Source organism: Prinia subflava, chromosome 3, assembly GCF_021018805.1.
Source record: "Prinia subflava isolate CZ2003 ecotype Zambia chromosome 3, Cam_Psub_1.2, whole genome shotgun sequence".
Classification (NCBI taxonomy): domain Eukaryota; kingdom Metazoa; phylum Chordata; class Aves; order Passeriformes; family Cisticolidae; genus Prinia; species Prinia subflava.
The window spans coordinates 32,886,849-32,958,937 of record NC_086249.1 but is presented as its reverse complement, the minus strand read 5'-3'; the positions used below and the strand labels follow the sequence as shown (position 1 = coordinate 32,958,937).

The 72,089-nt window shown below is 37.8% G+C and overlaps 2 protein-coding genes across 8 annotated transcripts; one reads left to right on the top strand and one right to left on the bottom strand.

Annotated features, from left to right (window-relative positions):
* Positions 1-23,996: 23,996 nt before the first annotated feature.
* AASDHPPT (aminoadipate-semialdehyde dehydrogenase-phosphopantetheinyl transferase) lies at positions 23,997-53,800 on the bottom strand. The gene is made up of 6 exons (XM_063394580.1): positions 53,610-53,800; positions 52,593-52,818; positions 39,708-39,829; positions 38,831-38,992; positions 32,164-32,241; positions 23,997-28,062 (listed from the first exon to the last, which is right to left on the bottom strand). The coding sequence occupies exons 1-6, from the start codon at positions 53,751-53,753 to the stop codon at positions 27,904-27,906; spliced, it is 891 nt and encodes a 296-aa protein (XP_063250650.1). The 5' UTR covers positions 53,754-53,800; the 3' UTR covers positions 23,997-27,903.
* A 242-nt stretch (positions 53,801-54,042) lies between these two features.
* KBTBD3 (kelch repeat and BTB domain containing 3) lies at positions 54,043-71,579 on the top strand. 7 transcript variants are annotated; one of them, XM_063394575.1, is made up of 3 exons: positions 54,043-54,162; positions 62,292-62,533; positions 65,286-71,579. In XM_063394575.1, exons 2-3 carry the CDS (start codon positions 62,310-62,312, stop codon positions 66,904-66,906), a joined length of 1,845 nt encoding a protein of 614 aa, XP_063250645.1. In that variant the 5' UTR covers positions 54,043-54,162; positions 62,292-62,309; the 3' UTR covers positions 66,907-71,579. The 7 variants fall into 7 exon arrangements, 2 of the variants coding, with proteins under 2 accessions (XP_063250645.1, XP_063250644.1); XR_010079998.1 differs by lacking the exons at positions 62,292-62,533; positions 65,286-71,579 and adding exons at positions 59,178-59,361; positions 60,863-62,268 and having other exon boundaries at positions 54,126-54,162; XM_063394574.1 differs by lacking the exon at positions 54,043-54,162 and adding an exon at positions 54,176-54,549.
* Positions 71,580-72,089: the final 510 nt, after the last annotated feature.

Below are 72,089 nucleotides of genomic sequence, written 5' to 3'. Positions count from 1 at the left end.
TTTTTAGTGTAAGGATTGACTCTTGGTGCTACAAGTCTTCACAGGTTCCCCCGAAGCATTATTTGTAAGCATCTGTCTTTTCTGCATAAGAAAAGTTCTTACAGTACAGCCTAGAGGGCTTTTTGTTCTCTGGAAGCAAAAATAGAGATGCTTCTTGCAAAATAGCACTTCTGATCTTGAGTTTATTCTAAATAAGAAATCCTTTCCTATAATGGAAAATGCTGATCAAATTTAATTCTGGGAGCTGAAAATCAACAGTGATTAAAACTTCAGAGTCTAGACCAAAGCAATATATGTTTCAATGATAAACAAGTTCAAATGGTTGAATTAAGCAGCTCTATCTGTCTAATCTTCTTTGATCTTCAAATTGGTTCTCTAGCTACTTTTCTACAGCACACAAATGCATTAGTGGACTCTAATCTGACAGTTAAGAGCATAACAATGTAAAATGGCTTGAATTTGAAGTAAATCAAATCCAGACTGGAATACAGTGTATAGTTTCAATAGTAAATGTTGCATCTTTTGATCAGATTATTATTGATAAACTATATAAAATTATTAAAATATAGAGATAAAATGATCCAATTTAAATTTTAAAACATAATATCCCTGACACCCTTTCTTGTCCAGAACATACCACATTCCTAAAAAATATTTTAAATGTATTAATCAGTGGCCACCTGAGAAAATAGTAGACCCATCACAACTGTGCAGAAATGAACTTATAGCTCATGCACTACACAGTAAATCTGTGCAAACATGTCCCTGTTACTGAGTTGCCCCCAAAATGAAGTTGCCATTGCCAGAAGAGTTTCAGTCCAATTGCATTAAGGGCATTGTCCAAATGCCTCTTAAACACTGACAGGCTTGGGACACTGACCACCTTTCCAGGAAGCCTGCTTCAGTGTTTGACCCCTGGGAAAGAAATATTCCATCTAGGCGAAGAAATAGTTCTTAATGTCCTGTCTGAACCTCCCCTGCTGCAGAGCTGAACCTTCCCACACACCTTGCCACTGGACACCAGGGAGAAGAGCTCAGCACCTCCCTCTTTACCTCCCCTCCTCAGGATATTGTGGAGTGAGATGAGGTTGCCACTCAGACTCCCTTTCTTCAAACTAAAAAATCCCCGAAGTCAGCTCAGGTGCATTAACTTCAAAAAATGTTCAGGCTTCAGGCGTTTGGAGCTTTTTTAATTAGAACTGCATACCAAAAAGTAGTCCTTGGGGGTGGGCATACAATTAAGTCCTGATCTCATTAGGATCTGTCCAAGGAAGAAGGTGTGTTAGTAACCTTCGTGTGATGGTCACACAGGTGATGATGGAGGCAGAATTGTCCATCATGGTGGCTACTTTAGAAATTTTGCAAGAATTAACAGTTACAGACAAAAAAAAAAAAAAAAAAAAAAAAAAAATCAAAAAAAAAAAAATCACAGAATTCTGTCTTCTAGGGAGCCTAGCCATTCAACAAACACATTCCTCTTGTCAAGTTCATCAACAGCTCCCTGTGTGCTTAGTCATGCTGAGGAATGTCGCCACTTCTAAGAGTAGTCTGCTTTCTGTCTTCTTTATTCACAGCTCTTTATTTACTTCTGCAAGACACAGTGGCCATCCCTGTGAAGACAGGTTGTGAGCTGATTGCAAACTGGCCAGTTTCTAACCTGTTCAGCTGATGCCTTTGAAGAGTCCTCATCTAGATTGTAGGACTGCTGAATCTTTCTCTTGCTCCACATAAGGGAGGTATTATTCACCAAACTGACTCCAGATTATCTGTGTTCCATTTTACACCACAGGGATTATTTCAAAGACTGCAAACAAATGAGAGCTTGGAACTCCCTCAGTAGTTAACGAGCTGCATCCCTGTGATGAACACATATGCTTAACACCAGTAACAGTTAAGACAGAAACATTTTCATGTGTTAAACAGAATGAAACAGAACCACACACCAATCAGCTCTCTGTGGCAAATAACATGAAATAAACAGAGTTCTGAAGCTGAGTTGCAGATTGGAGAAGTATGTGAGCATGTGCAACCAGGCTGAGCCAGCTAGTCCATACAAAGCACATTACAAGGGTTATTTTTGACATACATTCCTAAAAGCCTAACACTTGAGCTAGCATCACAGCAAAGAAGACCAGATGCAACTCAGACTTTGCAATGGTGTATAAATGTTTGCTCTCACCACAAGCAGAAAGTTATTGATAGTCATTTTGTTGGACTCATTAGAACAGAACCTGTTTTCTGCAATATTCAATCATCCTTCTCCTGTCAGAGTTGAAAGTAGACCATTCTGGCAGACTAAGGCATCTCTTCACTGTTTTGTGACCTATGAGTAAAAAGGGAGAGGCTAATCAAGGTGCAGAAGGTGAAAGGGAATGTGAATGGAAACAGAGAGTGCCCCAAGGCTGGCTTTCCATTTTTTTCGCAGCTATTTGTTTGATATTGCCAAAACTTCTTGCTTTGAATAAACAGCTCTGCAGCACTTTTTGTTTAGTAAAATTCTACTTTTGTTTCTCAAGAGCACCAGTGAGAAAAATCAGATATGTGAATTCTGTAGGGCTGAGATAGATTTTAGGTGTGTCAAATAGCCCATTATAACTTGCCTATAGTTGTTATTTCTTCACTGAAACCTAGATGAACTGGTTATCCAAGTGTTCTCCACTTCTGTCATATCTGCTGGAGGATGACCTGCTCCAGTAGAATATTCCAATGTTCAAAACCTACCAACAGAGGAGTACCAGAAAATAATTTGACTCATAGCGTTTTCTTGACAGTGACCACGGGCTGGCTTTGAAAGCTTCCAGGTCTCTGGAAGTTTGTAAGTGCTGTTAGCCTAGGTCCTCAACTGCGTTACTCAAAGGTGAGCAGAGTTAGGGCTCTGACTGTACTGAGAAGCTCTGCAAGCTCTTCCCCTCTCCCCTGGATTTGGCTGCCTCTGTTCCAAGCCTGCCCTGATACAACGTGGCTGGGTGACCTTGGCTCATACATGCAGCACAAGAGCTGGAAGAATTTGAGGGCTCACTTCTTCACTGAGGACTTGTGTTTAATGAACTCAGTCCTTGCCTGAGCTTCCTCGCAGGGGCGCCTGCACCCAGCATTGTACCACAGTCCCCCCACCCCAGCCTGGAGACCTGAATTCTTGGCTTGGCCACGGTGCTGCCTTGCCACTGCAGACTGTCTGTCCATCTCTGGGCTGTGTCACAGACACAGCACTGCTCTGTCCTTGCTGTCTGAGTGCCATGGGGCACTGCACCTTGACAGAACAGGGACAGCCGCGTCACTGTAGCTGTCACCCTTGGCTCTCAGTCACCTTCTTCTGTGAAGCAGCCCACAGCTGCTGCTCCCTAACAAGCAGATGGTCCAAACAGTTTCAAAGTCTGTAGAGGATTTTCAATTTCAAGTACATAAAGCATTCAGAAATTAGTATTTCTATTGTTCCTGCATTTTCTGTTCTAAAACTGAAAAATGAGCACGACTCCATGTGCTGCCAGCAGCATATTTGCCTTTCAAGACTGTTCATCAGTTTGATGGAAAGATTTGCATTGAATCCATTTTTATCTGAATTAGGTCTAATAAGCAGACACACATTTTTGTCATGACTGTTCTATATGCCAAAACTGCTCAAGTTTAAAATCAATATTGCATTATTGTGCACCTGTGACAATATGGCTAGTAGCTTGTTTCCCAGCTTTTTTACCCGTTGGCTGCACATGAAATCCTTTTCAATCCAACACCTCTCCTGTTGGAATTTAAGCTTGTTATTTTAGGACCTGTCAATTTAAAACATACCCATATCACACTGTCCAAAGGTTGCTTGGCACCCAAATGACACCATGACACTCAAGGCTGCTCGTGTGTGGGAGTATGTTTCTCAGAGGAATGGCAATTCTGAGCAGTTTTGACAAACCAGGACCAAGCACTGAAATCCAGCTGAAGAGCAAAATTCAGCATCAGGTGATCATATTTTTAAGCATTTTAAAAACTTACTGTAAGTAATGTTAGACATTTTGTGACATTCTTCTGAACTGAAGCTAGTATAAAGGTCTACTGAAACTTTGTGAATGTGTTTAATCCATATTTGGGAAGTCTTAGATAGAACAGGTTCATAAATCTCTTGCTCTCAAATGATAAACAACCCCAGGGTTTTTTTCTGTTATTACTAGTTTTACATGCCTACAGTAAGAGGGTAACTCCAATGTAAACACCAATTACAATTTTTTTTGATCAGTGTTGGGAAATAGCTATTGCCCCAGATGCAATATTTCTGAGTAGTGTGATTTCAGAACTTCAGAGTAAAAATGAATAATGAACATCAATGTCAAACAGTATATATTTATATAGATGCTGAAAAACATTTCAATATTTATTTAACAAAACAACCTTGAACTGCTGGAGCAAAAAGAATGTACATTGCTTTTCCAAGACAGCACCACTACAAAATTTGAAAACAGAAAAAAATATTGTTTGAATGAAATAACATGATCAACAAGGTCACCTTGTGGTGATTTCATGCCTAAACTGCTTGTGGTGTATAAGCATGCCTGTTATGTACTCACAGGAATCAAAATGAAGGCCATCAAATTTGAATGTTTTTAATCCATAATCTCAAAGTAAGTATCAGATGTCCAGCAGGGAAAATATGCAGATGAGGAATGGTGAAGCCTGATGTGAGCAATGATGAGAGCAATAATGAAATCATAGATACCATTAAAAGATGAGAGATGAACAACAAGGGTGATTTAGAGGGCACCTGAGAAGGTGGGGGCATTTCCACCCTTTGACATCCTTAGTTGAAGATTTCTATTACCTTCAGGTGAAGATATTGACATCTTTTGGGAAAATATGCTGTAGCCAAACAAATCATGTTTTACTCAAATATACAGTTAGATGATGAAAACAAGTACATTTTTTCTGTGATTTTGACACAAACTGGAGAAAATCAGACCCTCAGTTAAAGTGGAAAATGGATGGCTATCTGTCAGACTACTTTGAAAAAGCCCTTTCTAAATCTGTCTTACTGGTGTTGTCATACTCAATTTTTTCCCATAAGGAAAACAGATTGCTTGCTTCTTTATGGTAAATTACTGTACCAATGTACTCAGAACATCCATTAATAGTGGTATAACCTAGTTAGATGCACTGTATTATCAAAATTTTCATTTCTGCATAAATTTAGAGTACCTGCCCGCCTTATCTCTATTTATTATATTACAGATGCTGTTCCTTCAGTTTTCTTACGTGCTTCTCTGTACTTCACAGTGTTCTGATGAATTTGTAGTTAATATTGTAAGAGTGCAGTTTGTATTAGCTGAGCAGAATGGTTTTGCATCACTCCCATTTTTCATTTTTCAATGAAAATGCACATCCAAACACTGTTTCCCAGAGAACTCAGCAGTGACTGTACAGATGTGTAATGGTGCTGTACTAAGAGAGGATTCCTATTCCAGCCACTGGAGTTAAAACTGAAGTGTACAGAAGAAAATCTGAACCATATCATGCTGGAATCGGGTTCTAGATTATTACAATTGTGTCTCCTTAAAATTAAGGGCAAGTCTGTGAAAATTCCTGTTAAATATTATTTTTAAATGATCACTGATTATGTTTCGTGTCTGATTTAGTTATGTATACAACTCTGAGACAACAAATTAGAAGACACAAAGCACTATAAAAATAATTTAGAAGTCGTAACGCAAAGCATCACTGAAGAAATATTTTATTTGTCACCTTCAAAACCAACAGGTTTTTTTTCAAAGTAAAACCAAAGCTTGTTTCAAAGCTGAATTGTGTCACAATTGACTACACATCTCAGTCTCACCGAGGCAGCCCTTTCCAACAGGGAACTGTTTAACCAGAAACACTTGAGGGTCTCTGGCGAGTGGATCAACCTGCCCAGAGATGATGACCTGCCTGGGCAGGACACCAGGATGTTTGCGGCTGGGATATATCAGGACCCCCACACCTCCCTGTGGCATGTTTGCAGAAGCTCTGCTCAGCTTTTGTGTCAGCTGTGCCTTTAATGCAATGCTCTCCTTTATTTTTGTGGTCTGCTTCTCCTAACTCAATGTTCCCACAGTCCCTTAACGCATAATTGTGTTCAGGGAACTGAGGCAACCTGCTCTTTCTGAGGCTATTTTCCGTGATAAACAAAATAACAACAAGTAAAAGCTGCTAATAAATGGCACATCCCTCAGGAGAGAAGGTATTACCTCAGTATTATCCCATTTTCTGCTCATTCAAAGACTCTCAAGGTCAAAGAGACTGAGGCCTCCCTCGAGGCAATGCTAATGCCAGACTGGCTGAGCATGCCAAGCTGCCCGCCCAAAGGTTATGTGTTACAGGCTCTGACTGTCAATATTGCTCTACTGCTGCTTTTCCTTCCTATTCACCATCCCCCTGCACTGCACCAATTGTATATCAGGCTTTTAAAAAGTCTTTTCTTCTCCTATTACCTGAAATTTTTGAAACAGTAGCTCTTCACTTGTAGGTGAAGAGGCAGGCTATATATAAATACTTACATACTCTATGCACAAAAGAAAAGAAAAAAAAAGAGATAGGTTGAAGGAATGATCTCAGGAGGATAAAGCACTTGAATTCAAGAATTAAGAAGAGTAGGACTATCTGTATAGTTTTAATTTATTCTCCTGCCCTCCTTATATAAAACTGAAGTGCTGAAGTGAGTTATTGTATCTCAAGAGGCTTGTAATTTATTCTTTTTCTTTTTTTAAGCTCTGTCTGAGCCACATTTCTGATAACCCAATGCAAATAAATACTCTGTGCTGCAGTGTTCCTTCCAAGAATGGGTGTGATAATACACTGCTACAGAAACTGATAAGCAAGCAGAAACATTACAAAGAAATCAAACCTGTATGCATTGTATGATGAACTGAAAAACAAATCTTGAATTAAAACATGGTTTTAAAAGAAATCCGTCATCCAGGCTGCTATGCAGCACACTGACAGAAGCAAATTCAGGTTGGCAGTTTCATTCCAAAGTTCTTTTTAAATTTTTAATCTTTTACACTTAAAAGGACCTGTGAATGTATTTACATTAGCAAAGGCACATACAGAGGTTTAAAAGCAGTCTGTGTTCATAAGGAGGGAGAGAACACTTGAGACTGGGACTTTCATCTGTCCACTCTGTCTGTAAGAACAGCATCGGGTTGCTAAGGGCAGAGAAAGAAGGTGTGCTACATTCCCTGGCTGCCTGCTGGGTCCTAAGAGACAAACGGGGAACTGGGAGACAAAAGGAAGGAGAATTCCTGTACCTCATGACTGGCACACGAATTCAGCTGTTACTGAAATCAGAGAGTGCAACATTTTGCAGTGTTGTCAGAGGCATCCTTTATGGGCTGTGCCACAGCAGATGGACCTGCGGCTGAACACCTCTGCTAGGGTGGAATGGAGACAGCAATTCAGACCAAACACGGGTGGTTTTTTGTTGTTGTTGGTGGTGGTGGTTGTTGTTTTTTGGTTTTTTGGTTTTTGTTTTTGTTTTTTGGGTTTTTTTTTGTTTTGGTTTGGGGTTTTTTTTGATGTTTGGGGGGTGTTTTGTTTTTGTTTTTGTTTTTGTTTTTGTTTTTGTTTTTACAGCTACTGTAGACAATAATGGTTTCCACCCCAGTTCAAAAGAAAAAAATTGACTTTCAGAGAAAATATTGGTGTGAGAAGAGACTGGATGATCATTCTTCCTTTGTGAGACAAAACTAAAATTCTTTGCATGACGCCATAGAACCAAGACACCACCATCCAACCTGTACCAGGTGCTGGTGAGGTTGTGCTCCTGAGGCTGGTACAGTTTGCATCTCTATATATCCCAGATGGGACTGTAAGTTAGAAAACCTTTCACTGATCCAGCACCTTTAAATGCATCTTTGCAGAGTTAACTCTGTTGCAATTATATTTTTTATTCTCCCTCCATTCAAACATTGCATATTCTAGTCACAGGGTCAGATCACTTTAAAAAGCATGATTTTCAGTGCCCAGTTCACTCAAAGAATTATACTGTATATTGTTTGAAGAACTTCCTCTGCTCTAACTCTCTGAGCAAATGTTGCAGGCTGCAAATATCTGTGTCTGTGTCAGAGCTGTTAACAACTCTGTACATGGAGAGAACCTGTGCTGGCAAAGAAGTGATGACTGCTTTCAGGGCTAAGAAAGGTTTATTTCCAGTTCTTCTTGAAAATCCACAGCACAATCTACCCAAGTCCTTCTGTTCTGAAAGCTGAAAACTAAGCATTGTGGAAAACTTTAAGAAAAATGTTAAGATATGCACAGACCATTACTATAGATCATTATGATTTCAAAAAGTAAATTTTAAAATGCTTAAACTAGATTTGCTGAAGTGGATTTCTTCATATTCAGGGTTTTCTCTCTTCTGCTAATTTTGCATTAAAATCATCTATTTCTATAATTATATTTTGTAGTGACATTTCAAATATTGTTTAATTAATCTTTACAACAATCTTGAAAGTAAATGGAAGTTAGAATAAAACAGTAGATTTAAAAATCTTTAATACAAATAGTTACTATTTGTTCAGATTTTCATCTTCAGATAACAGTAATTAAGGATAAGGTGATGAGACAGCACATCACATCCAACCGAGTGGACTGAAAAGTCAATTCCGCAGATACAGATCTCCTCAGGCCTCCAGCAGATAAATATTGCCTTTCCCAAAGGATACATGGGTGGAAGGTTGATCACACAGCTGGTCATTATCACTAGTGTGACCTCAGTACAAATCAGAGACATTTCAAAAAGGGGAAACTTCATGCACAGTCCCCATACCTGCAACTGCTTTTAAAACTTTTATCTGCAATCTGTTGCTAGAGGGAATTGCTTGCTTGTATAAAATTTCTGGAAGGTTTAATTCCTGCTTTAACCAAATGGATTGCCTTGGAAGTGTTAGTTGTGAGAAGAACATGTAAGAGAATTTATAGACAGTTGAATTAAAGGTAATTCTCAAAATATCTACAATAACACACAGAGGTCATGACATCTATGTTATATACTGCTATTCTAAGATACACAATTATTTCCTCAGTGTCTTAGGAGAAAAAAAAAAGGTTTAGATTATTTCTTAATGACACTAATGCCAGAATACAAACTCCACCTGAATGTCTTAGGCACAGTGTTTTTGAAAAAGGGCCATACTTTTCAGTAGCATATGGGCGAAAACCAACAAATGCTAATCCTTTGCTCAGGCTTAAAGTCTTTGGGATTTGCTGCAGTTGCCACTAATTAGAAATCACATATTCTACTGTTAAAAAGGAGAACAAAAATTAAAAGGATACAAAGGTTTCAGTTTATTCCCTGTGTGACTGCAACCCTCCCCACCTCAGCAGCAGGAATTGTCAAGGCAGCCAGATATCATGGGAGCACAGCTCTCCTGAAGTGCTGAGATTCTTCATGTGTTCCCCATGGAGCTTGTTCCCTGAATCCTATTTTTAGTGAAGACAAGTAGCACTTTCAGCCAGCAGTTCATCTCAGTATGGCCAAACACCTTGATTGAGGTGGTAAGAATGGTGCCCTAGAAGAGTCTGAGTTCCTCCAGATAAAGGAGATGCACAAAGTTCAGTCTGCTGCAGAGCAGCACTGCAGATACGCATCCCTTGTCTCCTGTTCCTTCAGTCAAGAATGTAAATCAGTGAAACAATAGGCAAAGGATGCACATCCCTTCAAAAGAGGTCAAAGGAACAATGTGGGGGTTTGCAGGTCACTCAGCCTCACTTGAAAACTTCCCTAGCAAGGCCTCTTATAGAGCACTTCTGAGGACAAGAAGCAGCTGGCTGGGAACAGTTGGTACAGATTTACTGAGGATAAACTCTGACTGAACAGCTTGATGGCCTTTGGTTACAAAAGGACCAGATTTTTCAAGAGGAGAGCAGCACAGAGTGGTTCAAGGGGAGCACTACCCAGGCATCTCCACTGGGATTTGTCTGCTTAACAACACTATCAGAAGCTGGAAGAGGTGACTGAGTGCACTCTGGTTGTGTTTGCACACACCAGCACGAAATTTATGAAGGTGAAATCCTGCCTGACCAAGGTGGTAACCATCTGCAGTGAAAAGACTGGCTTGGTGGCTGTGGGGAGAGTGGTGGAGTGTTTTTCAAACTCTGAAAAAGAGAGTATTTAACTATTATATCATCCTATAGGTGATTACCTGATAGCAAGTTAAAATGATGTTGCACCTATTTCCCTCAAACAAATGTAAATTTTGTTCTCAGTACCAAATATTATCTCATTCTGTGCCATGGTGCTACTTGAATCAAATACTTGGATCATAAGTGTTTCTGCAGAGAGGTGGTCTTTTTCTTCAATGTGTTTATGGTGTTTATTTTAATATTTATATTAATCAGTATAAACTGCTTTTTTAATGAAAAGTTGCAAAAACTTTGTGACCTGGATGCTGCCCTTGGGTAATTTGTTCACTTTCAGATGGCCCCAGAACTCAAAGCAACAGCCAGATTGCATCCTCTAGTTTGTCTTTTGAGCATCATCTCACTGTTGACAGCCATTCTTCTCCAGATGGGAAAATTCACATCCAAATGCACAACTTTTTTATATTGGGGATTTATTTTGGATAAGTAATTTCATTTCTTTTCTACAGTTTTGAAATGCTGCAGTGATAACAAGCAGTCTGCCCCATTTCAGATCTGGCATGAAGTGCTGCAGAATTTCTGTGCTGATTCAAGTGGCACAGCCATTCATTTGCCATACAGCCAGTCGGAGAAGTTGTTTATAACTCAGAAAATTCAGTTGGTTTCCATCTTATACTATTTCCCGAAAGATTTCACACCTGATTTTAATTTCTTTTAAAAATTCTCTTTTTGCAATATCTCATACTTTTTGAAGTGACCTTTGCTTGCAAAGAGGAGAGCAATTATTTCTGAGAAACACGTAAATCTCTGGACTGTCTTCATCCTTCTTTTTTTGCGTCTATTGCTGACACTCGATTTTCTTTTTTTCTTGGACCACTTTTTAGAAGTTGTCAATAATGTTCAAGAAATAGAAAACTCGTACTGCAAACAGTAACTGTTCCATTTTTCAAAGTTCAGGTTGTAGCTAATAGCTTCCAAATAACTATCAAGGAACAATTTTTTAAGAAGCTCTATCTTACCAGCACGTTAACCTCTGCAATTTCACCTAAAAATGCTGAATTGAAGTGGTTTACTAAAAATTCCTCCACTTCTATCAGAAAGAAAAAAATCACCCCTTATCTACTTTGTACATGCTTAGATGGTTTTATTCCAACAGGTTTAGCTGTAAATGTTTGAACAGTGAAAAGCAATGAGTTTTGCGCATTTTGCACACTTTCTGTACATTGCATATTGAAATTGAAGTAATCACAGATGATTGTTTAAAAGTGAATGGAAAACAGCTGTGCAAGATTTTTAAGAAATGCTTTTTCCTCAGCATCACTTGGTCATGGGGTTTAATAGTGACCTACAGTGGCTTTAGCTATTTAGTCAAACAGTTTTCCAGGAAAGGTTAGTAATTATTAGTCTTGTATTTCTCTTCTCCTGGAGAGTGCCAGTCTAAGATGAGTCAAGTTACTGTTCTGCTTTCTGTCAGTTTTAGACAGACTTCTGAAATACACTTAGGTTGCAGAAATAAAGCCAAAAAATACTATATATTCTCTGAGGAAGACTCTTTGGAGAATATGCATGTACCTCTGACCAGCAGAGCAGGAAGCATTCCTGCCTCCTGCAAGGTATCTGCACCGGGGACAGACTGAAAACAACACCTGCTCCAGCAAACAAACACCAGCACCAGCGCTGACTCCACGTGAGGCTGGATTTAAGTTGCCATTCTCACTGAAGTCAGTACACACTCTCCAAAGCAATTGTCATTGACACAAATGAAATTGCATTCCTGAAGTAATTCTCTGAGCTGCCACCAACACATCATTGTGCAAAGCACCAAGCGTAATAATGCTCTTTAAATAACAACAGTGATACAACCTTACCTCTGTTGCTGTTACTGGGGGGGGAGGGGGGTTGATCATGTACAATATGGCACAACAGATTTTAATGTACAGCAAATCACTTAAATACTTTCATTTAAAATAAATTTTAAAACTACTGTTTTCCCAATTAGTTGCTGATGTTAAGGGCTTTTACATGTTCCACATCTTGTGCAAGCTCTTAATCATTAATTCCTCAGAAGGCACCACCTTGTTTAGGCAAGCCACTACTAAATTTTTTAACTAGGATGGTGGATGAAGACTCCCAAAGCCAAGAACATCAGCATTCACCCTTCACTCAGAGTAAAACTGAAAAGCAGCTAAGTGCCTCCAAGAAATGAGAGAGGCCTTTGCCCAAAAAGCACATTGCAGATTTATGTGGTTAGAAACTGAGCTGTGGGACAGGCAGAGTAACCTGGGAGGTGGTGCTGCTCCCAGGCTGATCAACAGCTGAGAGTTAGGAGAGAGTGTGGGATTTTGGGGTGGGTCAATGGGGAATGGGAAATACTCAGAAGGAACTCCCACAGATTGCTTCTCCCCTGAGGAAACATAACTTGGAGCATCTCTTTGGAAAATGAATCAAGCAGTATGATAAAATTCATTGGGCCCCAAATACCAGTACATTTGGCCAAATAATTAGCTTTCTTTCACTATCCATGAGGAAAGCAGGCAGCAAATTACAGGCACTCTTCTCATGCTGGACAGCACAAATTACAGCATTTAAAGCCCCACACATCACTTAGGCCCTCCAGTGCTGGGCACCAATAGACTCCATTTAATGATGTATGTCTTTCCCCAAAGACACTCATGTGCTCAGCACTGAATCTAAACCTCACTGACATGTCAAACACATGGTTGAAAATTTCCTCCTCTCTGGAGTCTGTACCCCAGCACGAAAAAAAGCCAAATCCACTGCTAGAAAAGCACCTTGCAAAAGGTGAAGCATGGGTTTATTCCCTCAGCTTCAGTCATAGCTGGTTGTTTCCCACAAGCCACAAAGCAGGCTGAGGGCACCGCAGTCACCACCCACTCCTGGGCTGAGCAGGTACCAGACTCTGCTCCCCATAAGGAGCATCCCCCACTCTGGAATCCAGGTGACATTTTTGTCATCCATGTGGAGAGCAAGACATCAGCTCCAGCCCACCAATAACTCGGGAGCTTCAACATCAACCCTGATCTCCACCAGTTTTCCTATTGCCATATGAACCCTGGTCTCTACCAGAATGCTTCTTGCAACATGAAAAGATGTAAGTGGTGGGGTAAGAGGCAGAAATATCTCAGCACTGTTTCATGCAGAAATAAATGCTGAGCTTTAAAAATGGGCCTTTCTGTCACATGGAATCCTGCACAAGATAAATGAAGAAGCAGCTAGAGGCTATGATTGAGGCAGTTCCACATGCCCTGTCCTCTACCACCCAGGGTACCCCCTCTGGGTACCAGTGCTGAAGCCATGGTGGGCAGTGAAGGGAATTGAGCCCTCTAAAGTCCACAGGCTTCTCTAGAGAACACCTACACAATGCGTGCTCTGTGTTTGACTTGTGTTGTCAAGCAGTACCTTTAGAGGCAGCATCTCATTGCACTTCTGCTCTTCAGCACCGTGACAAATACAACCTTTTCCTTGATGGATTGCAGTAGTGGAAAGGGGACAGTAGCCTGAGCATGTGAATCATGAATAGGATGAAGGAGGCCTTTTATAGCAAAGAGAGGCAGACTGGATGAACATGTATTGATTTAGATTTATTTATTATTTTGCAGTATAACAAGGTACAGGTCCTGTTCTGAACACCTAATACAGAAAACATCTACTGAAAACTTCAGCAGTTCTTTTTAAGCAAAAGGTTTTAATTTAAAAAAACCCTCCACATTTCTTTCTTGCACCGATCAAAGTTTTATTTTAGAAAGCTGTAAGTATTCTTTTCAGAAAGTTTATCAAAGCTCTTTTCCTGAAAAACTAAGTGAAACAAAATGACAAGCATAGATATGAACAGCAATGTTCTCATTTGCATTTAGATAAACATTATAAACACAGCTTAAGTAGTAGCGATTGGGAGAATACTTAAATGGCTTCTAGTTGTAAATGCTACGCTCCACTTAGCTTAAATAGTTACTTTCTATGCATCATTAGATTTGCATTAGACACCTTGTACATTCAAATCAAGGCCAGCCTTGAAAACATCAGGTAGGGTGTGGATTTTGAATGGAATCATTATTTCCAGAATATTGGGCCAAACTATAATCTGGTGGAAATAGGCTGGAGGATTTTGAAACCATTGTACAAAAGATATGACTTGAAAATAAATTTGAAACAAAAAGTTAAATATAGCACACACCTAACTAGAGGTCCCAAGAGAGAGTGGGTACAGCCGCTGCTCTTCCTAGACACAGCTCCAGATCCTTTGGAAATTTGAACCCGGTATTCCCACTGGGAACTTCTGAGCCTGACACACCTCAGCTGCAAGCTGTCTGGAAATAGCACCAGAAATGTGTTCTCCTGCAAGAATTTAAATAAAAAATATGTTATAGAAAAAATTGAAAAATAATTTTATATTGGCCATTCAGCCAAGGCTGATTTATATGAACAGTTCTTCTTATTCCTTCATATTCTGTAAGTTGTTTCAAATTCAAAAATAAAATATGTGGTATTGAAGTAAGGAAAGTTAGAGAAGAGACTTGGTCTGGTCAAACTTAAAGGACATAATTTTTATAATCAAAAATTATAAAATAATAATTTTTATTATTATTTTGGATAAATATTTTATTATTATTATGGATAAAAAATAAATTTAAAAGTAATCAGAAGCCTTGTATATGGATTAGGGAAGAGAAACTGGGAAGGGTTTTTAACCAGAAAGCATTCCCAAACACTACTTGAACTTCTCTACATTTTTATGATTACATCTGACTTGAGGGAGAGGGTAAACTCGTGAGTCCAACCCAAAACCTAGAGCAGAAGCCTAAGTACAATTTTAAAGTGATTTCTTATTTTTTGCAACTGCTGAGACAAGTCACAGAGAGGGTAAAGAAAGAAGCCGATGAGTGAACTTTGCTTTCTGTTCCTTTCTGGAGATGTCCTGTGCCTGGAATCAAGGAGGAGAGTCTCATTTGCTCCCATGTGGGAGTGCAGCTCTCACACAAGGGTCTGACTCTCTCCTGGCCCATCATCAGCCAGTGCCTACAGGACAATTACCAGTTGCAAACACTGCTGGCTCTATACTCTCCTTTGCTGCATCCAGGTAGGACTAATCACAGGCTAAGCTGGATGCTGATCCTGTCAATGTGGGACTGCTCAGCAATCTCACAAATCCCAGCTGCCTTCAGGCAGGTAATTCAGCTGTCATTGACAACAAAGAGGCAGGGGTAGGCACCACTTTTGGGTGACTCCATCTAAGGACCTCCCCAGTCCCAGTGACAGCGGGGCCACCCTGCTGCATGTCCAGCTCAGTCCTCGACCATTGACAGTCCGTGTGCCACCCCTGAAATAGAAGGAGAAGGTCTAAACAGAGGAATATCTTTACATTAGACAGAGCAGAATAAAGGGAGGGAAGCACAGGGTAACCATATTCCCTTCATCTCACCTACTCTGCATGACAATTATATATTTTCTAGCCCAGCCAGCGCATTCTAACTATTTTTTCATCCTCTGTGGCAAAATCAAATTTTGCCTCCATTGCTGTACAGGGCTGGACCTTGCAAGGAGTCTGAGGTCTGTTTCTCATGAGCTACACTGGCATGATCTGGGCATAACACACTGCCCAGCATTCAGTAAGGCAGAGCTTATTACATCTTCCTTCCCTAGTCAGACATAATGTTAAGAATTAAAAAATTAACATAACACTAAATTAACATAATATAGAATTTCAAACCCATCATCCCATAACCTGTAACAGTTTATGAGATTCAGTGGGTGCCCAGAGGGGCATGGGATGTTCTGTCTTGCCTCTACTGCTCTTATTTCTCAAATGGCTGAGGGCATAAAAGGTCTGGGGTCTCTGCCTCTTGGGCTTTGTCACCAACAATGATGGATTTCCATCTCATCCATTGTCCTGTTGTTTGTCCTCCAGGAATGAGAAGATATTGCTTCTTCTTTCACAGTTTATATACACCTGGGCTCAAAATTTCTTCTATTGAAAATGCTATTTAAAGGCTTCTGGGTTGTAGATTCCTTTCACCACCTGATACATGCCTTTTGCCTTTTGGACATGATTACTCCTGAGATCTTTTTCAAGTTGCCCCAGGATGTTTAAAACCAGAATGCCTGGTACTTTAAAACCCCAAAGGTATTTTTTTCTAGATTGTTTCATGCTAGTCCCACAACGACAATCTTCTTCATTTGTTATGACTTACACAACCAGTCAAAGAGAAGCAGCAAACTAGTTGTATGTCAAGTTTAAATGCTGCTTTGATTACAGCTTTGTTCACTGTCCAATACAAATCAGCAGCCAGAAGGTAAATTTCCAAATACAGGATTCTCTATCACAGATGACATAATGAGTGATTTGAACCTCATAATTCTGTTGGACAAAGATTAAAGAGAAGCAACGGCTCAGTTTATATTTATTGGATAATATATTCAAATATACTGAAATATTTATAGTTCTCTCATGGGAAAATCATAGAAAACTTATTATGTACTGCAGAAAATAATAAAATCATAAGCATTTTACTTTTTATGCATAGTTAAGCTAGTCACTGTTTCTGTTCTTGTGGTGTGCAACATAAATCATTGATAAGCAATTAAAATATAAAACAAGCTTTTGAAAGCATTAAGCTAACATAAAATTATTCACTTGTCACATTAAACGAACATTTATCCAATTCCTACAGCTTAGCAGTGTGGCCTCCAGCTATCCACTACATTTTGATACCTCTGAGAAATAATTTTATCTTTATAAACTTCTGAACACCTTCAGACTTAAAATGAAACTTTATATGCCCTTGATACAAATGATCTCATCAAAAATTCCAGTTGCATGTAGACTGCTCACACAAACCACGGGAAACCAGTGCTCTTTTTTGGCTTGCAGCATTGCTGTGGTATCTCTTTTTCGAAGTCTTTTGGTGGGGTTATCTGTTTTTTGCAGTCTCTTGGCTAGCATCTACCACCTCAGTGAGGAGGATTAACTATCTTGTGTGGGATTTCATCCTTTCCATCAACTGATAATTCAAAGGATTTTGCTTTAATTGACTCGATGCCAGACTGGACCAGCCTGGAAGGTCCAAGGAAGCAGCAGAGTCTCAGTGCATCCCAGAGGGCTCACAGTGGCTGTGGGGTTGGCTTTTTGGCTCTACCTGCACTGCTAGAGGTAAAGAAAGCAGTAGGCTGCCACCTAAATCCATTCAGGCATAGTCTATAGCTTAACTCTATTCTGCTGGTAGTGTGTGTGGATGCACTCAGGAACCTTCACAGTGGATTATGCTGATTTCTGCTTCAACACAGCTACCAAAACCTCTAAAATCCATTGATGTCTTTCCAAAACCCACAGACCCAACCGGAATGACAATTCTTCAGAACATTTCCATCTCTTTAAAAGCTTGAATCCAAGGGCTCTGAGGCACTAAACAATTCAAACCACTTGTAATAGAAATGTATCAGGCCATTTTACACATGAGGAAGAAAATGCATTGATAACTTGATGCAGGTCCCATATAAAGAGGAAAACAATGCCAGTGAGATCCATGTGGCACAAACCCATACACCTTCCTTGCCTCATTATAAATTCAGGTCCTGCCCCAAAAAGATTTAAAAAAAATATTTATCAAATCAGTGTAAACCTAGTCTGACTGCTGCTCAAAAAGAGTGAACAGCCATTTCATCATCGATGCCAGAACCTGGAAGACTCTACTCCTGCCTGAAAACAGTGTCACAGGGCAGCTTGAGCCAGTCTAACTCAATGCATCTTCCCCACCTCTGCAGCCAGCACACAGCAGTGTGAGATCTTCAGGCTGTGAAGAGGGAGCAAACTGGGAAGTAAAATGTGGATTTGTTTATGAGAAAAAATAGAAGAGGATTTAGACTGAAGAAGAGGAAAACATATCCAGAGAAAAAAAAAGGAACTGAGAAAGAAAAAAGGGAAATTATAAAAGTGGGATGGAAAATACCCAGACTCACCCTGCAGGTATTCAATTACATTTGTACAAAATGGGAGTCCATTGCTCAGAATGCCCTTGCAGTCAAGGGAAGGAAAATCTCCCCTGCAAGAGGGACTCAGACTCAGTCCCCCATAGAGGGAAGTTAAACTGAAATGGGTACAAGAAAGTGAACAGGAGGAAGAGAGTGCTGGAAATGTGCTTTGATTACAAAGTGTGAACTGGCTTGGGGTGTAAGCAGCATCACAAAAGAGACCTTGGCCTGCAGAAGATAAAAATATACTGTCCAAGAAGTTGTAGGTTAAGCAGCAAAGCCTGACAAGCACAGGACATATACCCTAAGCACAACTGAATTATCTTTTCATTCATACATACACTCATATTTAATTAAGTTATGATATTGTCAAGCCTTTGGCATACTGCCTGCTGTATAAACATTACTGGCAGAGATATTCTGTAATTCCATTACAGACCTACTAATTCAAATGGAGGAGCAGGCGGGCATGAAACCAGCTGGAAATTTCATCTGAAACCCACCTCTGGTTCAGACTGAGAAATGCAATATGCCAGGGTGGCAGTGATGTCTTCACTCACAGGGGCCACCCAAGGTCTCTGCTCATCTCTTTAGTGTATTAGCAGACAAACATACAAACATCTAAGTCATTCTTGTATCAGCACAGCAGCTCAGGATGACCCCCATGCACAACATCATCTGGGCTCGAAGGAGCTGCTGCTGGATTATTAGGTTTGCCATTGGGATTCAATTATTTCTGCAGTATTTAACTAAGAGTAATGCAAAGGGGCTCCAGCTGGGACCAGGCTTCCATTTCACTGGGAGACAGTTTCTTTCTCAAAAGGGGCTTGCAGTTTCAGCTGATGATGCACAGAGGGGAAACAAAGGAATCAAGAAGAGATTTTATTATGTTTGCACAGAAATACAGCCAGCAGGCAGACACTAACTCTAAAATGACACTTTTATATTACCAGACATCCAGTTAAAATATAACCAAATGTCCTTCCATAGTTAAAATAGAAGTAAGGCAATTTTAGACCAATAAAATAAACAAAAAGTCATATATAATATAAACAAGAAAATGTATGTTAGACATACAGAAGTGTCACACTTTGGAAGCTGAAGGAATGGAGAAAAATATTTTACCCCCAGAACTGGAAGCTCCTTGATTCTTACCTCCCCACTGTGCCATTGTCCTGTACTCTTCGTAACTGAAAGTGCATGTTTGACGTACATAAACGAAAAATAGGCAGACTGGGGCTCTTATCTTAGATTCTATAAATCCTAGAACAGTAGTTTGTACCACAAATAGCACACTAGAGAACCCAGTTTTAGCTGTGGTCATACTTACCTGAAGAATTAAACCTGCTTTTTCCAAAGACTTGTTTGATGTCAGCTCAGGTGCTAGACTGGTTTGCAGTGCTTGACCTGATTCACTTTTCCTCCCAAATTTCCCCAATGTATGCGAGTTCTCAGAGACCCTCCTGGGCCCAGGAGGGAAGCCCTGCATGGTGTAATGGACAAACATCTTATTTAGTGTCCTATGGTAGAAATGGGATAGGTTAGAACTGGGGAATCCTCATGCATAGAAAGTGTCCATTCTCAGAAGCCCAGGATGGAAGAATTCACAAGAGCTGAGATTCAGACTTCCATTAACGCTTACGCTCTTGATTGCTCTTTTACTAATAATGTTATTTTACAGATACCAAGAGCAAGTTTGTCTAAATCCTACAGGACCTGTACTGCACAAAAAATGTAGGCAGCATTTCTGATATCTGCCTTACACCAACACCATGAAACCATCTCTTCAAAGCAGTAAACTAGTTACTTGACTGTGATGTGCCCACCTAACTAAACTAAACTAAAAAATTAGTTTTTCTAATTAATGGGTATTTTTCTGCCTGCCAACGCACTGTAAGAGGAGCTTCTCTTTTTCAGAAGCATTTGTTTTCTGAAACAGTTGCATCTGGTCTCTTCTTTTCAAAAATATTTCAAGCATGTACTGTAAAGATCCTATGGATTTTCCCAGGTCCCACTGAATGTTGAACTAGGAAAGCCCTTAAGACCAATGGGATAAAGCAAAATAAATTCAATGCAGTTTCTGCAGTTTCTGTTGACTTCCTTCATACAAAGTACCAATCATTAAATGACAAAGAAAATCGATATTTGCCTACTACATTCACTTGCTTTCACAGTATTTCAACTCATGCATTTTTAATAAAATCTTCCAACAGATAAAAAAATTATCTTAATCTTCTCCTTCTCTTATTTGTTCAATGCACTGTTTATTATTTCTTAGCTGCTGGATCTTAAATTTTCTCTTGCATCAGCCCAGGTTATTTGTACCATTTGTATCCCCCACTCTTGAAGTACATCTCTGACACTTCCTGGTTACAGAGCTAATAAAGGTGGGGTTGGTTTCTAGTTCTTCTAAGGCTGATTTTTTATATATATATATATATTTGTATGTGTGTGTGTGTGTGTGTACTCTACATATCTGTATTAATATAGCAGATACTTGCATCAACACATTTAAATTTTAATGCAATTGAATTTTCATTTGCCTTTTAAAAGCCTGTTTATACAAACTAAACAACCCAACCCAATCAATGCTGCACTCAAACTGCTGTCGCTCCAAAAAAACCCCCAACAAAACCAAAACCATAATCATCCTATTACAAGAATTCTGAAGTTCTCAAATTGACTTCTATAAATAAATGTGTTTTCGAATTCCTAGCATATTCAGGAGGTCTTCACTCTTTCAGCAGTCCTTTAGGAGAAATCATTGCCTTCATCTGACATTACTTCATGCCTTCTTTTAACTGAAGGCTCACCTCAGAGAATAAAAGTATTTTCTAAAATCTTAAAGCCATTCACACAGCCAGTGCTACATAGCCTTATGGCCAGCACATCTGACTTTATCTAATCCAACTGAAACCACTGTGCTTCCACTGCAGTCAGCAATTTGCTGTTTCCTGGTTTTATCCCAAAAGGTGACCAAGAGATAACAATGATTTCTGCAAATAGGAGTTGTCTGACTGGTAGAATTGAAATGCAAATAAATATCCTGCTGCACTCTAGGGGAAATATTCTAAATTAACAAAGCAAATAATCTAAATATCCTAACAAGCAATTAGGCAGAAGCAATGATATCGGAAAGATCAGTCTCTTTGTAATGCATTCTTTCCATTCACATGAGAATAGTAATTGTGGTATGCGGAAATACAAAACCAGAGTACAACTACCCACATAGTTTTACTATACAAAATTAATCTAATACATTTTCCTAATATTGTACAGGCAGCTAATTAATTGTGGACCACATAACCATCACAAGATTAACAACATGCTTTTATGTAAGCAGTAAACGCTGCTTGCTGAGAATATTATTCTATTCAGTAAACAGTGTTTGAACTTAATAACTGCAGGAAAATTCCATTTCTCTTACGAAAAGACCAGCGACCTCACTGAATAAGCCTCACTGTGCCCTTCACAAAAGCTCTCAATTAGGATGAGGAGCACACTGTACAATCAACAGATACAAGGACTGAGAATCCACTCACCTAATGGCAGCTGTGATAAATTACTGAAAACTTTGCTGCTGAAGCTGAGAAAACACAGGGTATTCATTTTAAAGAGAAAATATTTTCAAGGCAGTATTTTTTGATTTTTGCCTGAGTGCTGTTTTAAATCCAAACCCCACGTAATTTTAATAGGAAATAATTTAAATATATCAAAATTTTCATCAAAAATGATGAAAAATAAGAAATTAGTATTTCAACTATGTATAGATAATTGTGTACTTACTTAATTGCAGAGGAAAACACAGACCTTTTTTAATCGAAAGATACTGTAATGCAGTGTGTGCATATATATAGAAGTCCACATTTATATAGTACATTTTAAAATTTATGTTAAATATTGCATATACATCTTACTAAATATAAGATGCAATGATGCATATAAAATCTGTAATCATGTTTATAAGGATTATTTATCTTTTTGCTAGTCTTACTGCATTTCCTTTCTGCACTAGTTGTTAAGATTGCTATCCATGGTGTCTTAAATAGATATTTGTATATAGATACAAAGGCAAAAACTGCAAACATTGGTGAAAACAGCTGGTTTAGCTCCAACACTGTGAAACAAAAAATCCTAACAGTCATGGAATCGAGAGTTTAATACTCAGTGGCATCAAGAGGCGATGTCACTCAGCTGAGTGAGGTAATTCCAGGAATGGGGAGGCAGCCTTAGAGCCACTGCAGCAGGACCACATCCTCCCCTCCTCTGAGCAAAACCTCACTCATCAACTGAGAAACCACTGCCTGCTCAAGCACCACCAGGCTGGTGAAGCAGGGCACAGCAAGCTCCTGATTTCTGCCTCTGAACAAAGATTCCCATGGATTAAGTGGATGTGACCGGCTACTTGGGTGAACTTCAGCCTATTCCATGATTAAAGGAAAGCAATTTTTTAGAACACTGAACCAAATCTGGAAACATAAAGCTGCAGAGACAAGAGAAACTCACAACTGGGAAATCTTAACTGGGACTTTCTAATACAGATGCTACTATTTAACCTTGAGGGGAAAAACCCCAGAAACCCAAATAATAGGATTGAAGTAAGTTCAGCTGCTTTGAGATCTTAGAACAAAGCAAAACTAAACTTCTGTGAGTTAAAAGCTAGCATTAGTATACGTTTTCTTTTATATTTGCTTCTCATGATTTGCATTAGAGGATTAAAGTCTTTCATGCAATTTCTTTACTCGTGTTTTCCATTAATGTACTAGAGTTTGGTAATGGTACCAACACATTTTCTTCTCAGCTCAAAGACAACTTTGCCAGCAGGAATCATAGGCATGCTGGGATTAGCCCCTCTGAATGTTGTTGCAGTGAAAGTACCTCGTGGATGTCTTAGAGGTCCTGTGGTACAAAGGGCACAGCACGAGGCACACCAACACACACAGAAACAGGACAGAAATGATGCACCTGCCTATTCAGGTGTTTTAACAAAAATGGGCAAGTTTGCAATGAAAACCTCTGCTCTTGTGGAATGTCTGACTAGACTTAAATGCCAAAGTTTATGAGGTAATTACCAAATGCAAAGTGAGACATTTATACAACTTTAAAAGTAGGAACCTGAAGAAAACTCTAACACAGCCCCTTCAGAGCTTTGCCACTCGTAAGTACAGCATTACCATTTACCAAAGCTCTGTAAGTCCTTCCAAGTTCTGGCATTGCCTATTGGTCTGGCACTGCATCTTGGTTATGCTGGTCCCAAATGTCAAAAGGCATCACTAAATCCCTAGGACATATCTGACAAGCATCCTGGCAAACTTTTGAAGTACTCTAGGTTGGAAAATAGAAGATGCATTTCAACTGAAACACCTGTTTTCTTACCATTTAAATCACTTACAAATACAAAACAGGTTTTCACATGTTTTAAAGAAAAATTTTGTGTGAGTAAAAGAGCTTTTTTTCTGTGTGAAGAAGCTCCTACTACAATCTAAAGAACCTTTGTGTTCTATGTCCCAATTAAAAAACAAATCTTCAGAAATTTCCTTGTAAGCAGCACTGGGTAGGACTGTAGTCTTGTATTTGAAAACGTGCATCTTCCTAAGAGCGTTAACATCACATTATTCCAATTTTGACAAGATGAGACCCCTTCCAGCACAGAATATACCAACATAATGTTATATTTGTATGAAACTGGGTTGCACGTAATAAAATTAAAATTGGAAGAAGCTAAGTAGTGGAGAACTGGTCCAGACCTTGGCTTCATGATTCATCCAAAGGCTGTCATTAAGAGTGTACAGTTTCATGGTCCCATAAATTGTTTCTAAAATAGCAAAGGAGTACCAGACAAGTGTTTCAGTAATCTCACCTTTGTATGGATCTAAATAATAGCAAGATAAAATAATAGACAAATAGACAACACAAACAGAAAATAGTCCACATTTTATTGCAGTAAGGAAATTATACCCAATTTTAGAAGAAACAGGATTCATATACAATGTCTGGCCAAAAAAAATTGCATGTGCAGTGCAAAAAAAATTACAAAAAATGACTTTTTGAAAAAAAACCCAACCAACCCATTTTTCAAATGTTGTTTCTCTTGAAAATTCAGAACTTATTTTCATGCTTACATTTTCTACAAAGAGTGAAGTAATCAAAACTAACTGTTCTGGAGGATAATGAAGCCCTCCTGCAGAATTAAGCAGCAGTTAAGGCTGACAGTCTCAATTGCTGTTTTAGACATGGCTGTATCAATTCTGCCAAGAATCACGTTTATCTTCTTTGTAGAACGTAGCACTATAATCCTGTAAATCTCCAACAACAGGCACTCTATGCTGACTTGCATAATCTCTTTACAACTTTGTCGCATATCAACGCCTTATTGCAGTGTCTTGGGTAAAGATGGTTATTTAAAGTTGAGCTGTTGCCTGGATGTTCCCCAGAGCACACATACAACAACCATATATACACTACTTCTGTTGATGCATCTCTGGTTTCTTGTCTAAGATGAGCATACTTGATTAACATCAGTGGACTCGATCCCACAAGATACTAACAATCCACACCTTGCGTAAGTTTGCAGATTCTGTAAAAGGCTGAGTGAACTCACATGATCCACTTTTCAAAGTTACAGAATTTCACATCAAATGCCACCTATCTCTTGTCACACAGCTGCTAACTGTCTTGAAACCAGTTTTACTCCCTGAAGTTCCTAATCCACCTGACAATTTTTGATGTAAGATGCAAAAAGTTTTGAACAAATCCAAACTAAAATACATCTATTCACTTTTAACAGTCTTTTCACTGAAGATCAAAACTTTTAAAATGTATTTTTTTGATAGAGATTGTTAATAAATACTTCTCAGAAACACCATGTTGACATGCCACCTAGGACAGCAGATCTAATCTAAGACCTAAATCTGAGAATTTGAGAAACAGGAGGATGGGTCAATGCTGTTTCATAGCGAAAAAATCCACCCAGCTACAGCCACTGCTGGGAAAGGCTCATGTGGAGCAGAGCTTGTGTTTTTGCAGCTTCTTACCCTCTCAGGCATATGGTACAATTATGTCAAGACAGTATCGAGAAAACAAACAGATGAAGGAAGGGAGCTCTGGAAAAGGAAACTAAAGGCCCCGATGTCCCAGTTACATCTAAAGGCTTTTAGATGTAACTGGGACAGAAGAATGATGGGAGACAGCAAAGGTCAGCTCACCTACCCTGGACTGGGCCAACAACTTGACCTAGTGAGGGAAGCTGGAGCTGTTCTAAAATGGCAGAGGGACTCTGTGGCCATTAGCAGGGTATTCTGTGGAAATGCAAGTAAGTCAGTGTTATGGCCTTGTGTGGAGAAATGGCTCAATTATTGTTTTATCAGGAAAAGGTGTGATGGTGAATTAAAAAAGAAATTAATCTTAGAACTGTGAAATTACATCAATTTGTACACACTAGCAACACTTATTTCAGTATGTGCCTCCACAGCACAGATATCCTGAAAAACTTTCTTCTGACTTAAAGAAGGATCATTCACATTCATAAGGAGTCAGTATGTCCTGCTGGCCTTTTAGCAGCATGCTTTTAGCCAAAAATTCCATAACGAGGCAGCTGCTCTTTCCTACTGAGGTAAATGCAAGTTAACAATTGTGTCCATTTGCACTGACATGAAACAACCTGACTCAAGTGGCTCTTCAAAAGGCATTACCATCACCTAACCTTATTGCTATTAAGATTAAAAAGGAGATGAATATTATTTTTCAAACAGTTCAGTGTAAATTAAAAGACATGAAAAAAATCACAATGTGAGAAACTGCAGTCTTCTAGACAATTCTTTATGAACCACTCTAAATTAAGATTTTATTTCATGGAAAACTAACCAAAACAAATTCTTTTAGGTCTTTCTAATTAGATACAGCCTTGAAAACTATCATATTCCTTGCAAGAAAACCAAGCACAATTTTCTAATTTAACAAAATTGGCTTGTCCTCTACTTACATGCAAGCATAATATTATAAATAATTTCATTAATACTTTTAAAACTCTTTCCATTGAAAGAAAATTTCTGGTTTGAGACACCGCTTCCATGCAAAAATAACTCATCCCTAACATGAAATTAATTCTCTTATCCCCAGGAATTTAGATCTGAAATTTTTCTATTCAGCTCATCCCATATTTGCAGTTCGATTCATTGTCCAAGCAAAAAAGTTGGCAACGTCAAACTGTCTGGCAAAGCTGCAAGTGATGGGTCCAGTGACTGCCTGGCATATACTGGACCTCTGTGGATTGCAAATTATTTATTGCAAGTTGAATTTCATTTTTCTAAAAGACAAACAATCTGGAATACATAACATAGAATTAGTATATAAAACAATAAAACATCCTGTATGTTTTTAAATTTCAGATTTGAAGTTAAACATCTAATTTAGCCACTGTGGAGTCTGGAGAGAAGAGTCATTGCTTCATGGATTCATAGTTTTGGAGGGAAAAAAAGTAAAACACTAAAAACTATGATTAGCATGCAGAATGAGAGAGTCATAGAAATGGAAACAAAAAATATTAATCAGCACTGGAAGCAGCAGAGTTCAACAGCATGTTTGAATTCAGAATTATCTACCACAGAACTCCAAATGCTTGTATAATAGTTGTAAAAATCATCTTCTCTTGCGAACTTTTCTTCATCTCTGTAATAAGACATAAATTCACTGGTCAGACTTCAAGTAGATTCTCCTTTTCATGGTGTACACCAGAATACAGGGTGCAGCCTATTTGTACACAACCCCAAATCCAGTTCAATGGATTCCAGTTCAAATCCAGATCTATGTTCAACTGTAGGACAGAAGGTAATTATTTTTTGTGCAAAGATCATTCTGTTCAGTATGTTTTCTTAAATTTAGATGGACCACTCTATTTATGATTTCTAGAAAGAAGAGTGAGAGATAATGGCACAAAACAGGATTTGTTTTGAAAAAGAAGACAAAATATTCTAGATGTGCACTCAAGATCTACAGATCTCCAGAAACCTTCATTTGATGTTAGGACAGTAAAATGTTCTGTCATTAGATGTTACAAGACTATTTGGAAAAAAAATAAACAGCTTTCTTTTTTTCTTTGGGTTCCTTCTATGACTAATGCAAATGCAAGCCTAGGAAAATTGAACTGCTGCTTGGCTTGCATCTGTCACTGAGGGAAAAAATACAAAAAAGAACTGTTAAAAGGCAAATACTAAGTTGTGTACAGGAAGCTTTAATTAACAAAGAAAGAAGTGAAAATACTGTGAAATATTTGTAAGTTAATTCCCTGTCTCAAACTACTTTTGCACACATGTAGCTCCAAGACTACTACGACTCAGACCTTTTCAGCCTGGCATTACACAAACACTAAGTGTTGTACAAACACTTGCACCACAAAATAAGAGCGTAAGAATTTGTACCAATTCTACTGACATTATCTGTCCATCTGAGAATAAATGAATAATTTTTCTAAGAGAAAAAGCAGTATCATAATTTAACCTTCAGCATAAATAAGTATGGAAACACATTTTTATATACTAAACACTTGTTCACTAATAAACAACATTATTGTACAACTGCCTTCTGTTCCTAGCCTGGATAATTACTGAAGTGTAAAAACCACAAGCAAGGAGATGCAAAAAGGCATGTTAGTTTAGCCTTGTCAATCAGAATTCCTTCAGTAAGGGAATATGTCTTCCTTACAATTCCAATGATGTCTCATAAAAGTCAGGCTGTCAGCTTAAATAGGGAAACATAAGTTTCATTACACATGTGCCAGGATAACTGCATAAGAACTTTGACAAGTTTCTTTTCTTATATGCAGTCTTATCTTGAATGTGAACTCTGTCTCACTGGACCCTCCTGCTTTGAACAGAAATTGTCCCAATATGCAGAATCCTCAGGTGCGACTGGAATACCAGATGCAACTAAATCTTCAAAAGTCAATACTGTAAATTGCGGTCGGTTAGGCTCCATGGAATGGACCTAAAGAAAACACACATTAGCAGAACATGAATCAATAATACCAATTTTCTTCCTGTAAAATTCTCTGTCATGTTTAAACAACACATTGCTTACTGAAGAAGAAAGAAAACATTCTACATTTGAGACTAATGTCACTTCCCCTCATTTAGGCTACGCACTATTAGAAGCATGTAACAGGCCACACAGAAAAATCGAGTTTTTTGTTGAAACATAAGTCACAAAACTGATGGAACAAGGGCTATAGAATGCTGCAAGTATGATAGAATGACTGTTTAAGTCCTGTAAAAAAGAAAAAGACCACTATCGAACAAATTGTATTTCATTCTTCAGCAGTTATGATTATTTGAGACAACTCTGTGAGGATTTATTCCACTATGTGTGCCTATTTGTACTCCTCTTAATACCAGTAGTCACTCATGTTTTGCATGCTTCTCAGATTCAAATGCCACTTAAAAACTAAAGTCACAATCAACCTGCAATTGCCCACATTAAATCCAATTAATGTCGACTGAATTATTAGAGATGACAGTGTCACAGTCTCCATGTTAGTTTCATCACTCCAAGAAAAAAAAAATCACATTTCAAAGAAGAAAAAAATTTGGGTGGGGCTTTTTTTGATCATACTACTGTGCAGCCTGCTGTATGCCATCTTCAAATGTAATTGTTTCCAGACAGCAGGGCAGACAGTGCAGCTTGCATGAATCAAACATAAATATAGCTGATTCTTCTAAATGGGTATTTGCTGAAGCGACATATTACTGTTTAATATTTCATAAAATTCAGTAGGGCTCCTTTGCAGTGGTGTTACTTGGTACATCACAAAAACGGACTCATTTTTGAGGAGCCTGTCAGGGTCTCTCTGTGTGGCACTACAACCCTCTGGTGTTTCAGCCACTCCTCCCAGTTTGGTGTCACCAGCAAACCTGCTGAGGGTGCACCAGTTCATTAATGAAGATGTTACACAGGACTGGGCCAGTACTGAGCCCTGGGGTGCATCACTTGTAACTGGCCTCCAACCAGACTTTGCAGCACTGTCACCACACCCTGGGCCCAAACGTTAAGCCAGTTTCCAATACACCTCACTGTCTGCTTACCCAGTACTCAGCATTTTTCTAGGAGGATCTTATCAGATACGATGCCAGAGACAGAAAGTACTGAAATACAGGGAGCCAATAACTTACTGCTCTAACCTCATATACCAGACCAGCCATTTCATTGCAGAGATTTACCCAGCTGGTTGAGCATGACTTTTTCTTGGCAAAGCTATGCTGACTAGTCCTGATGATTTCTTTGTCCTTGCTGTGCCTGGAAATGGTGTTCAGAATCAGCTGTTCAGCCACCTTTCCAGCAATCACTGTGAAGCTGTCACACCTGTAATTGCCTGGGTCCTCCTTCTTCCATGTTTTTTTCCAGTCTTCAGGCACTTCTCCCAGTCCCCGTGATCAACCAGATTACTGAGAGAGGCCTTGCAATGCCAGATGTATCCCACAGATTTTTACTGACTTCTACCCATCCAGTTTGCTCAAGCATTGCCTGACCTAATCCTTTTCCTCCAAGGGCATATCTTCCTTGCTCCTTCCTCTTTCGTTCCTGCAACCTAAGATTCCTGATGGCCAGCCTGGCTAATAAATACTGATGCAAAGCCAGCATTTAGCATCTCAGCCTCTTTCAACATTTGTCTTGTTGAGCAAAACCCTTCCCTTTGGCTTCTTCGCACCTACAGAAGTGCTTCTTGTTGCTTTCAACATCCCTGGTCAGATTAAGTTCTATTTGGGCTTTAGCTTTTCTAACTTCATCCCTGGATGCTCAGATAATATTTCTGTGTTCTTCTCATGTTACCCGTTCTTGCTCCCACCCTCCATATGCTGCCCTTTATGTCCAAAAAACTCTTAGCTGTCAATGCAGACTGAAAATGAAAAAGATTGAGCTGCCTCTTGCTTTATGTCCTTACACAAGTGACACGGTGTGGAGACATTTCCATTCATCTGACATTTTGGAGATGAGGTAAAGCTGCTGGAATAGTGCCTAGAGCCATGCAAGTGACATTACTGATGCATCCCAAATATGAACCAAGCCTCCAAGCTAAGGAGTTGTTAACAGATGTAGTTTGAACTTCAGCACGTGCTTGTCTGAAGGAAGTGTGTCCTGACTGAGTGCATCACAAGTCTTGTGAAGTACAGCAAGTGAAAGACAGAAGACACTTTATATCCTACACAGGATTTATAAAGAATTTTAAACTCAGCCATCTTCTATTGAGACTAGCCTCAGAAAAATGTCTAGATCTAGGTTAAGAGCACAGATAAATGTTCTGTTTCCTCAAGCATACAGCAGTCACTAGCATTTTGATAAGACTCTTGACACTAGAGATTTTTAATTACAGCACATTGACATAACAATTGGTCTTTCCTGGGAATTGTAGGTACATGCTGTCATTTTGTTAAGAAAGCTGAAGATAGATGTTCTGCAAGCAGGCCGTAATGAATTACTCCTGTAATTGCAGAGAGGGAGCAGACACAAACACTGACATCCTGAAACAACTGGGTAACATTTACACTCACATTAAGCTAGAATGAACAAGCTTTTCTTTCAACACACCTAGCAATAAATAGAATCCTTTATATGGTTCTTTTACAAAGAGAGAAGGCAACTTTCATTTCCTCCATGTTCCTGTTAGAAAGAGGCCTGAAAAGACACAGTGCAACAGTACATAAATTTTCACTTAACTTCCTTACTGGGGAGTCTCAGTATCCTCTCTTATTCTGCTTAAAATTACCTTTTCTCATTGAACTGAGATAATGAAATTTAGGTCATCATAAATTTAGTCCATGGACATAAGCCTTTGAGACTCCTCTTGATTCAAAGACTTTTCACCATAACCTTTGACATCATGACAATTTTTTCTGTGATACATTTAAGTGACTATGATGGTGAAAGTCAATACTTAAAACTCCTGGACTCCTATAGAATGCTTAGGTAATAGCCTTTTGAAAAACAGCTACCTTCTTTTCACCTCAGACTTAAGAGTTATCAGTATTCCTGCCAGAAGGATAATGTGCAACCCCACCAGGAACTTAAGCATGTTCAGCCAAAAACAATACATATAATTTCTTAAGAAATATTTGTCCACTGATTTATCACAGTAAATCCTCAAAGGCAGTTTAGTACCTCTTTTTCTTAATCTAACCCATACTAGTTGAAACATCTGCCTCCCTTTGCTATCCATGAACACAGACTTTTTTACCATGATAGTGTGTATTACCACTTTATTGCTTTTATCCATTCCTACACTAATTTTCTTTTTCTTTCTAGTTCCTGGTAGAATCTCTGTGTCTAAATAACAGACTAACAAACTAACCCATTTTCCTGTGAGCAACTAGAACATCACAGAAAAATCTGGCAATTTGTCACACTCATTTGCTGACTGTCTGGCTGTTTTGGCTACAACCTGCCAGTCTGCCCGTCCCTTAAATTTGACTTTTATTGCTATTTTCACGACTGAGGTCTCTTTTAAATTACACAGAAAATCATGAAAAGCTTCTAAGTAGCTTTTCTCTTTCTCTCAATAGAGACACCACATGGAATGAAGACTAACACTGCTGTTCTTCCCATCTGTTGGTTGTTGTTGCTTGTCTCAAGGGTTATCTTGTCATAATGGTGTTTGAACGACGGATCTGCTCTGGGATACACGCACTGACAATCCTCCACCAAAATCAGCTTGGTGAGGTGTCATGCAAGTTTAGCAGTCCAGATTGGTTCACTGTTTCCATTTCCCTCTGTGAATACCATCTACTACCCACGAGTAGTAGCAGGCTGTGACAAAAATCACTTAATCTTCTCTTGAATGAACATATTGAATACATGCATTACAGACCTGACATTATCTGTTGCTGTCCTCTGAAACTATTTCTCCTTCATAGACTTTTCCTGAAACAGGTGCAACAGAACTAGAGGAAACACTTCAGTAATACTGCTTGTTTCTGGTTAATACTGTGCCTAAGATAAGCCTTCTGACCCTTTATGTGAGATGACACACTTTTAACCACAGCATAAGTTTATAATCAAGTGGTCACCAAGAAATGAAACTACTTCACAGTTCCTTACATCAGAATCCTTCTGGACAAATCCCTCCTGTTTCCCAAGTGCCACTGCAACATGATGATGATCATCCAAGCGAGTTTCCTAATAAAGATAAAAGATGGCAATGTAAATGCATTTTCTTTACTCTGTTTCCAGAGTACAGACTACATAAGTGTTTACAGTATAGTTCAGAACAATAGCACAAGATCATTAAAAATACTTGAAAATAATGAAATTCAAAAAGCAATAGTATTTTTTAGCAATTTTGTTGGGGAGCTGAATGATGCAGACATATTACAATGTTCATAGGGTTGAGGACAGATTACTATAGGTTACCAATACCTTATCCATTTGTAGATACTTGTATTCAAGTTTGTGACCTGAAAAGTCCCTCTAAGTCTCAAACCATATACGCTATCCTTTTCCAGTGAACCTCTAGAATGTATTCCAAAAAACAATGATGTCAGCATAAACTTAAACCAAAGACTCTCTTCCTCTTGGCTTCAGACAGCATGTAAGAGCACAGCTTTAAATTCCTGACACAGTCTGAGCATTGCTACATGTAAATGTGAATCAGCATTTTTAGATGCATAACTATTCACTAATATAGTTTTTACCTATTTAATAGTTTGGTTTGAAAGTGTTTTCTTCTAGAAAGACTAAAAATTTATCCCAAACAATTTCAGGAAAAAGTAACCCAAAGATTTTTATTGTTTCTGAATAATGCTTATTCTATAGCCAAGCCATAATTCCATTAACTTTTAAAAAAGATCTATATTTAAGGGGAGAAAATAAAATTTCCCCTGCTTCTTCATTTGAAAGTTTTCATGTAATTTCTGCACACTTTCTAAAGTAGAAATCAAGAATAACAAGAAATGTACCTAGGAAAGTGATCTATTTCGATATTGCCATTAATCTGAAAATCAGAAAGTCATTGGGATACTCTCCTGGGACATAAGACTGAATCTCCAATTTGGCTTCCTTGGGAAATTATAATATAAATTATAATATAAATTATATAAATATATTAAAATATAATATAATATATATTTAAATATATTAAAATATAATTATAATATAAATTATAATATAAAGAAAGCACCACGATCTCCTCCTATTTCCTCTGACAGGTTGTTGGTTGCTTTATTTTTCTCCCCTTTTAATCTAAGCAAAATGTCTTTTAAAGCAATCGTGAGTGTGCATCAGGCTTTTCTGCAGTTCATCTACTATACAGAATTTTCAAAGGCTCCAGGTGCCAGGATACCATTTCTGTGATTCCAAAACAGCCCTGTATATGCACATATATATAAAAAGGTACCAAGCTGCTCAGCTCAGATCTACCCAGCCCAGCTCAGCCAAGGCAGCAGCTGCTCCAGTCATGTGCAGCACCAGTGCAACTGTAAACTTGGGGGATGTTTCTGGCAAACGTGGGTGCCTTGGCTGAGAGGTGCTGCTGAGGAAATAGAAAATAGAACTGTTCTTTTACTTTGATGTCTTCAGCACCAAAACTGTGCCCATGTGATAGCTTTAGCAGTGAACTTTAGAATCCTCACATGCTTAAAAAACTCCCATCACACTCATGTTGTCACACCTTTCTGCAAAGTGCTAGTAAGAAAATGAATATTTCAATTCTGTCTAGATTCAGAAAAATATTTAATATAAGAAACATTAATAAGCCTACAGCATAAGCAATACTTTACATGACTGCAAGAACTATAAATGTACTTCCAAGGCGTATTTTCCTGGGTTTTCCACTCTTTTACTAGGATACAAAACTGTAAGTAAGTCAAGCATAAAGAATGCTATCTCAGAGGTAACCACTTGTACTCTGTGTGCATATTTCTGTAACTCCCTCAAAAATAAGAAAGACTATGAATATTAGATGCTTGATCAGGTGTTACTAAACCATTTCTATAGTTCTGGGGTAGCAGTGTGTTTTTCTAGATGGAAAAATTACTATACCCCCTTTTTAATTGCTTCATTTTCTGCCCTTCTTTCATTTTTTTTTGCATGCCCAAGAGGTCAAAGACAGATCAGAACAGAGGGCACAGTACAGCACATTCAGCAGTGGCTTACAACTGTAATCAGAAGTCTGCAAACAGCTTTAAGCACAGAATTTTCTTTTTGTGAAGTTAACTTATATTACTTCTTGTTTGTTCAACACATAGTATTGTTAGCAAAATAATGTTTTTTTCAGTTCAAAGCTGCATTTAACAGGCAGTGACTGTTTAGCTAGACCTTCCCTGCAGAGACTGCCTAATGAACAGTGAATGAAAAAAGTCCCATTTCATTTATTTCATGTATCCTCTGTGGTCACAAGAGTTTTCAACATTTTACAGTAAAACATAAACTATGCCGTTCATCCATCTTTGCTGTCTCAGCGCAATGTAAATCCAAACAAAATACAGAATGGAACATTATTCCTGGCCTTTACTAATGGCCAGCAAAAACCTTAAGCAGTGGAATTAAGGGAACATACTGAAACTATAAAAAACAGTGGATCAGCTTGCTTCCCAGAAGATATTGCTGTATCAGCTTATAAAATTAGTATCTTAAATGGAAATGGATGATTAAACAAAAAGAGGACAATCATATAGAATTGCTTCAGTGTAGAGAGTTTGTTAAGATTCCTCTCTATAAACCAGAAAATATATAACGGACCAAAATTTGTTTTTGTCTTCACAGAACAAAAGTGTTACTAGAGCACACAGATTTACAATGATCTCATTTCAAAGACTCAGCAGAATGATGTGTCTGGAATTCAAATCATTCTGAATTCACTCAACAACAGACAGCTTATGATGAATCTGTACCTTCCCAGCCGGCAGAACTGATTGATGAGTGAAAACAGTTGGATTAGCTAGTCTTAGAAATAAAAATCTCTATTCTTATTTATTCCTGACAATGCAACAGGATTAACTTTTCTTACTGAGGATTAAAAATGCCAATTATAGTTGCACACCAGTAATTACTAAATATGTTTCAAAACGACCCAGGTAATCTCTCTTTAAAATTCATGTTCCGGAAGTAATCAATTTGCATATAAACAAACCAAGCAAAAATGCAAATAGAAAAAATGCAAAGAGCAATTTGTGCAACAGCAGTCCTGCCAAGTGATTCTTAATCTCAAAGAAAAAATTTAGGATCAATCATGTGCTTCCTATATAAAACAATTGTATCCAAAGTTGAGGTAGGTACAAAACCAGAAATGCCTCATTTAAGATTCTTCTTTAATATCAATTCCAGTAAGTGCTATCCAGTTACTCCTCGTATCAATTGTACACAACTGGGACCAATAAGGAAAGAGTCACAAATACATTTGACATTTTGCAAATCACTAACTAGAGATTTATTTTTCATAATCTCATAGAATGGCATATATTGGAAGGGACCATCTCATTCCAACCACCCTGCCTTGGACAGAACACCTTCTATTAGACCAGGTTGCTCAGAGCCCCACCCAGCGTAGCCTTACACACTACTTCCAGGGATGGGACATCCAGAAATTCTCTGGGAAACCTGTTCTTCTGCCAATATAGTTCCAGTGCAAATATATTTTTCCATATATAAGATCTGCTACAAATCTATCTTATAAACTTACACTGATCTCTTTAAATGATAGAACTTCTCATAACTGTTTTCAATCAACTTCTTTCATTTTTACTAGAATTAACTACTACTTCATTCTTGTCATAGTAGTAGGCAGCTCATACCACACAGCCTCCTCACTGGCAGGGCACTATTAGAAGCTGGGGTCTTTGATTTTGTTTCGGTGTGTTATCAGCACTATTCTCATCCTAAATTCAAAACATAGCACTATGCCAGCTACTAAGAAGAAAATTAACTGTACCAGAGATGAAACTAGGATAATTGTCCAAGTTTATTTTCTTCAAAGGAAGTAAACGGAGCATATAGAATTACCTATAATAATAATAATCATCACTATCATCATAATGACTCCAGCCTAAATCAACACTCTGACAAAATACTGTTATCACTCTTCACTGGGCTAGGCTGTCTTTTTATTAATAAACAAAGTCACCTTTTCAAAATGAGGAAAGCATGTACTGTCTGTATGAATAAAGCATACTGAACACATACAGTAGACATATCTTAAAATTAAATTGATGCTCTTAAACAAAGCTTTTTTTCCTCCAACTCCTTCCAAAATAGCTGAAGGGAACCTGTATAGAAATCTCTAGAGTAATCTATCTAGAAAACAAGAGCCTAAAGCCAAATCCTTCCATCAAGATCAAACAAGAAGAGGCTGTTTCTGACCAACTGCCTCCAATTCAAGCCAAAAAATACGGGCAGTGAATGAGGGCAAAGGCACTTTGAGCAAAACTAAACCCTTGGTAAAAGGACCACAGTCAACTACATAAGAAAGTAGTTAATTTGGTATTTTAAACGAAGTAACAGAATCCTTTTTGCACTGCTCACAAAAAACTCTGTCTCCAATTTGAATTGGCTTTACTGTGAACAGTTACAGGGTATCTAAATAGTGTCAACTTTGATTTGTTCTGATTCATTAGCATTTCTCTTGACCTTTTAGTCATGACAAGTAAAAGGTGGTGGATCTTTTCTTGGTCTTTATGAATTTGAAATTATCTTTTTCATATTACATGGTGCTTTCTGAAGGAGGTTTCAGAATATTTTGTGTAACTTAAACAGATAAAATCCCCTTTTTTATCCCTTCCATTTTTAGTAAATTAGGTTCTCTTTAAAACTGAAATGCATCAATATGCAAAATGCAGAAATATGTGATAATTGAATTTTAAACAGTCTTGCTCTCTTTGATCATTTCCTTTCACTAAGATATAGGCGTTTCTGAAATGAAGTGAGGTCACTGTATTTTGTTATTTGATAGAAAAAGCTCCCTCACACAACACAGGCTCAACAGGGAACCCAAGGAAAAGACTGCATCAGTAATATCTGCTCTTGGGTGGCTCTTACAGATTTCTCAAAATTAGTGTTTTCAACTAAAAAGTTATTTCAAAAATCTGATGAGACAAAGGAAGACTTTTCTAAGTAATAAAATGGACATAAAATGAAAAGAAACCTGCGAAGAGACAAAAAAGTAAAGCAATCCTTAATTTTAGGCTCTCCAGACATTGATAACTGCAAACATTTTATTTATTTAATTCTAATGAATGTTCATATTTAAATGAAATTATATCCTAGTTGAGACTGTATTTAAAGGAAACATGATATTAAGCCCTTTCTCTGAAATACAAGAACATGCCTCATTATAATGCTGCACTCTTGGGAAGCAGGAGGGCAAGTGTGGAAGTGGAGACATTCCTCAGACAAAAACTGCATGGATGTTCTAGCAGTAATTACTAAGTAATAAGGAAAATTCAAACAATTAGAAAGCATATAAGTATTACAGGGAGCTATCCACATCATTATCTTCAGAAATATGACTATTTCTGTCAATCAACCACAGGCACATCAAAGACCAAAATTAGGAGTTCCAGAATTCAATGAAGACAGGTAGGTGTTCCCTTGGCCACAGCACACTGTAGGAATGCAGAAAGCGTTCTGGGCACAAGACATATCACAGGCTTTCCCAATAACTTCCTTTGCCATTCCAACTAGTGAATTTCATGAAAATATCATGAAAAATGATATTGCTACACTATATGGGAAATGAGTAAGAGGACTGATTTAGTATGCTTAGACTTGTAACACAAAACCAGAAGTGGATAGGAATGCTGAATGAAGGAGTGAACTGCGAAGAAAGAAACTTGTACTCTGAAGTTAAACATTACTGGAACGGTCATTCCTTTGTACCACGTGCTCAGGGTACATGTAGTTCGTATACTAAAGAAAATAAACATACAGCAAAAATTTGTCATTTAGACAGCTCTGTTGGAACAGCTGTCTCCAACAATACAGGTATTTTCAAAATGCAAATATGTATTCAATACTGAATAATCTTACTGAAAAGTGCACTTGACAGTTTGTTCCATTTTTGTGCTTTGTTTAAAGTGGTTGAGTAAACATGCCTCTGGGGTGTAGAGAAATGGGATTGTGATTTGTTTTTAGATCTTGTTTTTTTGCTAATTAAATAATTTGAGATCACTATGAATCAGAATTATTTAGGCTGGAAAACACCTTTAACACCATCAAGTCCAACTGTTAACCCAGCACTGCCAGGTCCATCAGTAAACTACGTCCCTACTTCCCCTACATATCCCTTAAATTACATGAGATGATACTGATAATTTCTTACCAAATCTGAAAGGATAGATGTTTCAGTGATAACCCTTCAATAACTCTGAAGAAGAAAAACAAAAGTTCAAACCCCAGGAGTCAGAGTATTGAGACCAGAAATTCTAGACCAACCGTTGAAGAACTTTAAAATCTTAGACCTGTTCAAGAAATCATGTCTCAATATATTTCTGTGAACTTCCTGCATACCTTAGGATGAGCTTCCCAGAGTGCAGGAAATATATTCCAGGCAAAGGAAAAAATAAAAAGACATTACAACAAATCCATCTATGGGATGTCCTTACAATCATAAAAAACACTTTAAAATGCTGCAGATTTATATCCTAAGTTTTGATTAATTAGCTCAATGGGGTTATACAGAATAAAGATGTGAAGCTGCAATTTAAAAAAAATCAAACATACAATGCAACCATAAGGAGCTGAGACTGCTTATCACTAGTGAAAACATGTTCTTTACCTCAAATGTCCACTCCTCTTCTTTTTCTCCATCCAGAAGCATTTTTGTCTCCTTATACACCTTCCCTATTTCCAGTTGCAATGGAGACACATCAAATTCAATTCTTTGCAAGTTAAAGCCAATTCCAACTCCAATGGCCTTTAAGAAGCTTTCTTTTAAGGCCTAAAAGACAAAAAAAAATTTATTTATACCGGCTATCAACTGTTTTTTAAACTGCTATTTACTGTTCTATACACATTGCTTCTGAGCACACATTGCAGACAAAATAAATTTAAGAATTATACGACTGTAAATGTGAGGGTAGACCAAAGAAATTATCAAGAGAAAAAGTTATCAGCATAGTTTATACCCAGCCTAACCTGCTGCATTAAAATAAACATGCAACTGAAATTACTCAGGGGCACATACGGATATGAATGCTTTACCTTGTTCTGGCTATGTCTTTAAAACTACTAATAAATCCCATTGGAAACGTCAGCTGTATCAGGGTTCTCAAAGTTACTCTGATATTAAAATGACCACTGAAATATAAAGTCCAAGAATATCTTCACATGAAATGGTATCAGGTAGCACCAGAGGAGTTTAGATTGGATAACAGGAGAAACTTCTTCATCAAATGGCTTTTCAAGCACTGGAACAAACTACCCAGGGAAGTGGTTGAGTCACCCTGAAATTTTTAAAAATATGGGTAGAGGTGGTGCTCAGGGATGTAGTTTAGTGGTGGGTCTGATGATCTGAGATGTCTTTTCCAAGCTAAACCATTCTATGTTTCCACGCAACTACAAAAAGATTACATTTTTACTACAATGAAAATAATAAATTATATCAGAAAATAATGTGAACATTTGCAGACTTTAAATAGGAAAAGAAACATTACCCAGTGCCGATAAAACATATCCAGCTGCATCCATTCATTACTCATAGACTTGATTACATCCCACTCCGTTTCAGTAAACTGTCGCTTCATTATGTGAAAGAAATTTGGAATTGAGCTACTACCTATAAATCAGACAGAGATATTTACAGAAATTTTAACAGAGTAGTAATAATAAGCAAATGAATTACCTCACATTATTGCCCTAGAAAAAACTTGTAAGAAAAAAATTTATGAACCAACTCTGCTCCACAATTTGAATTTATACAGCCTCAAACCAGTGAGCTGATGATTGTTCAGGACTCAGTACTTCCAGCATTCTCTAAAAGGTAAAGTATTTAACCAATGACGATTTTATATAAACATAAAAAAAATTATATTCAGCTACAAAAGTAGCATATAAGTCTCTGGCATCTGACAGTTTGATCTAGTAACATTTCATAAAATAGCATGCTGTTTGTCAAAATTTATCAAGCTATTCTGCCTCCTGCCCTTGGATACTGGGATACAAAAGAAACACTTTTTTAAGCACTTGTAGAAGCAGTCTTCCAAATTTATCACACACATATTAAGCTATTTGGATTGGATTTACTCTGGAAGAAAAATGGGAATACAGACATGCCTATAACAGTAAGAAATATACCAATGGGAAAAAAAAAATCTCCAAAAGCCCCAGGGTCAAAGTACCAAACCTCCAAATCCTTAGATTGAATTTAAGCTCCCTCTGAAAATAATCACAGCTGTGTGGGAATGCAGCAGCTCTTTGGGGGCTATACCACTTTTGCCCACTGTGAATTTACCTTGTAGAAGACACTACAGTGTGTGGTTCTACTGATCAATGCCATTTCTATGTACCTTGTTACAGGCTTGGCTACTCACAGCCTGTGTTAAACAGTATCCCATGCAAGCATCCAAGTTCAACTGGGCTTACAGGTGGCTACAGAGACAACGGCAGAAAACAACCTATTTTCTTTAGTAGAGGTAATAAAAATCTGGATAGAGACAATTCCACATACAGAGAAATTCCACATACAGAGACAATTTCTTTGATAGGTTACTCAAAATGTTCTTATTAAAAATAAAATTAGTCATATTTAATCCCAAACATTTTCCCCTTCCCAATACCACACTACTTTGAAGAACCCACTCACTAAATAATTGCTTAAGATGCAGACTCTAACTGCAGTTGTGTCAGTAATTCTTTGAGTTGACTGGGCAAGGAACTTCCCTTTTCTATGTTCATGTTCCCCATCCTTACACAATTTAACTTCCCTGAAACAATAAAAAAACTGTTCAACTTGGAGAAAGGTGTTTTCTTTCACCTCTGTGTTTGCATGGCCCATTTTACAATCAAATATCTACAAATAACTACATTAATACCTGCTCTAAACAATACACTTTTTTTCCCCCTTTCTCTCTTTTATCAAATATTTTAGACAACAGTGGTGTGGCTCCAGCCTGTTCTTGTGATTCAAACTACAAAATACTCCAGAATGTCCTGGTCTACCCTTCCTCCTCTATTACTTTCAGAGAGTTCTCCTCCTTTCAATAACCCAGGACTACCACAGAAAACCACCCAAGACTATTCACACTGCGCTACCTTCAGCATGTAGAGGCATATAAAGGCTTCTGCATTGTCAGTCCTGCCATCCCAACGTCATCCCTGCCATTTATCACACGTGGTGAATACACTTGATGCTTAAACCATTTAGTACACCAAGAGCATATCAAACCCATATGCTACTGCTCTCTTCCTCATTGTTCACTCCTTTTCTTGTCCTAGGTTTCTTCTACTGTTCAGCTACCCTTCTCAACACTCAAGTTTAAATTCACACAGTACTCTTCCCTCCACTCCCATCGTCTGTCACATTCCTCCTCTGAAAAGCTCAGTCACCACTTTGTCCTTAAGTGCACTCACTGCCTGTTTCCTCTAGGCAATACTTTTGCTGTGCTCTGAGGAACACATCAGAGGATTTAGGACCACTGTTCTCCACAAGTTACTTGCAGTACCCCAGCCTGCCTAATCCATTTCCCTACATTTGCTTCAGTATCAGGGAAAGACAGATTCACAGAATCATGGGAAAAATGTAGGTAGAAAAGGACTTTGGGAGACCACCTGGTCTAACCCTCTGTTGATAACCAGAGCCTTGTGCTGGATTACCTAGGGCCCTGTCAAGCAGACTATTTCACCCCTTCTCTGGGGAACCTAGTCCAGCATTCTGCTGCTCTCATGGTGAAGACTTGTTCTACAGAGACAGAACTCCCCCTGAAGCAACCTGAGCCTGCTGCCTTTTGCCCTGTTCCTCTGCACCCTCATGAAGACAGCTATGTACATCCTTTCTGCAGGTACATTTCAGGGAGGCTGTGATTAGACTCCCCTCTTCAGAACTTCCAACTCTTCAGGTTCAACAAACCCAGCTCTGTCAGCATTTCTATGTAAGTCAAGTTCCTCAACCCTCTAATGACCTTGGTGGCCCTTCGCTAAACTCCCTTCAATTTTCCCATGCCCCTCATGACATAGGAGGTATGAAGGGGACAAAAGTAGAAGCAGGAGAAAGTTTCTGTTTAAATGCTATGTTTTTTGACGTCAGTTTGATTAAAAAAAAAAAAAGCCTCAAGTGCACTTGCAACTATCTATTAAAACCTTCCTTTGAAAGAACGGGAACAAGTCCATATAGCAATTAATTATCTGGTTTTAAATTTGAGTTTCTAAAGTAGCTCCCCCTTGTCAACTTGTTTCAAAAATAAACTTACTTCTTAAGTAAATACTTCTTACTTGCCTATGCCAGGAAATAGAGCTCTTCAAAATAACAAACTAACTCCTTTTAATGCTGAGTATTAATTATATTGCTCTCTCTGATTTTAAAATACATTCCTTGTTAATAAACTTCTAGTACATTAGCTTCTTAAGAATAGAAATTGAGTAATCTTTCAAAAATTGCATCCTAGTCATTAAAAATAAAGTCTAAATGAAAAGTTAAGTTTCTTCATTAGACTAAAAGCACACAATACCCTGGAAATTTCAGAAAGAGTGAGGAGAGTAAATAGTGAGTGATACTGGAAAAAAGACTCCAATATTAAGCCTGGAAAGCAAACATGCTATATGCAGGTAAGTGTTGCATGTTCATATGTGTGCATATATGTCTTCATTCTGGATTTTTTGCATGAGCTATTTACATTAATACAAAATGCCATGTTTTCCACCGCAATGACAACTTGTGTTTCACTAATTTTTTTTAAAGACTAGGCAAAAAATCTGCTTTGTGTTTTCCCTGTAGAACAGTAATGCCACAGACCAAATATGAAAGATTGGTTTTAAACAGAGGCATGAGTGAAGAATAAGAAAACAGACTATATTCTCTAGTCCTGTTTGCAAATGCACTGTAGAAATAGTACATAAATACAGTGTAATTACCCCACATTTTTCTACCTGCTAAAGAATCCCTTTAAGCTGCATTTGTCGGAAGATAAAGGCAATTGGAATTAAGATCCATGCAAATTATGATGCTTTTAATAGTGAAAATTAGTACCTCTAAGGCTAATACAGAAATCTTCAGTCTATTTTTTACATTTTTACAAACATCAGGTTAATCATAAGTCAGCTTTGGCAATACAGTTAACATTTCACAAAAGCAGGGTATAAACTTGTACCAAAAATTAAAACCATGCCCATGCATTCTCAAAAACAGTGAGAAGAGTAGGTGACTGACCATCTTCACTTCAGGTTTTACAAGTTTACAGTCTTCAACTTGGTTTGGTCAGATACAAACAAACTAGCTTATAAAGCTACTACTGCCAGCTTATTGATCAACTTCAGACAAGCTCCTGAAATCTCCTGAAAAATACAACAAACAAACAAAACCAATCCCAAACAAACACTCAAAACAAAAATATAAAACAAACCCCAGAATGCAAACAGCCTCCTCACCAACTTGAACTGCATAAAAGAAATAGTCAGTGATCAAGAACTAATACTTAATCAATACAACCAGTTTACTTTCAGATGTAAAACAGGTAAAGTGGCAGTGTGTCATGTCATACATAGCAAAATGAACAACTGAAGTGTGAACAGCTCAATCTACCTAATAATGTGAAACACAAAATAGCTATGAAGCTTATAAACTAACCAACTGTATTGGATGAATGCTTCTAGTCCTGGACTCCTGGCCTGACAATCCTTTTGGTGTAGGACCATATTTGATCACATTTTACTGTCTCTAAAGGAAACCAAAGTAACCTGATGCAGAGAAAACATTTCTTCTGCAACAGATGCCCAAGCCCTAACTGTTTATTAATACCAACTAACCCTTGTACAGATGTTTAGAAACAACACAAGGCAAATAATTAGTGAGATAAATGACTAACTTACAAGAACCAGATAGAACATTAACAATGCATGTTTTTTCAATCTACTAGCTCACACAGCTTTAGTGTGAATTGCAAATTGGATTTACATTCTCTGACCTCCACACTTCCTATCAGTATCCTGCAATCCTCCCAATTATATGTATGTTAAACATCCATTCTTATCATGTTAACATTGACGTATTTTATCTTGGTACACTCCAGAGAAGCACTAACTCTAAAATGCCTGAAAATTTGACATTGTCTCCTATGAATTACTCAACATTTTCCACATTGTAAAAAGGGAAAAGTCATAAAGAGACTGAAATAATTTGATAATATTTGATATTTTCTCTGCAGATAGCATCATTAAGTCTCTGCAATATTAGAGAAACTGCTAGGGTTTCAATTGCATTAGTGTGTTTGGGTCTAACAGCAGTGATGAACATTAAGCAAGCTGCCTTGATAGTCAATCTAAAACAAAAGGAAGTAAAGAATCATAACAGCTTGGATAGCTCTACCTCTAGAACTTGACTGGAAAAACAGCAGCTTTGATACAGATCTGACTTAGATAAAAAAAACTGAGTTAACATGATCCCTCATATCTGATCAATTTAAAGACAAGCAGCACAGTGCCTGCAACAGATTCATGTTTTTGTCATTTATTCTGAAAATGAAAAAAAAATCCAGATCCTCTCAAATTTTGTTCAGACTCCAGAATATTTTTACATGTTCTTTCCATGCCAAACATTCAGCTGGAACATACTTGCTATTGAAGAGCTTGCAGTCAAACACCTGGGTGCAAGCTCATGGTTTTAGCTTGCCTCTGAGTGGAGAAAACAAAAGCATTAGAATACAAAGAATCTTAATCACTAAGATGACTCAGGGACCTCAAATTCTTTGAGAAAAATGGACTTACAACTAAACAGGGATAGCAATAAGAAAATCAGCAGTAATAAAATAAGAAGTTTCTTGGTTTTGTCTTGTACCTTTTACTTGCTTAAGAACTTTCCAAGAAGCTGTATGACCACAGCTAGCAGAGCTCCAGGTAGCCAGAATATTTCAGCAAAAACAAAAATTACCCCACAAAAACGACACTTTAATCCGTTTTTCATTATATAACATGCATCAGTTACAACAATCATTGCCAGAACAGCAGGAACTCTACTTCCTTTCAACACTTACAAAGTTATGCTGCATCACACAGCCCCCAAAATCTAAATAAACATAAAAATACACTTTCCTTTACAAAGCAAGTAATGAGGACACAACTACAGATGTAAAAAAAAAGTCCAGATGGTGTCTGACTATCTACAGCCTTACACTACATAGTACTACCAAGCCACCAGATCTCTGAAAAGTTTTATTACATTTTATGAAAAATATTCTAGAAGGCCTTTCTACACATTCAGAGATATTGACTGAAATATGTGGCAAATAATCCTTTGCTTTAAAACTAAAATTTTAATGAAAACTTACAAGTTAGTATCATTTACTAGTCCAAGAAAACAAACAAGCAAAAAAAAAAAGAGATTTAATCACAACAGCAAATCTCCCTTTCACAGTTTATCAAGCAGGAGAAGTGAGGTAGGTATTTAGTGACAGTAATTATAGGGAATGCAGGCCCATCTTTAAGAAGCTAACATCACTGCAGAACCTGGGGTTCCATTGGAATCCAGTTGGTACCTGGTATATAAAACACGATACTGGATAAAAGGGGTGGGGGGTAGCCAGTTCTCAGTACCCACGTCATCCTCATCTTCCACATGAATTTCACTACATGATTCACACTCTGTAACATCTCCTTGATCTGACTAATGCAATTTTTTCCTGAGAAGCTCTGCAACGTCAGAAAGCACAAGCTGATTCTGGTCAGATCTAGATCAACTGAGCTGGTTTCCCTGAAAGAGTTTGATGAGAGATATCTCCTCTAAATCTGGTGTGGAAATGGTCCTCAATACTGAGCCACATGCTTTGGGACTATGTCCTTCAACTTCATGATATCCTATGCAGTAAATGAACCCAATGAACAAGAGAGTTGCTTTTTAATGGCAGAAGTCAGGACACTGCACAGAAGCCTGTCCCAGCACACGAATTGAACAGCAGAATGCAGCAGAAATATCCCTTACTTTCACACTTAAAACTTTCCCACCTCTGTCTGTACACCATCCTTCCCTCTTCTCCCCCTTCATAATGAAGTCCAAAACCCTCACATGATGACAGAAGTAGTATTAGTGTTTTAAATCTGGGAACCAATTTCTCCTACGTAAGGACATTTTTTAAAAAAACTAATTAACAAAAATCCAAAATACAAAACCTTATAAAGCCATTTGTTTGGCTTGCCAGCAGCTGAAAGATTGTTTGTCCCACTTGACAGCTAAAATCCAGCATGTTCTGCTTTGTTTGGTCTTCCCACAGAGAAGAGACAGCAGTCAGCTAGTCATTGGCACGCTGTCCCCCCATATCCTTCCCCTTAACATCGCACAAATCAGATTTTGCCACTGCAGGAGCTGTCTTTTATCCAGCCAAAATATCCAAGGAAAGATGCAAGTGGAAGATGAATGTGCTGCAACATGGCAAAGGAGATGAAAATGCAGAGGCCGACAGATGAAAAACTGATGAACTTCAATGGTCTATTCACCTGTATCAGCTGTATCTACTATTGTAGATATCATCTCCAAGTGTTTGCTTTGCTTTTATTAAATCTCTTTTTACTAGGAAAGAAAAGAGGAAGATATAAAGGCTTAATACAGAACCCAACAAGTCTGATGAACAAACAGGAAAACTATGCAGGGCAAGTAATAATGTTTTAATGCACTACAAAATTGAATTTTCCATCAAAATACAACACAACACATAACAGCCATGAATGCTTAGAATTCCCAGAATCCACCCAATAAATGGCAAGAAAACAGCTACCCATGGAAGTAGCAAATGTCTCCTGACCCTACTTTCCTGATAACCTGACACAACATAAGCAACCTATCATCTTTATTGGGGAAATATAAAAATACTTGCTGTGTTGAAAATCAGAATTTCTCTTAAAAAGGAAACACATCAGCGAAATGCAGAGGATTTTTTTTTACATTTTCTGAGGAGAATTCTGAAATATTTAAGGTAAGTTTCTACTACTTTGTAAGTAAGTCTAAAAAATCTGCAAGTCCATCTTTAACAGACTCACAGTCTCACAACCTTGAAACCAGTAAGGCTCCAAACTTTAACACCTGCACAGTCAATATCCAAATCAGCTTCTGACAATGCAAAGTAAAATCTTCTTCTATGTTCCAGCTTCTGCAACAAATATATGTATCTGTAGAGCTGAAGCTTTTGGAAATAGGCAGTGTCAACAAGAAACTCCCCAAAAGGCAATTTTTTAACACCTACATAATGATTGCATCACCTTAGTCCTTGTATTGGATTTCTCTGCTGCACTTTCTTAATTTGGAAAGCCAAAGCTAACCGTCAATAGTGCAGGCTGAGAAGCATTTTTAGTTTGTTATAAAAAAAAAACCAAACCCAAACAGTTCTATTTAGCTGCTCATTGTGACTGCATAACTTCATTTCCCAAAACACCAATTAAGTAATACATTGTGATTATTGTAAATTCAGTGTGCCAAATTAAAAACAACCCCAGAATACCATAACAATCTGACAAGCAACTCTTATTTTTAATAAAAACTCCTAGTTTAGGATTTTTCTTTTCTTTATCACTAGTTTATCTCTCATTGTAAACATATATTTCCCACATCCTAATTTTATAGTTCTGCATTTTGCTATCAGTTTGTATTTTAATCCAAACGGTTTTATATTTTTCTAATAAAGAAATAGTCACAAAGGATTAAGAGTGCTTCTTTGGAAAATAAAGAAATTTTCCTTTAAAGAGGAGAGTTAATCACAGTATCAACTGTCTTTCATAGTATATCAAGCATTTGTACTTTATCAATTACAGAATTGTGTAATTCCAAGTTAAAACTGTGTTAGAAATGTGAATAAAGCACAGCAATGAAATTGCTATATATTATATATTCTTTAAGAATACATTTAAGATGGCTGTTTCAACCCAGTTGCAAAAAGAACAAGAACAAAGAAATACCTCCCTGTTTACTCAGTGTAAGTGCATAGCATCACTGTGATTTTTTAGCTCAACAAGGATATCAGCTACTTTAACATCCTTCACATCTAAAAATGATGTGCTTACATACTTATTTATAAATAATGACTTCTTTGGTATGTAAGAAGTAACATTTAAATCAAACCCTTTATTGATTTTTTCATTCCAAGCAGTGCATCTATACACCTAAAGCTGTAACATTAGCTAACAATTTGGGGATTATCTCTAGCAGTAAAAGATTGCTACTATGAGATTTACTGAAATAAAACAATAAACACAGAAACAGTTAAAACTTTGTTTAAGGTAAAGGTACATCACCTTAAGGACAAAAGAACAATTTGATTTGGAATTTGATTCTATTGCAGAAAATTCTTATTTAAAAGCTAAAATGCAGCAATTAAATAAGCACTACAAGTTCAAAAAATTGAACATGGCTGCTAGCCAAAAGACATGCCAAATACCTTAACTATGATGTGGGTGTGCCTAACTCAATTAGGCTTATGAGTACACCAAAACTAACAGCACCAAGTTGAAAACTGTCTGCAGAGAGACCTTTCCTCCACTAGCTAGACTGAAGTATGGCTTTAGCTTCTTCATGTGGGACTTATATATACATGTGACCTGTCTCTGATTTGAAGATCTCTATCATCTCTTGCATTACCTCACCTCAATAACATAATAATGAAGATAAAAAGAGAAAAATGAGTCAAGTTCTTTTTATATTTCCTTGCCTCAGAGAAAACCAGTTTCAAATACTTAGATGTTTGCACATAATAGCCTACTTTCCTGAAAAAGCACTTACTGGAGTATTTTTAGATCAAATGACAATTTTCTGTGAAATTCACATGTAGAAAATTTACCCTTTTGTGTCTTTTAACAAGCAAGTCTAGCACAAATCCGAAATACTAATGAGAAAACCTAGTTCTACTGCATGTCAAATATTTAATTCTGGAATAAAAGTGAGATTGGAGACGTCTGGATCAAATTAAATATAGTGGGACAGGTAAGAAAGATTGCAGGCTGATTTTCAAAGATATGGAATGAACATGAACTGTTAATTTATTTATCTTTGCAAATCCATCTAAGCTAAAAAATTGCATTATTGAAAAGAAATTCACTTGCACAGCAGGAAAGCTCTTGTGCCTAAGATCTAAACTTTTTTCAAATGCTCAAAGCAATCTTTATTAAGCTATAATTATTTCCTATGTCTCTGAAAATGTTCTACTTTACAGAGTTTAAGTGACTGGTCAATTAACATCCCCCACACCACTCAAACCAAGCTAACACTTGTTGCAGAATTTCTTTTCCGTAAGTTAAAAAATCAAATGCAAGCTCAGTTTTTTCCACAGAAATTAACAGTACTGTGAGAATCCTTCTCATTTCTTTTTTGAAAGGCTTAAAATAAATTCCTATGCATTACGTCTCTGGCCAAATAATGTCCACAGACACTTCTACTAACAAATTTACAGGACAGTGTGCATTTTTCCAAATGACTCAAGAGTTCATCTTAAATTGATCTGAAGAGAAGAAAAATAATCACTGATCTCAGTAATTCTTCAAAAACAATTAAACTGAAAGACTGATTTAAATCTACAATAACATGTCAGATAACCAAAAGGCAGCAACACACAATACCTAAAGAGGATATTTTCCTTTTCTACCATCACCTCAGTATTTACTTCAATATCTGAACAGAGGAAAAAAGGTGATAAACTGTTGCACACTTTTGGAACTTTTTTAGGACTGCTGCTGTTTGCAGTGGTAAGAACAGCTTCTAGAGTGGCCTGCCTTCACCTTTGAAGAAGGCTATGTCTTGTTTCATTTCTCAGATTTTAATAATGAAGCACAAATAATATGGAAAGAGGTAGCTTCTTATAAACAGTAAGTAAACCAAAACCACACAGCATGGATTAAGAAGTGACATAAAATATTTATGTGCACCAGGACTCCTTGTTACACAGTAGCACAGAAACAGCAGACTTCTCAAAACTTTCAGCTGCATGATACTCCTGTGTATCTGCACTGCAGATTTTGCATGCTTGCTGGTTGAACAATAAAGGAATATAAGAGCTACAATACTAGAGCCCTCAATCAAGATGCTGTTGAATAACATCACAAGATGAAGTACTTTGTATTTTAAACAAGTATTTGAAGAAAACAAACAAACCTACTGAAATGTACTTTGTTCACAGGGAACTCTTTGTCCTTGTAGCTGTTCCAAGCAAAGAGATTTATAGTGGATCCACCCTCAGAAATATAATGTACTTAGCAAGCGCAGAACAAGAGCACCACTCAGTGGAATTATGAGAGAAATAATACTGGTAAAGTCAGTGATACTTATTCATAGCCCAGCAACAAAAAAAAGTAGCAGGTGATTCTACTAAGACAAAAAATCTTTGTCAAATAAATTTTAAGTGAAAAGATGGCCAGATTTAAATTACAGTCTCTGTAATAGGAAGTTCTATCCTTAATATTACTTATTTACTGGCTGTTTCCTACATACAACTATTACATTTCCATTAGTATCTTATTTCTTTTTCAAAAATACAAATTATAATTACAAAAAGGAAGACATGAGTCATCATTCAGTTTTTGAAATCACCAGCATCTCCGAAATAACCACCACTTTTCTCTCTCTGGGTAAAAACACTGAAGCCTGTCTGTATCAGATCTCAAAGTATTAGTTAGTCTTTAGACTTGAGCAATAGAGTTTAAGATGCTTCTTAAAACTTGTGAGCTGGACATTGACAACATGCCTTTAAAATGCCACCTACATTTACAGTTGCTTAAAATACCAGCAGAGAATGTAATATATCCCTATTTCCACATATAAATTTTTCGATTTTTCTGTATAAATTTGAATTTTGCACTTCCCAAGAAAAGCTTCAAATAGAAAACCTTGACGTTTTTATTTTCACTATTTACCCGCTAAAACTAGAAACATTTTGGAATGAGGAATTAAAACTAGTGAGTCCTGTGGTAAGGCCAGTGGCAGCCCACCCAGAGTGTTTCCAAGGGTACTCGGTCCAGGTGTTACCTTTTCCATGGCAGCCTGTGCAGTGCTGTGTTTCAGGTCAATGCCTCACCCAGTGCTGACACTACACTGGTACCAGCAGTGCTTGCATCAAGGCCTTCTCTGTAACTCTGCGCCCCCTGCACGCAGGCTGAGGGTGTGCAAGATGCTGGGAGGAGACAGCTAGGACATCACCTTGCCTGCTTTGCCTGAGAGGGCTATGATAAAAGCACCAGCTTCAAGCTTAATCTGGTTATTTGGGCCCTGTGTTACTGCAGTGCTGCCAGGTGTGCCCCTGTACCAAAGCAGCCTTACCCACTGGACACAATTCCTGCCACAAAACACTCAACAGCTCTGGTGGAGGATGCTCCAAAGGCTACCCAGTGGCCCCACACACTGAGCACCATGTTCAGAGCGAGGGTCTACTGCAGCTAGAAGTCACAGGAAACAACTTCAGATTGCAGCAAGGTTTCTGTGCCTCCTAGCTAAATGTGACAACCCAAAACTGTAGTTATCATTAAAAAGGTGTAAAGTGATCAGACAGAAACTTATCCAGTCAGGGTTTATCTGAATCTCTACCTTATAACACAATGTGCTTTGCAGCATAAAATGCCAGGCAACTCCAAAAACTGTGAAGTCAGATTCTCTAAGAACACAGCTGCTACTGTTATATCTGGTTAAATGTTTAAGATTCTAAAAAAACCAGAATTCCAGTCAATCATACATCCCAGTATGTTTCTCCTTTAACCCAGTCACGCACCAATGAACATTTGCAAACTACATGCTCTCCCTAGAAGTGTATTTAAAAATACACTTTGCTACAATCCTAATTTTGATCCTGAAGTTCACCAATCTATACAGTCCTTTCATACAAATAAATAAGCCAATAACTAAATTTTGTAAAGTTTAGTCTTTTCCCAAGACTCATGACTCTCCTCATGATCCCCTCTCACTGAGGATTACTGCACATTCACAGGGAATCTGCCTTGCCAGTTGGCTGACACATGAAATGTCCATCCTTATGGGACAACTGAATAACACAGTCTGTGAAGTTCTCATGGGGATGGATCCCATTGTCCCTATTTGGAAAGATGTCCCTGCTTCTGCCTCACAGACAGCAAACCCACAATTAAAGTATCTTCAGATGCTGGAACTGTCCATATGATAGGATTCATGACCTTATTTTCCCAGGGTTCTGCTTCTCTAAATGAGAAATATAACCGTATCTATCCTAAAGTGCACCCCAAAATAAACAATGAGGAGTGCATTTAACAGCTAGAAATCCCAAATCCACAACGCTTTCATACTCTCTCTTCTAATTACACTAAATATCTAGGACACAGATTGGTTCTTTGGGAAATGTGAAAATGTTCAGTACTCAAATACGGCAGAATCTGCTTTAGTCACTATAATGCATTACCTGGTAAATCAGTCTTCATAATATCAATGCCAACTTGAAGCTCAGGCTCAGCTGCAAGGACTGCATAATCTCCTTGATGAGAGACATTGAAGTTGTAATTTGAATTGATACTGAGTAAGTTATTAGCCAGGAAAGGTTTTCCTTTTGATGTTCTTTGCAAATGCACTTCATTCCAAGGTATGCACAGCTCTTCTGAAATTAATTTCCTCAGCAGCAGGCGACCAGCCTGTGAAATAAAAGGAAGTAATTAATACAGAACTATTGTGCTACATGGTTGCTAGAAAACCTCCTGCCTAAAAAATGTTGGTTTATTACTGTTGATACCAAGTCGTGTATTTTAGCCAAATAATTTAAATGTCTCCTTTTATAAAAGCTGTGTCAAACAAGTTCAAGCAAAAGAGTTGATCAAAGTATCAAATACACTGTCCCTATCAGCACACTTAACACAAGATGAAAAACAGTGCCAGCCTAGACAAATCACAGAGTTCCTCTACCTTATTTACGATGCTTTTTGGCACAAATAAATGCTCTTTTACACCATCCTGAACAGTAAAATTATCTCAACAGCCTTCCATTCAGTACATCCATTCACCACCTAGGTGCTAAATGAAATACTCAACAGCTAAAAGTGATGAGTAATTCCTTCCAGACTAATTACCAGGTGTGTATTACTGTATTATTAGGCGAGCTTTAAAACCTGAATCATGTAAAACAGCTTTATTTTCCTACTCGTTACACTGATGGTCTCATGTACAGTGTCCCAGCGTACTCTGATTTTGTCTCCTGACTTGGTATCACGATTAGAAATTGCAAAGTCTTCCAGAGTAACTACTGACAGCAGCCTGCGGTTCCTCCTTGCTCCTTAGTGAGACAGAGCTTCATACTTTTACACAAGGCTTATCCTTTAGCTCTGCATCCCGGAAATGCCCGTGCAGGGCATGTTTTCCTACGACACACTGGGAATTTGGGCAGTGCTGACTGCGCAGACAGACAACCGCGCCCCCGCTCCCCATGTACCAAGGCGGCTTTGGCATCGCGGGCAAAGACAAACTGGCCGATGCGCTCCTTCTCCTCGGGCTGCACCAGCTGCGCGGCCAGCAGCCACTCGCGGCGGCGCGGTCGCCAGGCGCCGCAGGGGAAGGCCCAGCGCACGCTGCCCATGGCCCGGCCCCGCCGCGCTCCCGGCACCCTCCCGCGGGCCCGCCCCGCGCCGCTATCACCCGCCCCCTCGGGCCCGGCGGGAGCCAATCGGCGTGCGGAAAGCACGGAGGGCCCCGCCCCCGGGAACACTAACCAATCCAATCTCAGAGCGCCCTGTGAGTGACAGCGGAATGCGCCAGGTAGCGACCTATCAGGGGAAAGGCGGTGCCTGCGGCGGAGCTGCACCCGCGGTGTCGTCAGAGAGGAGCACTCTCGGCGCGATGGGCGGGCTCTCACCTGGAGTGGCGGCCGGCGGAGCCATTCAGAGTGCAAGGAACAGGAGAGTGACGCCGGAAAGAGCCAATCTGCTTGCGTGGCTGCTGCGAAGGGTGGGTCAGACCGGTCGGTGAGCTGCGGGTGTTGGCTGCAGGTGGGTGCGCGCTGCTCGGAGGGAGCGCTCAGGGGGGACTGGCGCTTCGCCGCCTGCGGAGAGGCGGCAGTGGCGGAAAGCGCCGCATGCCGCGGCCGGGCCGCGCTGTGAGAGAAGGGGATCGCCTTGCCCCATCCCGCCCGTCCTGTCAGAATTAGTCCTCCCTTAGAATGAACGGAGCCGCCGCGGGGCGCAGGCGCGGGCGGCCTGAGCATGCGCAGTAGGGGCGCGGATGCCGCTGCCGTCGCCCGGCGGGCGGGGAGGGGGCGATGGCGGCAGCTGCTGCGGGCTTGGGGAGGCTGGGGCGGCCGACAGTCCTGGCCGTGGCACAAAGAGCGTAGCTGCCCGCTGAATTCTACCTCCCTCGGCCATGTGTGGCACAGAGAGGTGGTTACGGCCTCGGGGGTGCGGGGGAGGTGGGGTAATGGTTCTTGGTGGCGGCGCCCGCTGAGGACAGGTGATGCGCGGCCCGTGTCTGCCGCCAGCACATCCTGCTGAGGTGTTGCCGTCAGCGCCTTCATCCTGCTGGAGAGCCGTCCAGGCCCTTGGCAGAGCTGTCGCAGCGGGCTGGGCTCTGTTTGCCTTTTATTGACTGTAAAGAGGAGCTGATTGTCCCGAGAGCAGATGCAGCGCGCTGCATCACCCTAGCAGGGTTCTGGCTCCTAAGGATGCTCGGAACAAAAGCCTCTTGTATCCTCTTGTGCTCATTGTTCTGTGTAGAATTCCAATGGTTGTCAGAACTGGATGGATTCCCATGTGCCCTCAATTATAGGCCATCTCTAAATCCTCAAAAAGTAATAAATTTGTTTGCCCTTTGGTTCTGGAGTTGACACATAGCTAAAAAATAAGAGCCTGTTTGAAAATTTACAACCTTTCTGTTGCTTGCCCTTAGAAATACTTACACTACATCCGTCCTATATTGACCATGTACAAATGATACAAAGTGCTGAAAATTGTGTTATTGCAGGTATTCGTTATTATCCTACTTTTTTGTTGTTGTTGTTTAGCATTGCCAGCTCACTGTTAATACGGGAAACTGCTGTTTCTACACAGCCCAGAAGGTCTTTCTGTCTAGATTAAGTCTCAATTATAACTGAGTATGGATGGATCTTCGCAAAATATTTTAAACACCGAAGTAACATTGCATAAACAAATGTTTAATCAAGGAATCAGTTGGGTATTTGACTTATTTCAAATTATTATCCCTATTTTTCTTCATGATTTAGTGAAGCAAGGAATGGTATAATCTTATGCATTATCCAAACCCGTAGACAAAGTTGACTGACAGCAGAGGAGGATTTAACACAGTTAAGAAAAAACCCCAGGAAAATGCTCTTCACCAATATCAAACTGTAGCTGAAGCTTACATTTGAAACTTGGTATTCTGCACACTTTGAAGAGGAAATTGTGGCCTTTTGTATATTTGATTACTGATAGATGGTAATACTAGTGGATTGTGGATCTTACCTAGTTCCAAAAAACCCCGTCTGATTTGATTGACAGGTTTGGCTTGTCCATGCTGTCTGCTTAAGAGATTTAAACATGTAGCACTTTTTTAACTAGTGGATTAATTAAAAAAAAATTGAGCTTCGTGTGCAAATGTACACTGAAGATCAAGATGCACTGTATAATATGTAATATAATTATAGATGTATTCAATAGGAACCCACATCTTTCTTTTAAGTAAAACATGCTATTATAATAAGGTATGCTAAATTATTCTCAAAAGATGTTCAATATTGCATGCATGTTTGGAAAAAACCCCACACTTTAGTGACATACAAAGTGACAGACTACAGAAGCCATTCAGGGCTGTCATTTTCTTTTACAGAATTTGCAGTTATTTTCACCAGAAGTACAGTACGTTATTTTAATTCCATTTTTTTCTGAAAATTAAAATTACAGTTCCTGATCTTTTTTGGCTAAGAAAATAATTTGCAAAGTAACTTGATGAATGGGAGAAATTTAATTATAGGATAGAATCCAGCTGGTTTTACTTGTTTGAAGTGATTACTGCTTTATCTTAATGGGTTCATGTGTCGGTCAGGGAACATGCATTTAATGATCAGTGCTTGCAGAGTGGGAATCTTCCACTCTTGGAATGCTTCCAGGAATTAGTGTGATTTTCGTACTTCCTACTGGTACCATGCTGAGGTTTTTTCCATGTTGATTTTTTTTATCACTTCTAAAGAACACAAACCTTTAAAGTCTCTATGTCACCTTTCAATCTGAGAATACCAACTCAACATTTATTATTGATAAATGTCATATTTGTGGATTAAATGTCTCAGAATGTCCTGTGCATTTTTTTGCTTGTTCTAAAATGATTGACTGAATATTATTTTTCTTTGAAGTTAAGTTATTTATGAAAAATCTGTGAGACTAAGTTGCATTGAAATTTCCAGGCAGGAACTTGGAATTCTCTTAGTGATTTCAATCTTAGGCCAATCAGTGACAATCAACACATTAATGGAATATAAAAGCACAGAACGTGTACTCACTATTTAGTTTAATTACATTTTAAACCACTCTTGCTTTTTAGTCATTAATCAGAAGTGACACCAAATCCTACAGATATCTGTTGCACTCATACTTGTCTTAGTGCATGTTAAATTAGATGCGTAGTGTAGAGTGGTGTCTAAAACTTACTAACAAGTCATTAAGTTCTCTCCTTTTGTGTGGATGAGGAATGAAAATAGCAAATCATCTTGATAGGTATACAGTAGACTCAGTAATATAATAGTTTTAATATTAGATCTTAGAATGCTGATCGTGATCTTTTCAAAACATATATTAATGCACAGTTAAATTTTGTATGAAAAAGCCCCTGAAAGTTCCCTAGAGAAATCTGTACAATTTCTTCATCTTCACTGTGCTTAATTCTTTCATCCTAGGTACATAAAGTGTTCTGTAAAATTCTAGATCTTAGATTTCCCTTTTTTAAAATCCCGCTCCCTAGTAAGACATACTATCCAATTACATAGTAAATGTAATGTTCCATTGAAGAACAATTAATTTCTCATAAGATACCTGCTATGAAGTATGAAGAATGATTTTTTTTTAAATTGGTGATTGCTGTAGCACAGCTGTATTGTGCTTTCACATAAAAGCAGATAGATTGTTTTACAATTGTTTGTAAGTAACAAAGTACTAAATCAGGGTTGAGTTTAGACTGGTTTTGCCAGCTGTTTTGGAAGAGGAGAAAACGTCTACCTGCACGGTTTTATTTGTAATTTCTAAATGGCCACTCCCTTGTGCTGGGAACAGTCTTGAGCCTCAGTCCTGTTCCAAGGGTTTGGTCCTGTTTATTGTCAGGCAGGCACAGCCCTAAGGGGCTTTTCCTGGCAAAGTACCAGCTGAGCTGTGTGTGATACTTATGTGTGCTCAGTACTTCCACAAAACAGAATTTTATATTTTATAATATAATTTTATATTGTGTATTTTTATCTCACTATTATCAAGTGATCAAACAGTTTGGTGTCTTTGTCACTGTCTTTCTGGACCCTCATCTGGGTCTTCATGCCTCACTGTTACTACACATCCTCTCCCTAGTTTGATATCTTTTCCTTGGTTATTCACTAAGAAATTGCACATGTTCCACCATTCTCAACTTCATTAGCATATTTAAACTTCTGTAACCATTTTATTTGTCAGTTGTAGCAGCTAAGGCTGTTTGGACTGTTGGTTTAGCAAAATGTTTTCAGCAGAAGTGTTTATACACGTACATTATGTATGTTCTGATCAGTGCTTTCTACAACAGATTCTGCACAAACAAAAGTTCATCTCTGCTGAAAGGTCACTTCACAGTTCTGTTTGCTTTGCTCTTTCTGATCTGGTGGAATGGATGTGAAAATCATTTCTAGGAGGTGTATTGCAGTGGTTATGATTATAGTATATGCCTGTATGTTCTGAAAATGTCTTGGGTGTTTCTGGTCTCCTTTATGAGTTTAACAGTATGCTGTGTTTATAGTCTCCTAGTATAATATCTAGGATTCAACGTATATCCAGGTTATTAAATTTATAGTCTAAAGGTAATTTGGACTTTGCAAAGGAAAGGTGTAAGAAAATAAATTACACATACCAGTATCTTCTAGATACAGAATTATAAGAACACTTAAGGAGGATTCTTGATGGTGCTAACTAAAAGACAATCATAAATATCTTACATCTTTCATATATCTTTGGAAAGGGAGCATTAACATTGCAAAGTTCCACTGGAAATTCAGTGAGGTTTTCATAGCTGTTTGCATGGAATTAAGGTCAGTTAAACACTTTCTTGTAGCTTTTTACCAATGCTTAGATACTAAGAGGAACATGTGTATATCTCATACTTTGACTATGGTCTTATCCGAGTTTTCAGTGTGGTTACTTGGCATCTGGGTCAATGAGCTTATTATGTTCCGGACTGCTCTGTGCCTTAAAGTCTTGGGAAAAGGACAGTGTTACAACTGGCAAAGGGTTGTAACTGGGTGATCCCTTACGGCCCTTCCAACCCAAATCACTCTATGCTTCTATGACAGAGGGGTCTTATAAACAGCACAACTAATGAGGTCTGGGCCCTTATTACTGGATTTTGTGACAGATCATAAGAATGCTCTTACCCTCAGAGCTCCCAAGTGGTTCATTATTTCATCCATCGTAATGACCAGAAGTAGCTTACTATTCCCAGCCTTCTGTTCAACTGCTGTTGCTCTGTGGCCCTAGACAGACTGGGCTTTGCCTGACTGTCAGGCGTGCAGAATGCCTGGCCCCTCAACTGGAGAGCTGTGCAGATCGTTTCGAGAGGTACATACATGTCCTCCACATGTATTATATGGGGTTGACCTTAATAAGGGTGAAGTTTGTATCAGCTTTCACTGTAGCAGCCAACTGGCCTTGTGTTTGAGGTGGCTTACAAGAAAAACAAGCCAGGGCAAATGTTTAACTTTTAACTCTAGGGGAGTTTAGTTTTGGAATAGTTTTCAATTGTCTTTGCCAACCAATTGTTGGTTTGTTGTTTTTTGCTTTTTTTTCAGGAGAGTGGGCTAAAGCTAAGAGGGCATCTGTCAGTGTAAGACTGTAAAGGTCCAGTACATGAGCAGGGAGGTTTTGTCCAGTGCTGAGAGATCAGATCATGTACAGCAGTACTCATGTCATGTTCCAGGAGAGGCTGCAAGGCTGGTTGCTGAACAGAACACAGACATGTCTTAAAAAGCAGAAGTAAGACGTCCCAATTCTAATGAACTATTTACTGGAGTTTGGTTCTTGGTAATCCACATGAGGACTGGCTTTGTAATTGGAATCCTGTGAGAGTTTATGGAGCAAATAAAAGGAGGAGTGTTCCCCAGCATTTCTGAGCTGCAGACCTCTTCAACATATATCTGCACCCCCTACGTTTCTTACCCTTTTGTCAGAATTGATCAAATATTTATAAAAAACCCTATTGATTAATTCATATGGCTTTGTAGAAGAATGCATGAAATAATTATGTCTTGTTTAACATACCAAGTTTTAGCTCAATTGTTAAGAGCATTTGGAGGGCTCTAAAATCATCAACAGATTCAGTGAAGTGGTGCATTAATACCAAAATTATAAAATAAGTCAAGAATTGGCTACAAGACAGCTGGAAGTTGAATTTTTTTAATACGTATTTTTTTAATGGAGAGAAGGGTGAATTAGGCTAAGTCATTGCACAGTGTTCATTACCACATTGCTTAATCATGGACAAAAACAAAAAATACACTGCTGAATTTTGCTTTTTAAAAATAATGAGATACTGCTATTAGAGATTAGGATTATGATGCACTAGCTCACTTGCAAATTGGACTTGTGAGACAGTGATGAGATCTGAACCATAATGTTGTACAACAGATCTTGTATCAGGGAAAGAAATTTAGGATCAAACCAGGGTAAAGAGAAAACTGCTAGAAATAATAAGGAAAACCAGAAACTCAGCCATATAAGTGAACCTTGGAAAGTTTGACAGTCGCTCATTCTAATGAAAGTTGAGAGAGGATATCAACACTCTTGATAATTGTAAGAGTGAATAAATACACAAAGGAAAAATAAGTCAAATAACAAGTTTAACAGAAGAACATATATGTGTAAGCATTAATAAATTGACTGTGTAATTCAAAGGTTTACAGTCTCTACACCAATGTACAGAAATAGAGTTTTTGTGGTAATAGTGTGGTAAAAGAAAACTTTCTGAAACACGCATTGCTTGCATGAAAGTGGTCATATGATGTCTTGCCTAAAATAGCATAGTTGGACTTGATTACAGTGGATGTTTCCATGTTCATGATACAAATACCAATATTACTGAATTGGTAATTTTATCTACAGAAAGCACATTTTAGGTTGGAGCTTGTTATAGAAATTACATGTAAGTGGAGAAAAATGTCTAGTATCTATTGTCAGTTCCAGAATTTTGCAAAAAGGTTTATGTTTCTTTTAGAAGTGTTATTTTACGTGATGCCAAATAAACTTTGAAATTCACTTTTTTTTAAAGCTTCATTCAGATGTGAGAAACTGATGTGATTGAAGCAACTCTGCTTTTGAATATTCAGCCTTTTGAGGAGCAGGCTTTTAAATTTGTAAGAAAAGGGTATTCTAGAGAATTCTGACACATGAAAAAGTTTTATGATTTATGGAAGTTGGGGTTTTTGAGGCCATACATTATCAGAATAAATGGTGGTCTTGTTCTTCTGTATTTTCCTAGTTCCTCAGGCTTAGAATGGAAAGAGTGAATACGTTGAGATTGTCTGGCCATGGGAAGGAGAAGATGCCTGCTCCAAGGGTGCCAATGCTGGCAGCAAGATCACTGGATCTCTTCTCTTCCAGGAGACATGGAGGTCTATTTGTGGTTGGAGCTACCTGACTAAATAAAGTATAGATCAGTCTGCTGTGAAAGTACCTCACATGAAGAAGACTGCTTGATGGTTTAGTTTGCTGTGAATGTATCATGTCATCAGATGAGCCTTTTCACAAAATTAAAAACCAAAACCAGTATTTTCTTGTTTCTGGGTTTTGTTTGGAATTTTTTTGTCCTCTGTCAATTCAGGTGGGCCATTATCTGTTGCTGATTTTAACTGGAATTGTGGAAGCAAAATCCTGGAATAAAAAAAATTGGAATGTTTCTTTAAGCTTTAAAATAGGCAGTCTTGACTCAGATTTGCAGTAAGGACATTTTATGCATCTGCAATATATAAACAGCTCTTTAAATAGGTGTAAATAAAGTATATGCTTAAAGTTTATGTTGACAAAGTGGAATAAAATACTTTTATTGTAAAAAACAGTTAAAACCAATTTACTATAAAAAAAACCCCAAACCCCACTGATCAGTGTAGGGATTTTCACCAGAAAACAACCCTGGCAGCTGAAAGGGAGATGGTCTTAAATTTGTATGTGTTCTAAAGCCAGGTAATTTATGCCACTGTAAATGAAATTCAGAGTAGGCAATCATAAAGCTTCCTAACAAGACCAGAGGTACATGACAAAATCAGTTTCAATTGACTAAACACTCAAACGTGTACTGTCACCAAACCGTCTCTAAATAACCCTATTTGGTAAGCCCCAGCAATCCCGTTATTCAGCCAGGCTGTTCGTGTTGTTTGTATGCCATTATTGCAGTCCAGAGTGCCTCATGGGAATCCACTTAGGATGCAGTCTAATAGCCTGTGTCTCCCTTCCACTCAAGATGTAGAGTGATCAGCCTTTTGGAATGTAAAATATCTAACAAAGTTTTCTTTTTCCATCTTAATTTTATATCAAATTGTAAGAATTTGGAATTTTTGAGGATAAGCCTAGGACTAGTCTTGCTCTTAAATGACAATTAAACACACTCTTTGATGTGCTTCCTGTGGACTTTACTGAAAAAGTTCCTACAGGTGAGTATTATCGGTGGAATTGTTCTCTGATGTATGGCAGATAATTTACTTTTCAAAATTCGCCGTGTGAGTATATTTTACAAAGTAATAGTATTATCAAATTCAGCATAAAAGTCACTTGTAACACAAATTTCTATCTCTGCATATGTTCTACAAACTAAATTCAAAGCTGGGAACTTCCTTGTTTTATGGTGTATTAATTTTGTTTGATTTTTTTTAATAATAAGACTGTAGAATCAATTACTTATTTTTCCATTTCAGGAAAGGATTGAAGAAAACATGGCCAATCAACGGGATTACATTAGCAGACCTATTTGCAATGGAATTTCTGTTCCTGAAAATAAAATCAATTCCTTAGTGGCTGAAGGTCATGGACAACAAATTCTAAAAGTACTACAAAAATTCAGAGAACAAAATATATTTTTTGATTTTAAAATTCTTGTGAAAGATGAAATAATTCCCTGTCATCGTTGTGTACTGGCAGCATGCAGTGATTTTTTCAGGTAAACATAATTTTGGCATGAGTTTGCAGGAAATAGATTCTAAGTTCTCTGGGAGGGAAGGAAGAGAATTAAAAAAAGTTGAAACAATTATCACAATTTACATATATCTGCAGAGTTTTGAGCAAAGCATTCAAACATAATTTTCAGGGTATGCCAGATATGGCTCTTTGTATTTTCAAAAAGGCATGAGGACTCTATGAATCAGATTCCAACAGCAGTTGAAAATCTGAAATAAAGGTTTCAAATCATAAATGTGTGGTTCTACTGTTAGGTTGAATTGACACAAGTTATGTGTGTTTAAGAGTTACCTGTTGCCCGTATCAGTACTTGAAGGTCTGCAAGGATATTGTCCGCCTTTGTCTATGATAGTCTATCTACTTCGACACATTTATGTTGCGAAACGTAACAGATTGGTTACGAATACACCTTGTACTGAGCAATTGTAGATAAATTGTACATAACTCTGGAATGGAACTGGTTTTTGTTTGTCCAAAAAGAATGGACAGTATAGTAGTCTTCAGAGGTATTTAAACCTCTGATATGCATATTTTTCCTAAACTACAGATTTCAGCCTTTCAGCAGGAAATGGATCTTCCTTCTTCTGCTTAAAGCTATGTATTCTTAAGGGACAGCTTTCATTCACATACAGAACATTAATTTATGAAGAAGCCTTGCTAAACTTTTTATTAGAAATGTTCAAATTTGCAGTCCCACACTGAAAGTGTTTCTGAATACAGTTTACTAAAAAGAAAGCTAAGACTCTAACAATGCAAAAATGGACTCCTGGGAACGAGATAATTATAGGCTCAGTTGCTATAGCTTCAGTTGCCTGTACATAGGTTGAGTGTTATTTTCAAATGTCCTGGAACATCTCATGGTCTAAGTGAGTCTGCCACATATAACAGAATATAGCTGGATGTGTTCTAAGAATTACTGGAAAAAAAAAAGAAATGCAGATGAAATTAGCGCTTTCTCCACTGTAGGAGGAGATTTGGTTTTTTCTCTGACACACAGGACTACTTTCATTGTCTTTAACTGCTTGACAGCGCTGAGATGATCTGGTAGAAAGAAATACTAGGATGAAATAGATTCCAGTGGTAATTTTTAGAACTGAAGTTAAGTGCATGGAAATACACGTGTCCTTTTCATTACCTACAGACTCTTCAGATTAAAATCCACCAGGAGATATTTCTCCCTGCTCCTAATGGTTGATATGGGAGATAATAGCAGCCATCACATTCATAAGTTGTCCTGGAATGCAAGGCCCATTTTTTTACCTTCAAGGAATAAAAAATACCTAAGTCCACTACATACATTTTAAAATGGAACACTTGTCTTCCTTGGCCTTTGGACTTCTCTTAGTTTCGGCTTAATTGTGTCAACCAAAGAATCATCAACATTGTGATCCTTACTTGTTAGCTTTCAGAGTCAAAGCCTTTGCCTACATCGCTCTTCTTCTACTAGGGTTGTTCAGTTGCAATTTTACTCCCTAATTAGAGATTTCATAGCTTATGGGTTAATAAGGAAAGGATTACAAGGGTCATCACTTAGTGTGCAAAGAGGTCTTTGGGACACAGGTGTCTCACTGTAATTTTATGTTCTTGTTCGGGAAGTCAGGCGAGTTCCTGCCTTACCAGATGTTCACATCCCGAAGGGTATGTGCTATACACACTGGTGTTTTTTTCCCTCTTCGGCTTCAAAAAAGGATGGGATTTTAAAAATTCCATATAACAGAGATACTCAGTGTATAACTGAACTATAAGAGGGGTTTTTTAAATCTGAATTAACTATGATATATTAATATCCAGATTCTCTACTTTGCATTTGATGATTTATCTTCCTCCACTATTATCTTGTGTCATATTCAGAAGCCACTGCTATCCTAGCTTGAGGCTTAGGCTCTGAGAGGGAAGAGCAAGGGATATTGCAGCACTGTTCTATTGCCAGCACTTACCCGCTTGTAAAATTTTAACTATTTTAGCTTGCCATGTTAGATTGTGTGAAAGAGTTAAATGTTATTACATCCTTAAAATAAAGCAGTTAAAGTTCTAATAAAATTTCCACAGATCTCCTGATCAATAGTTCATTCCACAATTTCAAACATCGTCTTTGTATTCAGTCACAATCTACTTTCTGCACAGTTTGTGTCAAGCAATCATATGTCAAAACCTCATTTTTACTTTGACATTGGCCTCTACTCATACATCTCTCTCTAAACTCTAAAGCAAGAATTAAGTTTCTTTGTTTTTTCTCCTTATTTACCCCTCACCTACATTTATTTCTGAGGACTACACTCATCATCTGTCCAGCCATTTGCTCAGGGAAGGCTTTTTTGTTTTCATGTAATTTTATGTACTCATCCACATTGCATGACCTAACTCGTGGGGCTTTTGAAATTTTTTTTTTTTTTTTTAAATCAGCCTTTCTTTCCCAAAGTTGAAAGTGATGCTGTCCTGAACAATTTTACATTTTCTCTCACATTGAGAGCTGCAGACTTTATCACTGTTTGTGAAAATCCATAGAAAACACAGGTGCTTCTATTGATTTTGTTAAGCCATCAATTTGAATATGTTATCACCGATCATTTTTTCCTTCAAACACTCCAACTAAATTAACTGTTCACATAAGAACTTCTGTATTTTAGACCAGCCCACATTATTACATGCCCCTAATTGTCTCCTTCCACATCAGTGTTCTCGTGTGTTTGGTAAATCTTTAATTTGTGTTTATATCTTCTGTATTCTATTCGCAGAGCCATGTTTGAAGTTAATATGAAAGAACGGGATGATGGCAATGTTACTATTAGTAACCTATCACCCAAGGCAGTGAAAGCTTTTCTTGATTATGCTTACACAGGAAAAACAGAGATAACAGATGATAATGTGGAAATGCTCTTCCAACTGTCATCATTTCTTCAAGTTTCACTCCTTTCCAAAGCTTGCAGTGACTTCCTAATAAAAAGTATTGATCTTGTGAATTGCTTACAGTTGCTTTCTCTATCAGAAAGTTATGGGTCTGTCCGCTTGTTTGACCATGCACTAGATTTTGTACAACACCACTTTTCATTGCTGCTCAGATCGAGTGATTTCTTGGAGATGAATTTTGAGATATTACAAAAATGTCTCGAGGCTGATGAACTAGATGTCCCTGAGGAAGAATCAGTGTTGAAAGCTGTCCTCCAGTGGACCAAACACAACCTAGAAACACGGCAGAAATACCTACCTAATTTGATTCAAAAAGTGAGATTACACCAGTTACCTGAAAAGACTTTGCAGGACTTTCTGCATTCCGAAGAACACTTACTTAAGAGTGCTAATTGCTCAGTAATAATCAATGATGCAGTTAAAAGTGTGCAGAACTTCAGTGGATTGTTTCCAGATGCACGTCCTTCAACAACAGAAAAATACATTTTCGTTCATAAAACTGATGAAGATGGAGAAAACAGACATACATTCTGCTACAACATCAAAACAGATAAATGGAAAGAACTACCACATACGCACATGATTGATCTGCCAGGGTCAAGTTTGTCTAGCTATGGAGAAAAAATATTTATAACTGGAGGATGCAAGGGGAATTGTTATAGGACTGTCAGGCTTCATATTGCTGAACCTTTTCATGATGCCACTGACCAAACCTGGTGCTACTGTCCAGTCAGCAATGAATTCTCCATAGTGTCAGCAATGAAAAAACCGAGGACAATGCACACATCTGTTGTAACCTTAAATCAGCTCTTTGTAATAGGTGGAAAGACCAGAGGAGCTCAAGAAACTCGAAGTCTTTTGGATGTAGAATCCTATAATCCTCTTTCCAAAGACTGGAAATCTGTAAGCCAGTTACCAAGAGGTATCTACTATCCAGAAGCAAGTGCATGCCAGAATATAATTTATGTCCTTGGCTCAGAAGTAGAGATTACTGATGCCTTTAATCCATCTCTTGACTGTTTCTTTAAGTATAACGCTATGACTGATCAGTGGTCTGAGCTTGTAGCAGAATTTGGGCAGTTTTTCCATGCAACTCTAATCAAAGCTGTTCCAGTGAACTGTACATTGTACATATGCGATCTCTCCACTTACAAGGTCTACAGTTTTTGCCCAGAAACCTGTGTTTGGAAAGGGGAAGGATCTTTTGAATGCGCTGGCTTTAATGCAGGGGCAGTTGGGACAGAAGACAAAATTTATATACTAGGTGGTGATTATGCTCCAGAAGAAATCACAGATGAAGTTCAAGTCTACCACAGTAGTAGGTCTGAGTGGGAAGAAGTCTCACCAATGCCAAGAGCCTTAACTGAGTTTTACTGTCAGGTCATTCAGTTTAATAAATACAGGGACCCCTGGTCACCCGTACTGACGATTTGCTCTGGAGAATTTTGAAACTCCCAAGCCAAAAGAGTCTATTTAAATGCACAAGTTGTAGAACAGCTTTTACGTATTAGTTTACAGATGGAGAAATATGTACTCGTTTGTTTAAATTTTCAGTTTAAATTAAATGCTGTAGGATTGCTTTTGGAAAAGTCCATTAAAATGTCATTCATGCTAGTCGTTATAAAGACAGTATTACTTAATTTTATATACAATTCTTCTCTGTAATTATCAGAATAGTTTTCAAAATTATATTAATTTTCCAAAAAGAGTATTCATGAGGAATTAATTGTGTAATATGTGCCATTATTTCTGTAATATTCAGTTGTCCGAAGAGATAAATTGCTAAATGAGAAAACTGACTGTGATACTGTTTTCCCTACGTAACTGAAGTTTAAAAGGCATTTTCATTAATGTTATTTAGATTTTCTGTGTTCATAATCCTGTAAGAGGAATTAATTGTCAGCTTTATCTTATCACAATGACCTTAGCAAGGACAAGAGCCAAAGTGACCTTCACAGTATTAAAACCAGGTATCTAACTTGAAGAGACTGGTAATTCCTGTCATCTTACTTCAGCTCTTCAGTTTTACCAGTTTTTCTCCATCCTTGTGCCTTAGTAGTAGCTTTATTTTCTGTTTCCATTCCATTAACTGCAGCAAAGTAAACTTCAATAACATACTGCAGTGTAGGTTTCTACAGGATTGATGATTCATGTGGTATCTTGCTTCAGTCATGTTGCTAGCTAAACAAAAAACACTTCAGGATGTTTTCTAACAGAAGTCTTCCATCTCTGAAGTCTTCAGTGCTACCTACTAAGCAGTTACTAGGCTGCTTATAGCAGCAAGCCGTAAAACGAATCGTAGCTGTTGCTTTAGTTAACTATGGGAAAAGTTTGTATCTTGTCATACATCAAATACTAAGTTACAAAACTGCACTCCCATATTGAAAGTCGATGGTAAATAGTACTTCTAAGGTGAGAAATCATCTCTAGTGGCTTAAATTAATTAATACACTTTATCTTGACCTTCATGGCAATTTTAGATGTTAAAATATTATACAGTAAACACTACATAATATATTGCTTGATAAACTTCAAGTAGTCAGCTGTTATAATGTTAAAATTGCAATGGACTTTTAGTGCTAATATTAGACTAGCCATACATTGTGAAGTAAATTTGATCTCACGCTTACAAAGTCAGTCTCTTTCTGACAGGAGGACACTGAAATTAGATAGATTTCATAAAATAATTTGTAATCTTCCACAGCCTGAGAATTTCTTTTCTTACCAGGTATCCACATAAGACACTGAGAGCCCTTATGTTCCAGATAAGTATTGTGAAAGCAGTAAGATTGTCTTACAGAATAATGATTCCAAACATTTAATCACATCTTTCCAAACAGTTTAAAACATGGATAAAATTTAGTGAGGCATCAGAGACATCTTTTATATGTCTTGAGACAACGGTGGTAAGTTCATTATCATATCACTACTGCATGTACTTTTTGCAAAACTCAAGCTGAATATTAATGCTTAAAGCTTAATGCTGCCTAGAACATGCTTCAGTTTTAAACAGTAAACAAAGGAAAGTTCCAATTCTGTGATTGACTCTGTAATTTGTTATCAGATACCTTTACAAATTTAGCTAACATTCATCATAACGATTTTCATAAGTATGTAGAAGAAAATCATGTATATTTGAAGAACATGTTAATAAAACAGGACCCTTCCACTCAGTAATTTCTGTATATTAATATGTGTGTCAGTTCTGTAGAAGTAAGTAGCTTGCTACAGTATTTCAGGCAACTTCTACATTTTTTATTTTGGTTTTTTTTTTCATAAGTCTCCAAATTATACTTTAAATGTAGCTAGGTAACCTTTACAATCACCTTACAGAAATACAAGTATTTTTATATTGAGACACAACTCCTTTTTGTTAGTGCAAAGCAAATGTATTGAGTAGAGAGAGGAAGAATACTATTCCTACTTACTGAAACAATGGGAAAAAACCAAACACATAGGAAAGTGGTAGTTTTAGTTTTAATGAAGCTACTCAGGGTAGTATAGAGACTCCATTAACCATTAATTATTGCAACTTGTCGCATCATTGGAATACAAGGTCCAATTCACCTTTGCTTGTGTATTTGTGTTGTGTTTATACTTAAGTAATATGAGTATACAATTTATGCATTGAGAAAAGTAACATTTTATGCCCATAGTACATGGGTATAAATAGCTATGCAAATTGGAAGACTGAAGAATTGCAAGGGTGTTTTAATTGCCATTGTCCTGACCAAATTGCTGGATCACATAAACAGCAAGCGAGTCATTCCGGTGATGCTCTTTCCCCTAAATTTTTCCCTTCAGCAGATCTTGTTGGCAGTCTTCCACCAAGCTACTTGCTATAGGACTCTGGCATCTGACATCAGACAGAGCAATGACGTATGTGAGAAATTCCTCAGTACAGACAGTGAAAACTATTCAATGAAGCTGAATTGGGAAAACAGCCATGCTTCTTTAATATTCTACACTACACTTGTGCAGGAACTAATGTCACTTCCCAGTCTGACAAATCATTCATGGATTTCACAGGGACATGAGCTCCTACTCAGTGATCAGGAAATAATGCAGTAATGTCAGTTACTTTTGAGCATTTCTTACAAAAAAGTTACTATGAAATGGTACTGATTTTCTGCAGTTAGGCAGGTAAACCTGTACTATAGCTCTCACAGAAGGAAAAAGGATAATTTGCCACATTTCCACATACTAAGTATTAAATCTGGTGCAGAACTGAATGCAGAAGAAGCAGAAGTGTTAGAAAGTCATGGTTAAAAACAAGGCTTTATGATAAAAGTAAGGACCTATGTTCCAAACCCTGTGATTAATTGCTAAAGATGTAAGAAATCTCCGTGAACTAACTACACAAAAGAATCTGAATTACTTGCATGAGTAACTGTTGCACTTTGGATCAAATAGATTTTTCAGTCTACAGAGCATTTATGCAATTAAAAACAAAAGTCACAAAATTAATGCAAAGTGAGTTTTTTAATGTCTTTTATGACTTTTCACAGCTCTTTGAATCAAAGCTTTATGAAGAAATACCTTCCTCTAAAAACAGTCAGTAACTACATACTGATTATGTATGTTCTCACTGAAACCGAGTGATGTTTAAACATACAAAATGCATGTAAAATTATAATCTACTATTTGCACTTAAATGATGTAACCAAAACATTTCTAATAGTATTCTATTTTATGTCACAGAATACATTATAAGCATGACCAGTAGAATATACACAAAAATAATATATCTTGTATGTGGGATTTTAATATCCAGTGATGATTATATTGGATAATGTTCATTTTTAAAGAATGCTATCAAAACATTATGGCACTTTGGTAATGTTATCATACTAATTTAGTCGTTATAATGAATATCAATTATTCAGGTGTTTTATTGATTATGTTTCCACAGACCTGGTTATTATTTAAGGACTAATTAATTTGTTTTCTATATTCTAAATACATTTGTAGTCAGTCAGTTTATTGCTGTTCAAAATTCATTATATTCACAAAATGGAGTAGATTTTCTGGTCAGATTTATTTATAGTATTACTGTGTGAAGAAAACTGTTTACCCCTCTGGTTAGTATAGGGTAGTAGGTAAGGTATAAGCTATAGAATGTGCTGACTGCAGTTCCTAAGGTGGAGATTAATTTTAGGTGTTTCTGTTTGTAGGTGACCAACAGGAGGCAGCATAAGATCTGTTTTAATCAAACAGGCTGAAAACAGGGATGTATTTGGCAATATTTATAGCTGAACATTATGCTCAATTTACTTTTTTTCCTTCTAACACCCAGTAAAGCACAGAGAACAGTAACATTTCGCTGCTGCCTGGGCTCTGCTGATATGTGGAAAGTACGAAAGTACACATTTGCTGAGATGTTCATTCTTTTGTGAAATAAAGCACTGAGCAACTGAATCCTTCTCCAGTCTCTTTTCTTTTTTTTCTTCTTTTCTTCTTCTCTTCTTTTTCTTTTCCCAGTGAGTTTCAAACTGATGAGAATCTGCAGTGTTTCTAATGCAGGTAATCTCTTTGGGGGATTGTTTGTTGGTTTTTTTTTCTCAGTTGGATAACATTTTGAATGCTATAACCGAGAATGCTGTTAGCATGGATGAAAACTGCAGTGAGGGCAGTTTATAATTATCCTTGGGCCTTGTATTTGTATATCCTTCGCATACTGAGTTACTGTTCCCATGCTAATTTTAATTGTCTGCTTAAAAGTTCTTAAGTTTACCACTGTAAGGTACTCATTTAAATGGGTATCATTTTTTAAAATTAGATCAGCTCAATATACAGGTTTTTTTAACAGTTTAAGTATTGCAAATGATTGGTTGTTTATTTTTACTGAAAGGTACCTTCCATACTAGCAGAAGTAGCTTTAAATAAAAGGAGATAAAAGCTACCTAGTCTACAATTTGCATGCCAAGGCTTGCAGAAATGGCATCAACACAAAGTGAGAGAGTACAGTGTTGTCTTGTATTCTTCCAAAACTTTAAATTCCGTAACCCCAGGATGCCTCTATAGATAAATTAGAGTTATGCAATGCAAATTAACCTTCCAACACTCTCAAGGCCTTTGCCCCAAAAGCCTTTCAGCTAGCAAAACCCTTTTGGAGACACGTACAAAGCATTCCAACAGCATTCACAATATTAAAAGCTTATATTCAACAATGAAGGGATTCACAAACCAAATCTCAGAGCTTAAGTTGTGTAACCCTGTGCACAGTCAGAAGGAAATTGTGTATGTATGTTCTGCAGATCCAGGGAATTCACCATGGACTTGAACAGTTTGCATCTGAAGCAGCCCATATGGTAGGGATTTTCTTACTGTCATCAAAAGCAAGGAAGAAAGACTCAGGATTAATTGATTAAAATATACATAAATTCAAGATAGTTCACATAAACAAAGGAGGTCCAAGGATTTTTGCTGGAGTAAGCTGGTGTACGACAGCATTTTTCACCAGTGATCAACAGTCTCCATAGAGTAACAGTTTTGGGAGAAAGTAGAGCTATTTAGGTTTATGTACATGGCTACTCCAGGAAATCGTATGATTCCTAGTCAAAATTATTCTAATGGATACTAATCATATTTAGAGGGTTTCTCCTTGAAGGATATTCAATGAGGTATAATTA

Bases quoted from the DNA above. Each gene is read 5' to 3' on its own strand.
- AASDHPPT (XM_063394580.1), bottom strand. From the start codon at position 53,753: ATGGGCAGCGTGCGCTGGGCCTTCCCCTGCGGCGCCTGGCGACCGCGC. The intron at 52,819-53,609 runs GTACATGGGGAG...TTTATTTCACAG, and splicing joins GCGATGCCAAAGCCGCCTTG to GCTGGTCGCCTGCTGCTGAG. The intron at 28,063-32,163 runs GTAAGGAACTGT...TGTTTTCTTTAG, and splicing joins TTGTCCAGAAGGATTCTGAT to GTCCATTCCATGGAGCCTAA.
- KBTBD3 (XM_063394574.1), top strand. From the start codon at position 54,376: ATGCGCAGTAGGGGCGCGGATGCCGCTGCCGTCGCCCGGCGGGCGGGG. The intron at 54,550-62,291 runs GTGGTTACGGCC...TTTCCATTTCAG, and splicing joins GCCATGTGTGGCACAGAGAG to GAAAGGATTGAAGAAAACAT. The intron at 62,534-65,285 runs GTAAACATAATT...TTCTATTCGCAG, and splicing joins GCATGCAGTGATTTTTTCAG to AGCCATGTTTGAAGTTAATA.